Source organism: Anarhichas minor, unplaced genomic scaffold (assembly GCF_050575085.1).
Source record: "Anarhichas minor isolate MPS153535 unplaced genomic scaffold, ASM5057508v1 ptg000136l, whole genome shotgun sequence".
NCBI lineage: Eukaryota > Metazoa > Chordata > Actinopteri > Perciformes > Anarhichadidae > Anarhichas > Anarhichas minor.
The window spans coordinates 21,773,951-21,846,039 of record NW_027466582.1 but is presented as its reverse complement, the minus strand read 5'-3'; the positions used below and the strand labels follow the sequence as shown (position 1 = coordinate 21,846,039).

The 72,089-nt window shown below is 41.2% G+C and overlaps 1 protein-coding gene across 6 annotated transcripts; it reads right to left on the bottom strand.

Moving 5' to 3' along the window:
• Positions 1-43,401: 43,401 nt before the first annotated feature.
• meis2b (Meis homeobox 2b) lies at positions 43,402-71,067 on the bottom strand. 6 transcript variants are annotated; one of them, XM_076084168.1, is made up of 13 exons: positions 71,056-71,067; positions 70,562-70,794; positions 69,864-70,005; positions 69,711-69,761; positions 69,388-69,438; positions 69,091-69,237; position 66,828; positions 64,022-64,129; positions 56,050-56,189; positions 52,969-53,045; positions 50,145-50,203; positions 49,726-49,815; positions 43,402-43,460 (listed from the first exon to the last, which is right to left on the bottom strand). In XM_076084168.1, exons 1-13 carry the CDS (start codon positions 71,065-71,067, stop codon positions 43,402-43,404), a joined length of 1,170 nt encoding a protein of 389 aa, XP_075940283.1. The 6 variants fall into 6 exon arrangements, with proteins under 6 accessions (XP_075940283.1, XP_075940281.1, XP_075940282.1 ...); XM_076084166.1 differs by lacking the exon at position 66,828 and having other exon boundaries at positions 49,726-49,807; positions 50,116-50,203; positions 64,022-64,136; XM_076084167.1 differs by lacking the exon at position 66,828 and having other exon boundaries at positions 64,022-64,136.
• Positions 71,068-72,089: the final 1,022 nt, after the last annotated feature.

Here is a 72,089-nt window from a genome sequence, read left to right as displayed (position 1 = left end):
GACCTGACGACGGGGTGCGCTCGCGGCTCGCGTCTGGCACCAACGGGATGCGCCCGCCATTCAGAACCTGAAAACCTAGTGCGGTGCGGCAGCCTCGTCCTGGCTGTCCGCCGTGCGCCTCCGGGTACCCAACTCTCTTAACTCTCTGCAAGCGTTTTTGATTAAAAAAGAACAGCAACTACAATTTTAGACGGAGCTCCATAATGACTAGTGCTATTTTTAGAACATGTCTTGCGGGCGACTCACGTGATCCCTGCGGGCGACAGGGTGCCCGCGGGCACCGTGTTGGCTACCTCTGCTGTACATTATAGTTAAAGGTGCTCAATGCAAAATTCAGAGCATACTATTACATGGCTGTCAACATGGCAATGGGTTATCCGGCAGCTCGCAGCTATTGGTGCAAACAGTGCCATTAATGTCCACAGTGGTGACAGAACTAATAGTGTTTACCTGAGGGGGAACAAGCGTCAACCTCTGGTTCTGAAAAGTGAAGCTCATACTCATGTGCCTTTAACTTGCATTCTGTCTTCTGGCCATCAGGGGCCGGCTCCTCTGGTTGCAAAACAAAGTCTATGAGAAAATGACTACTTCTCTCTTGATTTATTACATCAGTAAACATTGTAAACATGAGTTTATGGTCTCAATCTCTAGTTTCAAGTATTCTTCAATACAGCATGATGTCCATTTAGTAAATTATGATCCTTTTAGAGTCAAACAGACCATAAAGCAGGGTATGCTTTAGGGCGGGCTATCTTGTGATTGACAGGTTGCTATAAGAGATATACAGTGCATCCGGAAAGTATTCACAGCGCTTCACTTTTTCCACATTTTGTTATGTTACAGCCTTATTCCAAAATGGATTAAATTCATTATTTTCCTCAACATTCTACACACAACAACCCATAATGACAAAGTGAAAACTGTTTTTTGCAAATTTTTGCAAATCTATTAAAAATAAAGAACGAAAACATAACATGTACATACAGTAAGTATTCACAGCCTTTGCTCAATACTTTGTTGAAGCACCTTTGGCAGCAATTACAGCCTCAAGTCTTCTTGGGTATGATTCCACAAGCTTGGCACACCTATTTCTGTGCAGTTTCTCCATTTCTTCTTTGCAGAACCACTCAAGTTCCATCAGGTTGGATGGGGAGCGTCGGTGCACAGCCATTTTCAGATCTCTCCAGAGATGTTCAATCGGGTTCAAGTCAGGGCTCTGGCTGGGCTACTCAAGGACATTCACAGAGTTGTCCCGAAGCCACTCCTTTGTTATCTTGGCTGTGTGCTTCGGGTCGTTGTCCTGTTGGAAGATGAACCGTCGCCCCAGTCTGAGGTCCAGAGCGCTCTGGAGCATGTTTTCATCGAGGATGTCTCTGTACATTGCTGCATTCATCTTTCCCTCAATCCTGACTAGTCTCCCAGTTCCTCCCGCTGAAAAACATCCCCACAGCATGATGCTGCCACCACCATGCTTCACTGTAGGGATGGTATTGGCCAGGTGATGAGCAGTGCCTGGTTTCCTCCAGACATGACGCTTGGCATTCAGGCCAAAGAGTTCAATCTTTGTTTCATCAGACCAGAGAATTTTGTTTCTCATGGTCTGAGAGTCCTTCAGGTGCCTTTTTGCAAACTCCAGGCAGGCTGTCATGTGCTTTTTACTGAGGAGTGGCTTCCGTCTGGCCACTCTACCAAACAGGCCTGATTTGTGGAGTGCTGCAGAGATGGTTGTCCTTCTGGAAGGTTCTCCTCTCTTCATAGAACAACACTGGAGGTCTGTCAGAGTGACCATCGGGTTCCTGGTCACCTCCCTGACTAAGGCCCTTCTCCCCCGATCGCTCAGTCTGGCTGGGCGGCCAACTCTAGGAAGAGTCCTGGTGGTTCCAAACTTCTTCCATTTCCGGATGATGGAGGCCACTGTGCTCATTGGGACTTTCAATGCTGCAGAAATTTTTCTGTACCCTTCGCCAGATCTGTGCCTCGATACAATTCTGTCTCGGAGGTCTACAGATAATTCCTTGGACTTCATGGCTTGGTTTATGCTCTGATATGCACTGTCAACTGTGGTACCTTATATAGACAGGTGTGTGCCTTTCTAAATCATGTCCAATCAACTGAATTTAGCACAAGTGGACTCCAATCAAGTTGTAGAAACATCTCAAGGATGATCAGTGGAAACAGGATGCACCTGAGCTAAATTTTGAGTGTCATGGCAAAGGCTGTGAATACTTATGTACATGTTATATTTTCGTTCTTTATTTTTAATAGATTTGCAAAAATTTGCAAAAAACAGTTTTCACTTTGTCATTATGGGTTGTTGTGTATAGAATGTTGAGGAAAATAATGAATTTAATCCATTTTGGAATAAGGCTGTAACATAACAAAATGTGGAAAAAGTGAAGCGCTGTGAATACTTTCCGGATGCACTGTACATCGCCTCTCTACGTCAAATATGGTCACTTCTGTTCACTGGTTGCAAAAAACAAGATGGTGACTGCAAAAATACCAAACTTGAGCTTCAAAATTGCAGTCCACAAACCAATGGCAATGTTCTTACTGACAGGGTGGGTGTTATGCTTCCGCGTTGACGCTGTCAGTCAGGACAGTGTTATCAGCTGTATAATAAATGGAATAATGAGAGCTGTGCACAGCAGTAGCCAAGGCTAGCCAGTGAACCATGCACGAATATGCACTAAAAGCAGGTGCAGCAAGACTGGCTATGTTAACAAAAGCATAGAAAAGCTCTGATTAAAACACATACAAAAGGTGAGAGACTTCCTTCTCTGAGCAGGTAGACATTTCTCCACTATAACATATAAATAGTTGTTTGCTGCTACATGAATTCTTTTAATATCAAATTTAGCACCTTTCAATGTTAATTTACACATCTGAATTGAAAAATGTCTTGTTTGTGATCACATTGGCCAATAAAGTTGATTCTGATTAAACAAAATTACTGCTAAGATAATAGCTAGTTTTGATTTGCATTTGATAGCTAATGTTGACTTTATCAACAACAATTTGAACAAAAAAAAGTACAAAGGTTGGATATGCTACCACTCCTCACCACATTTAATGTAGAATAAATCATGGTGGTAGGCTATCGCATGAGGTCACATAAGCTTACAAGTTCACATTCATAAAACTTCACAACCTATTGTTGGAATAAATAGCCGATTTCTAGCAGGCGATTGATGGTAACCATCCATCCTGAAAAAAACAAATTACAAAACAAACATGACCCACATCTCCATAAGAGTAGGTTGAGTTAACGTTATGTCAGGGCTGTATCAAATGTATTTTAATTTTTTACATTTGGAGCTTCTATTGCGGTTTTCAAATGAATCTTTGAATGTCTGTCGTCATATTTTATGACGTTATCAACCTATGTTATTGTTGTTATAAAAATGGAATTTGTGGTGTTGTTAGATTGCTGCTAGACAGCCTCTTTAATACAGGTGCGTGCGGGCGAGCATTTTTAAAAAGGTAAATGCCAACAAATATGGACTGAAGCAGAATATTTCATTAACTAAAAATATGTTGTGAATTTTGGAAATTATTATACATCTATCTTTTTTCAATAAATGTTGACTTTTGAGACAATTACAGAGAGGACTTAGCGCTGTATCGCTCGCTGTGTGTTTGAGAGAGGGGAGAGGAGAAGGTGGACTGCTGAGCCTAATGTTTCTGTAATTATTAATAATAGTAATTCTAATATCAATGTTATGAATGAAGCTTCGAAACATACAGTGCCACCCTTCGAGCCACACAACACTATTTTGAACAAGACAAACCCTGAATTCCGACCAATCAGCCTATTATTTCATTTTATTTAATGAGCTTGGAACGCAAAGAGATACAGGCTACATTCATATCCCTGAGAACATGTTTCAAGTGGGGGGTGCTTTGGGGGTACATGTGAGACAACACCCATATGAAACATATGCGTAGGCTATAAATAATATATGATGACTGTGCATGTTTTTCTTACATTATTTTGTTGCCATTAAAAAACAAGTTGTATACTTTGATGAACATACATTTGTCCAAAGGAATAGTAATTATGTAAGTCCATACACTTAAGGTACACACTAGTAAAGTGCAGGAGAGCTCCCGAACTGTAGCCACTCCCAGCAGCAGGATCAGCACCTTGGAGAGCACCGCTCACTACTACACACACATGCAACAGCAGCTGGGCGTTGGCTCATGGTAAAGCCAGATTTACACAGAAATGTTGATGATAAAACAGTGACCACCAACACTGTTATTTACTCGCAATGCAGACAATGATCTAATAGCAAGCACACACAAACATAGATAACAGCAGCTATTGTTAGTTAAACAAATTAAATGTAGGCTTCATTAAATGTAGGCTTCATTTAATGTAAGTTAATGACTTTATTTAATTAATAATAGCAAGGCTATTCGGTTTTTTGTTGTTGTACAACTATATACTTAGTTCACGAAGTTGGTGAACAGTTCATTCTGCTGACTTCTTTTAACAAAATACATTTGTTGGAACTTAGATCATAGTGTTTGTGTTATATATGGCTATATAAAGCATGTATGCAGAAGTTGTTCTATATGGCTGGATTTCTGGTATATTAACAATCATATTGATATTGATCATATAACAGCCTAGCAAAACCCTGCTGTGGCAGACCAAAGGGAGGCAGAATAATAATATATATATGATCATGAAATGTAATCGATATCAACAGCAACTAAAAGACAAGCTGCAGTTACATGTAGGCGTTACATGTGTGTAACGCCTGTGTCTCAATTGTGAGTCTCTGTAAAATGTTGGCGTGCGTTCAGAGGTTTGGTCGGATCTCAGACGTCTTCAGTAGATGGTAGTGAGGCACTTGATGTTAGTGTGCTAAATCATTTCACAGCTCATACACACGCACACACACCCAAACACACACATACACAAAGTGTGGTCAAGATACAGGGTTAATGTTACTCTTACCCTTATTTATTTCTCTTCTTCCCAGTAACACATTTAACTACTTCATTATAAATCCTTCAAAAGAAAAAGAGAAGACCCCTGCTCTGGATGTGTGGAGCAGCACATCTCCTCCTGCTAAATCCAATCTGCTCGTAACCCTCACCTGCAGCTGTTCAAACTCCAATTAGGGCATGAGAGCTGGGGAAGTACTAATAGAGGAATGTTAGAGATTGGGGGGCCCTTTGTGATCGTCAACCAACATCCTCCCATACTGATGATGTGCACTGCAGGGCCCAGAAAGAGGAGGGATGACACCGTCTCCACTGGAGTCTGGGACAAGATGCTGAGTTGGAGCAGAGAGCTCCCTCTTCATCGCCAGGGGATATGATATACTAGCCACACCATCCCTGAAGCATGAAGTGCGTCTGATGGGGGTCGTGCATTCAACACAACATGGCCAGCACATGTTGTGCAGATGCAGATGCATTTGCCTCCCTGTTCCCTGCATGGGGTGGAGGGCAAAAAGCATCCAGCTTTGTAACTTTTGACCTTTAAGAACTTCTTAAATTCTTTGGAACAAAGTTGCCTTGCCTGACCACTTTGCCTTGTAACAGGAAGTGGTGGATCCTGGTCTTGCCGCCTGGATGGTCTGCACAACCTGTACAGGCAGTCCAACCCTCCTCAGCCTGTCCCTCTTAGAAGTCAAGCCTAGAGAGGATGACAGGAGAGGGACAAGGCGAAAAGGCAAGCAGCTCTCTTGGCCATGGCACATGTGTTATGCCCACAACCACAGGCTCTCTGCCGTTCGTAACAAGGCAGGGGACCAAACTAAACCCTGCCTGTTGATATATGCCACCGTTGTGCAGTAGTCTGTCCACACCATCATGTGCTCCCCCTGTATCAGGGTTCTGAAGTGCTGGGGGACGAGTAACACTGTAGTAGCTTGAAGAGGTTGATGTGTCAGTCCTCAGCCACAGGCCACCCACCACCAACAGCTCTACCCCGTCAGGGAAGCATCTGTGAGCACCATGACGTAGGAGGTGACTTGTGTTCTGGGCATCTCCAGTAGTGTAGATCGTTCTATACCAAAGGGGAATGGTAACCAATCACCACTTCTGCTTCTTGACATCCAAGCGGAGGCTGGCAAACAACCTCTGCAGGTGCTGCTACCCTTAATCCTGCTACTCTTTTTCCTACTGCAGCAGATGAAGAGCCACATAACTATGTTGTTTCTCTTGAACAGGTCTGCACACCGAGACCTGACCTCACAGACACCCCTTTGCCAAATGCTGATTTAGAACTGTTTGTGGACGGTTCGGCATCCTGATCGCCGTACACGGGAGAAGGGTTGGTTGGATTTGCTGTAGTCTCATCATATGACACTCTGTGCAGCGGTAACTGCACTTCTCGGCTCAAAGCTGCAGAACTTGTGGCTCTTATGGGAGCCTGTAAGCTTGCTGCCGACAAAACAGTTAACATTCACGCAAACACTCACTTTGGTGCCCTGTGGAAACACAGAGGCTTTCTGACATCATCCGGCAAGTTCATTTCTCACCACCGTCTCGTGTCCAACTTGTTAGAAGCCATACTGCTCCCTAAAACTGTCTGTGTTAGGAAATGTGATGCTCACACTAACGCTTCTGATCCCAAATGATCAAAATGTTCAGCTCTTTCAGCAGAGGGGTGTTGGAATCTAGTTGTTGGAATGCTTAACAGCATTCCAACAACTAGAAAATGCATTTCCTGCTGAAAATGCGTTGGAATGCTGAAAGCTGAAATTAATTGTAAAAAAATTGCTGAAAATTAAGAAATGGGAGACTACCTGTCTGAAAAATGTTGAAGCTCGAAAGCATTTAAACTGCACTGCTGAAAACCCTTCTAGTTGAAATGTCTAACTATGGTGTCTGTAGCTGAAAGTATGAGAAGAAGAAGGCTTTGAAAGTTGAAGAAGTTTAACAGGATTTGAAGATTTTCTCCATAGAGATCCCATTAAAGAAAAATTGCAAATAGCTTAATATTTCAAAAAGTTAAGATTACAAATATGAAAAGTCAAAGCACCCCTCTCCTGAAAGAGCTGAACATTTTGAAAGTTAAAAGTCCTGTAGTGATATTTGTAGTAGTAGAAGTATTAGTAATTAGAAGTAGTAGTATCAGTAGTCGTAGTAATAGCTGTAGTATTGGTCATAGTATTTAATATAACAGTAGTAGTAGTAGTATAAGTAGTTATAGTAATGGCAGTAGAAGAAGTAGCAGTAGTAGTAGTAGTAGTACTCGTAGCAGTTGTACTAATAGCCGTAGTAGTAATACTACTTGTAGTAGCATGAATAGCAGTAGTAGTAGTAGCAGTTGTAGTATAAGTAATAGTAGTAGTGGTAGTAATAGCAGTGGTGGTAGTAATAATATTGATGGTAGCAGTAATAGTAGTAGTAGTAATAGTAGCAACAGCAAAGGTTATAGTCGAAGTAGTAGCAGTAGTAATAGTAATAATACTATATTAGCAGCAGCAGTAGTAGTTGTCGCAGTATTAGTCAGAGCATTACGTTTTTCAACAAAAAAGCCAAATTTTGAGCTTAACATTTAAATACAGTTAATCCATGAGGCTTTTATTTTGAAAGAGGGGCTGGGTGGGGGAGAAAGGAGAGGAGACAGAATCAGAATGTATGAAACACAGAGGTTATTAAATGACAGGCTTCATCACAAGCATTTCAGGTAGAGTTCACTCTCTGGGGCTTTTATTTTGAAATGGGGTGGGGGGGTGGAAAGTCCTCTTAAAATCTCTAAGACCTGAATGACTGTATGAGAGAGAGAGAGAGAGAGAGAGAGAGAGAGAGAGAGAGAGAGAGAGAGAGAGAGAGAGAGAGCCTGCGTGCCTGTGTGTAACTGGTTGCCATGGTGACAACGCACCTGGTGTTAGAGGCAGACTGATTAAGAAACATTACCGTAAACAGTGATTTTGAACAAAGCCCCTTTTAACAAAAAGCAGGAGTCTGACTGCCAAAATATGGATACCGTTAGAAAGATAAGACTCTGCCGAACGCGGTAATGTGTTTTTTTTATGTTTGTGGTGTTAAAAATGTGAGCTCCAGAGCAATAGACAAAACTGGTACCGTCTGCTTTCTTTGAGAAATGAGTGGTCAGATTTAACATGGAGTCTAATGGAGCAGTTGGTTGGAGTTCATGTCGCTCTGCGGCTCCTTGAGCCAAATGTGTAAGTCTGTGGGATTCCACAGTCATTTGTCTACGACAAGGACAAGATTAGCTACTTTTACATCCGAAAATGATGCATGAAGAGTGAAGATTGTGGACACAGTGGCAAAATACAAATGTTTTTTTCACAAGAATCTCAAGCTGGTCTTCACTCTAGTGGTGACATCACGCACTCTAAGCTGCGCAATTCACACCCATTATAAAGTCAGAAAAGGACTGAAAAATCATAAAAGTTAAATTGCTGCAGTTCAAAAAGTTTAAAAGACATGAAAAAGCTGAATCATGCGGCAATAGCTCAGGGTTTTCTCAACATTTGAAAGTTGAAATGGTGTCTGTAGCTGAAAGTATGAGGAAGTAGAAGGATTTGAAAGTTGAAAAAGTTTGAGGATTTGAAAATGTTCTCCATAGACATCCCATACAAAACAAAAGTTGCAAAAAGCTTAATAATTCATAAAGCATAAGAGATAGAAATATGAAAAGTCATAGCATAAATGTCATTAAAGAGCTTAACTGCGCGTTCTGAGACGTGTCGTGCACACAGGCGGAGAGCACGAGCAGACGAGCACACAGGCGGAGAGGACGAGCAGGAAAAGCATATATTTTGTGCAGATATCATATTTTACACATATTACTGGGTACATTCCATAGTTCAAAAACACAAATATTGACAATTTGTATAATTTATGATTATTATAATTTTTATTTTTTATTTTTTGTGGCTCAAGGTGGGGCCATGCCCCATTGCCCTCTATTGACCAGCCACCACTGAGTGGACGTTAATTTAACCCAGCAAGTATGAACTGGAGCGGAACGTAACGTAACTTAAACTTTAACTGAGGGAAAGATGCTGTAGACATCTTAACGCTGATTGGCCAAGACTCGTCACATCACATCAGAGATGTTTTATTGTGAAGATCACGACATCACCTTTTCTCCTCGTCTCACTCCAATCTGAGAAACGCTGGCTGGCCAGTTGACCCCCCCCAAAAAACACAACCTATACGGATCTACACGATTCACGTGGATGATATATTTTGATTCATAACGGCGAATTTCGCCGAAAAGCGACAAGTTTGCAGGTATGAATAAAGTTCTTGAAATAAAAAAATTCTGCATTTCCCCCTGCGCCCCACCTGCAATACCGCCCCACAGTTTGAGAACCACTGCATTAGACCAGTGGTTCTCAACTGGTCTGGCTGCGGGACCCACCATCACCCCTTAATGACAAGCCGGTCATTATACGGTCAACCACAACATACTGTAGCGACCCTCGGTAAGGAAAGCTACGAGACGTTATCTTACTTGTTGTGTTTTATTAGCGGAGAGTACACGCCAAAACAACAGTCAACACCGTTAAACGTCCTCTAACATGCTTAGCAATCTCCTCCCGGTCATAGACTAACTCTCAACAGGCTACAGCACAAACAACAACATCCCACCTCACTCTCTCTGCCAATCCCAATCATGTGTACCACCCACACCCATAGGTAGCTAGGATGATTGACAGGTTTTACAGCTTCACAGGGCATGAGACCTTCACTGACCTCAGAAAATGCAATAACCAATCTTATCTAGAACAACTTCTTCCTGTAAACACAATAACAATTATAACATAACAGGTTAACATAACATCAAAGTCAAGTCAAAGTCAGCTTTATTGTCAATTTCTCAACATGTACCGAACATACATAGGAGTTGAAAAAACGTTTCTCTCCAGTCCAACATATAAAGTGAATACAGATAATAAAGTGCAAATAGATAGAAAAACATTGAGACAACATATATATTAAGAAAACTATCATTCTGTATTTAGCAGCAGTCAGACATAGGGAGTACCTCTTAAACCCTAGCCCTATTTTTAGGCGTCTGCTCGAAAATTGCATACCCATACTAAAGAGAGTGCAGACCTCTAACTACAAGGTCTATTTTAATAATTTTGATGGTATAATACAGGTAAAACTTGTGATACACTTGTTCAGATGTGTAAATATTGTGTATATGTTACTGGTTAATAGTGAATGAAGATGGCACACAGCTCAAATCGAAAAGTTTCAGGTTCGCCTGAAAAAAAAGCACTTGTATTGAAAATATTTATTTGAAATAATGCAGATCCAAGCCTAAAAATACGCCACAGTCATAGCACATGTTTACAGTCTCCACAAACAAATTTTACTTCGATTGAGTGAAGCAGGCCAGCATAATAGGTCTGAGTACAGACAGCCAAGCCAAATTCTCATTTTTGGAACCAGCTGTTGCACTGCTCTATTCTAATTTTATATACTATATAACTATATATTAACTATATATATTCACTTGTTTTATCACTAAGAGTGTTCAATACATCCTAATAAAGCAGTTTGGCATAATTTTGAGCCATTTTGAGCTCTCATATCTCTCCTCGATGGAATTTTCTCCTCTCTGTCTGTGTCTCTGTAAGCCTTTGTAAGGCCTGTGATTAGCGGATTTCATCATGTGGCACCTTGTTCAATGCAGAAGAGACTCACGAAAGCAGTAAGCGAGTTATTTAGTAGATTGACAGACTTTTAGCCACTAAAAATCTCGATCTGTGCGGCACAACCCCCACGCGTAAAATCATTGGCCCAGCAGGGAAATGCTGACCATTTCGTCATAGAACCTCCCAGAACCTCCATTTTCTTACAGACAGAGAGTGCAGGGGACGGACTATACCGCTGACATGGATTACAATGGCTTTCCTGCGTTTTTCCTCACAAAAATCACCTAAAGGTACGATGCGTTTCAATTTTTTTGCTGTGGAGCGGCTTGTTGTTCGTTGGCTTTATGTATAACTTTTGAATGGTTTAATGGAGAGGAATTTAGAGGGTGTGATTCGACTGGCGGTCGAATCCTCGTGCTTTTTCATGTATCCATCCGCCATGATAGCTGCCAGTTTTGTGATGGGAGATGCAAACGGAGTGCAAAGGTCGCCGATTTGTGGCGAAAAATACGTGATATTGTGGTAAATCTTCTAGATATGATATTAGTTTGTGTATAATTGTGTTTGCAGTGTGTAAAATGGCTCCCATGGTTGTTTCGCCCAGAATCTCTTTGTTACATAGGTATATGATATGTCATAAAATATAATTTTATTCGTTTCGCAAAAATGAATTGTACACATGTGTACTCTGTCGCCCCCCCCCTCTAGCCCCCTTTAAACCTCCTGCACGCCGGCGTCCTCGATCCCCTCCCCTTCCGTTCGTACGGCTTGCTTCCGCAAAATACGTCACAAAACATGGCCGTGTTTGGTATCCCAGCATGCCCCAAATCCTCATCTTTGCAAAGAAAACATCTATTTTCTTTAATTTCTTATGGATTTTGTCACAAACGGAGCCCAAAGACACACTGTCTAAAGTCACCATAACCGCTGCAAGTCGGATCTTGCAGCATTTCGACGGAAAAAGACACATTACAGACCCGACAATGTGCTAGCGGATCTTACCATGGAACTAGTGCCTTCAGAAAACGCTAGTACTTATAGTGCAAACCATGACTGTTTCTTACATAAGCCGTAAACTAATGTATAACCTTTGCGTAAATGAGCTACCGGTATCCTCGACCGTGCGCTCTGTCGCAGCCATTTACGCACAGCAAGTCTGCTACTCACACACCATGTCTTTGACCATATATACATAGTTTTTGCAATGGCTAAAAATAAAAGGAAAATAATATAATAACAAAATATAAAGGGAGAAACACCTTTAGTGTGTCAGAATATCATTTGGTTACCATGTGTCCATTTGGGTCTCCAAATATCCTTTTAGAGCTCCGCCTGGATCTCTTCATGGAAGAAACACTGTAGAATGGTCATACTTTGTCCAATCTTCTTCAAATTTGAGGCAGTTGTTCACTGATAGTGTAGTTACATAGCCCTATACTGTCATTTACCTGCAAAAATACAGCCACAGGCAGTTATTTATACTGAAAGACACTTTATTTTAGGCGGACAAAAATCTTCAATTTTTACTGACTTCAAAGGCCCACTGCTCTGTTCCTGTATGACCTACAGGTTTTCTGACACTTCCACAAGGAACCTTAGGGGGTTTTATTTCTAGAAAGACCTCATTGATGCATATAGTCAGAGTGGTTCAGAAGCTACAGCCATTTTAATTTGGGTATGTCATTTTAGGCGGTTTTGCTCCAAAATAGGGGGGAGTTGGAACAGGTTAAAGGGAGCTCTCGGTAGCAAGAGAGGAGGGAGAGAGTTCAGCTTCCTAACAGCCTGGTGGATGAACCTGTTTGAAAGTCTGGTGGTGCGAGCACGGAGGCTCCGGTATCTTCTCCCAGAGGGCAGGAGGCTGAAGAGACTGTGTGAGGGGTGGCTGGAGTCGCGCACAATCATGGTCACTTTGCGGGTGAGGCGGGTGTCATATATGTCCTGCAGGGAGGGGAGTGAGGCACCAATGGTCCTTCCAGCTGTGTTCACTATGCACTGCAGGGCTTTCCTGTTGTAGTCAGTGCAGCTTCCGCCCCACACAGTGATACAGTTTGTCAGAATGCTCTCAATGGTGCCTCGGTAAAAAGTGCACATGATGGATGGGGGTGTTCTTGCCTTCTTTAGTTTGCGGAGAAAGTATAGGCACCTCTGGGATTTCTTTGCCAGTGACATGTCACTCAATCCGTTACACTACCCTCCCACCACAAAGTCCCTCGCCCTCGAGGGGGCAAACAAAGTCTCTCAGGTGGCCAGGGGGCCTTCGGTTCCTCTGAGGCCGCCGTCGGCCGGGGAGAAGGGAAAGGGGTCGAGGGGACGCTGGGGCCAACGGATAGGGAGGGAGGGGCTGGGCCAGAGACACCAAGTCCAGTCTGTGAAGGGCCGGGCGAGACACTGGGGTTATTGGGAAGGGTTTGGGGGTAGTCTGGGCAGAGTCCAGGGTTCCTCGTGTCCCAAGCTCTTGTCCTGGTGGGATGGCTGTGCCCTGGTAGGGCGACTTCCCTTCCTCGTGGTGGCAGCTGCACCCTGTACACTACCTCTCCAAGTCTCTCCAGGACTCAGCAGGGTCCCACCCACTCACTATCCAGCTTTGGGCACTGTAGGAAATTTGGGGTTTAGAAGTGTGTTTTAAGAAATTATAATAGAAGTGTTTAATGATTCATAATTAAGAAATCATAATTAGAAGTATGTTGGAATACATAATTAGAAGATTCATAATTAGAAGTGTTTTAGAATTTGTAGTTAGAAGTGTATCTTAGTAGAATTGTAGCACCTTAATATTTGCTTGTGAAACTTGTGAAGGTTTTTGCCAAAAGTTGCAAATCCTAATCTTTATATAGAATGTTTACCAAAGAAGTGTTAAGCCATAAAAGACAGTCATTGAATGTATTAAACTGTGAAGAATAGCCAAGGGAAAGTCAGACTTCTAGACAGACATTTGCAGGTTGTGCCCGCGCGAGGGTTTTCGGAAGCCTGACGCCAGGAGGAGGCAACCGAAATTAGCCAATAGGAATTAAGATGGCCAAAAGGGAGGGGATTTCAAACTGTAAGAGGAAGTGCTGGAAAGGTATTCACTCTCTTCCTACTCGGCTCTCAGCGTGGAAGCATCTGTGTTTTCAGGCTGAGTCGCGAGTGAATAGCTTTTCCGCGCGGATCATATTATTATATATTTTGTTAGTAGTGTACTTCATTCTGTAATTGTATTAGCTTCAGTAGGATTAAATACTTTTAATTGTAAACCAGTTTAGGGTAGATTTATTAAGAAGCAACTCTACTGTAAAATAACAGTGGAGCGTGCTCTCCGGCCTTCTCTCGGTGGGGGAGATTCAACCCTCCACAGCACCTGCCCTTCTTCCTTTGCGGGCTATACACCCAGACCAGCTCCTCGACTTCGAAATGTCGTCCTCTCACGTGCACGTCGTAGTTCCTCTTTTGCCTTGCGCCTGCACTGCACAGCTGGTTCTTGGCAAACTCGTGGGCAGCCTCCAAGCCGTCCTGGAGTTTCCTAGCATAGTCGAGCCCCGGGGAACCTCCAGGGGCATCAGGAGGTTTCCCCACCATCATCTCAGCTGGCGTCCGAATTGCCTTGCCTAGCATGAGGAGAGCAGGAAGTAGAGTCCTGTACAGCAGACCTGTAAGCCATCAGCACATGGTCGTCCCAGTCACGTTGGTGTTTAGCTGTCACTATGGCCAGCTGCTGCGCCAGCGTGCAGTTAAATCTCTCGACCAGTCCATCGCTCTGTGGATGGAGGGGTGTGGTGCGGATCTTGTGGGAGCCCAGTTTGTCACACATGGCAGCGAAGACACGGGACTCAAAGTTTCTGCCCTGGTCTGCTGAACATCCCCCCCCCACCAGAGCATCAACTATAGTCTCGCCTCCTGGTCTGGCAGGCAGTAAGCTTCAGGCCACTTAGTAAAATAGTCCATGGCAGTGAGGATGTAACGGTTACCTCTCTCTGAGTGGGGAAAAGGTCAGAGAACATCAATCCCCACCCTCTCCATGGGACACCCAGCTGGGAACTGTTGGAGCTGGGCATGAGATCTGTCCGCAGGGCCTTTACGTGCAGTGCAGCTGTTGCAGCGGCGGCAGTAGTCCTCCACATCCCATGTTGGCCCCAGTAGAACCCCTGGCGGAGGCGGCGGAAGGTCTTAGTAACCCCGAAGTGACCAGATCCCGGAGCTCCGTGCATCGCCTGGAGCACTGTCTCTCTCAGAGCCCTGGGCACTACCACCTGCCACTGTCTCTCCCGTTGCTGGCTCTTTCCAACCCCTGTGCAGCACACCATCCCGCAGGCGCAGGGCTTGAAAAATTGACTAGAGTCCCAACACAAGGCAACCTCTCACCAAGCTGGTTGCTGCCGGGCTCCCACCCAAGTGAGCACTGGCCTTATGTCGACATCCTCTTCCTGTCTGCACCCCCACTCTGTTGCGTCCACAGCTGTCAGTCCGTGGCCTCCGGTCCCACTGCAGCACATTTCACATCAGGTTGCAGCCGCTCTTCTTTCTGCGCCTCTCTTTTCTCACAGTAGCTGCAGCCATCAGCGCTGCAGGGGCACTGTGTCGAGGGCTTCGTCGATGCGTAGAATCAGAATCAGAACCGTTTATTGCCATGGTATGTTGGACATACAAGGAATTTGACATGACGGGAGGTGCATAACATTTAACAATCAACAACAATCAACACAGTGCAAAGTAGAAACATATTAAAATTTATAGAAAGATATAAAATAAAGTGAAATATAAAATAAAGTGCACAAACGAACAGATAACAGGACTATAAACAAGTGAGATGTAAGTGTAGTGTAAAAGTGTCGAGTGAAGGAATGTGCAGGGGAGTGACCGGTAGGAAATTGTCCTGGGGATGACAGAGTCAGTGGGGGACCCGGGCTCTATTAATGTGCCCGACTGCGGATGGGAAGAAATTGTTCATGTGGCGTGAGGTCTTGGTCCTGATGGACCTCAGCCTCCTGCCAGATGGAAGGGGCATGAACAGTTTCTGTCGAGGGTGAGAGGGGTCGGCTACAATCTTGCTTGCTCACTTCAGGGTCCTTGAAGCGAACAAGTCTTGGAGGGACGGCAGATTGCAGCCAATCACCCTCTCGGCAGAGCGAATGATGCGCTGCAGCCTGGTAGGGAAATTGAATCCTCTGTTCGGGCCGGATATGATCTCTATGGTGATGTCTTACCACAATAGAGATCATATAGATAATTGACTTTAGAATGTTAGGCATCCATTTTAATGTATTTGTTGTACATTAGGGGATTGTGTTGTAGAGTAAGGGGTAGAGTCACCTAGCTTACAGTGATGTGGAGGTCCTCGTTAGTGGCAGACTATATAAGGCTGCCATAATTACATCTAGTGCTGTTGCTGCCAGGACCACATGCTGCCCGTGGTCCATGAAAAGAGTTATGCCATGTATTTGTTTGTTTTTGTCAGTGAAATATACACCTGGTTGGTTTACACATACTCTGTGTCCGTCCTTCTGAAATCCGGCCGCTGCGTGGCCAGCCTAACAAGTGGTGTCAGAAGTGGGATCTACATCGCAGTGGGAAGTTGGAATGACTAGAGGTACAAAGAAGAATGACCAGCAGGAAGAGCCTGATGAAGGTGCATGTGCATCAGCTGACCAGGAGGCCGTGACAGCCAGCAACCAAGCAGGCAAGATGGAGGAATTGTCAAGTCTGATAAAAAATCTCACCCGGTCTCAAGCAGCCAGAGACCAGCAGATGGAAAAAGACTATTCCCATCTAGAACAAAGATGGAAGAGCATGCAGCATCAGTTTCAGCAGATACAGATGCAGTTGCAGGAAATGAAGGAAGATGACAAACATGGGCGGGTGGAGCTGGACGAGGAGCAGACGAACAATGCAAGACTTCGGAGGAAACCACCAGTCCGCAGAGAACCGAAGCTGCTACCACTGTCATCAGATGATGACATTGAACACTTTTTGACAACATTTGAAAGAATGGCACAAGTCTGTCGATGGCCAAAAGATGAGTGGGCTGTTCGCCTGGTCCCTTTGCTGACAAGGAGTGCCTATGTGTGCATGGACATTGCAGACGCTGAAGATTATGAAAAAGTTAAAGCAGCAATATTGGCAAAATATGGAATCACAGCAGATACGTATCGCCAAAGGTTTCGGTCTCTGAATATTTTTCAAGCAGAGACCCCACGTGAGCTGTATGTTTGCCTTAAAGACTTGTTTTCGAAATGGGTCAAACCAGAAAAGTCAACAGTGAAAGAAATATCTGAGATGTTGATTTTTGAACAGTTCCTGAGGATAATACACCCGGACCTTGAGGTGTGGATCCGTGAGCATGACCCTCGTACTGCAGAAGAAGCAACTCAGCTGGCTGAAGTAATCACAGCAGCCAGAAGAGGGGCCAGACACACCACCTTCGGCAGAGACACCAATTTTGCCCAGAGAAGCAAGTCCACTGGGGGTGAGCGGGGCTCTGGTCAGGCTCCAAGTAGAGTTTTTCCCAGCGGTAGGCAGTTTCCATCTAGTAACACCAGCAAGTCAGACCCTGATAAAAGCACTCCTTTCAGAGCTTCTAAACGGGATGTGCGATGTTACCTGTGTAATGGGGTAGGACATACTCTGTACTCTTGTCCACGTGCAACCCACACAAAACCATCTCTCTTTTGTTCAGTCCCTAGGCCAACTACACAACAGGTAGTTAAGGAGACAGCCCGTACTGCACCAGTTCTGGTGAATGGTCAAAGAGAGATAGCTCTTTTAGACACAGGGGGGTTTCAGACAGTGGTGCTATCCAGCCTGGTGCCAAGGGACAAGTGGAGTGAGGATACGACCTGCATTAGTTGTATTCATGGGGATGAGCATGGGTATCCTACTGCTGAGGTATATCTGACAGTGGGTGGGCAGACCTTTCTTTTGCCAGTAGCTTTGGCTTCCAAGTTACCATATGCTGTCATTGTTGGCAATGATGTCCCCACCCTCTTTGATCTTGTGCAGCAGGCATAAAAGGGCAAACCTATCACACTCAACCCAGTAACTACGAAGGTTCAGAGCACAGAGCAAGAATGCAGGGAAGCCCCATTGGTAGAAGCTACTGTGGTTCCAGTTACAGCAACATCTAAAGCTTGTGTTATGGTGACCACAAGGGCTCAGAGTTCAAAGGAAGTCCTCAAGGAGTGGCCATTCTTTGTGGTAGAGTGGGAGACAAGTGAAGTGAGGCCTTCTAAGACTAAAGCAGAAAGGAGGAGAGAGAAATGGAAGGGCACAGTTAAAGTGACAGAAGAGATTTCTAAACCAAGTTATCTGTTAGATTTAGACCTTCCACTAGATGTAGGTGCACTACAGAAGGAAGACCCTACTTTAAAACTTTGGTTTGACAAGGTGACAGAGGTTGAGGGGATCAAGCAGTGTCGCCCAAACTGTCTGGAGGAAGTTACCCATGTAGTAAAAAGGGGGATTCTCTATCAGTGCAACAGGGATGTTGAGGCTTTAGCATTACCACAGCAGTTTAGACAAAGGCTGATGGATCTTGGGCACACAGTACCATGGGCAGGACATATGGCCTTTCAAAAATCTTTGCATAGGATTGCCAGTCGTTTTGTGTGGCCAGGTATGTACAGTCAGGTTTTGCAGTTCTTGTGAGAAGTGTCAGCTGACTTCAAAGAGTAGGGGTGCACGGGCCCAGCTACAGCCATTGCCAATTATTGAGACACCCTTTGAAAGAATAGGCATGGCTGTAGCGGGACCATTAAAGAGGAGTTCTTCTGGTAACAGGTACATCTTGGTAATCTGTGATTATGCAACCCACTATCCTGAAGTTTTCCCCCGAAAGTCTGTAAAAGCCAGACATGTTGCTAATTGCCTTTTACAGCTGAGTAAAAATAATTAAGACCACCCCTTATCACCCCCAAACGGACGGGCTGGTTGAAAGATACAATCAGACACTGAAAAACATGCTGCACAAGTTTGTGTCCTGCACAGGAGCTGATTGGGACCAATGGTTGCCTTATCTGCTCTTTGCCTACCGGGAGGTGCCACAGGCTTCAACCAGCTTCTCACTATTTGAACTGCTTTATGGACGCCAGGTGACAGGGCCACTGGACCTTCTGAAAGACTACTGGGAAAGTCCTACATCAAAGGGAGAGAATGTAGTGGCATACGTGGTCAAGATGAAAGAAAGGTTGGCCGATATGTCAGCACTGGCCCAGGAGACCATGAGGACGGCTCAACAGAACCAAAAGAAGTGGTATGACCAAAAAGCAAGAGAGGGTTTTTGAACCACGGGGAAAGGTACTGTTACTGCTTCCTACTTCTGACAGCAAGCTTTTGACCAAGTGGCATGGACCTTATGAAGTCACAAGACGGATTGGGAAGGTCACCTATGAAATCTATATGCCAGAGAGAGTAAAGAAACATCAGAAATTTCACGCAAACTTGTTAAAGGAGTTCCAGGTTTGCCAGGAGCCAACGCACCATCAGCTGTTCGTTCGTGCAGTCCATGATGAGGAGGTGACTGAAGAGAGTAATGTAGCTTCGTTGTGTAGCTTCGTTATTTAAAGGGGGTCGGGACAGAGTGCCAGGGGTCCGCATTGTCCCGATTATGCGGTCTCCGGCTCGTTTCTTTTGTCCGCGGTGCTACGTAGGCAGTGCCGGACCAGGTGGCCAGGCTGCCCACACCCCCAGAATACTCTTGGTCGTGGCTTTTCCTGCCTCTCGTCTCTCAGAATGGCAGCCCTCACCAGTTGGGTTAGTTCCCCCACCCAGGCAGGCTGCGCCAAGTCCATTTCAGTCTCACAAGCAGCTCTCACCTTTGGTGATTTTTCAACCACTTTACCCAAGCTGCCAGCACATAGCATCTCTCTCTCCGTAGCTGACTCCAAAGCCTCCTGGAGTGACTCGGGGTGAGCCAGTAGTGTCTGGATGCGCAGGTCAGCTGGAAGCAGGGCCTGGAGGAAATGGTCCCTAGCTAGCTCGCTCTGGATGGGAGGGGGCATGTGGGCGTAGGTGCGGTGAATAAGCCCCTTGATGTCATTAGCGAGCTCCCTCAGCGGCTCCTCTGGCCGTCGCTGTCTACTGCACAGTTCAGAGTGGAGCAGGCTAGTGGCAGAGCATTGTCCAAATCGTCGCTTTAGAGCCCCAATTAGTGCATCATAATCACTCCTATCATCAGGACTTAGCAGCAGCAGGCTTGATAAAGCATCACCCATGAGGCACATCGCTAGCTGGAGAGCTTTTACTGTAGTGGACCATTTACTGGCCTGAGCTAACAGTTCAAATTGTGCATGAAAAGCTTCCCAGTTAGATTCACCGTCATATCTGGGGTCTTTATTGTGGCCGGAACAGCTTCTCCGTGTGGCTCAGGGTGTTTGTCCATATCCATTTCTACGGACGCAGTCATTCCTTTACGGCCGCTACATCCACCACCGGCGGGGTCTGAGCGGCCCAAGCCAGCCTCGGCAGCCATCCTCGCGATCATTTCCTTGACCTGGCACAGCACTAAACTGGTTTAAATCGTTGGACGGGGACTACTTTGTGTCTATATGTAACTAAAGTTTCCCAAGTCTACATTCTGGGGCCTCTTCTGCTTAACATCTACATGCTTCCACTGGCTCAGATTATGAAAAACAACAAAAGAAGTTACTATAATTATGACACACAGATTTATGTAACAATATCACCACGGGACTATGGTGCCATACAATCACTGAGTAAATGCATTGAACAAATAAATAATTGGATGTGACAGAATTTTAAATTAAACAAAACTGAGGTATTTGTTTTTGGAGCCAAGAAGGAACATTTAAAAATCAGCACTCAACTTCAGTTGGCGAAACCACTAATCAAGCCAGAAATCTAGGTCTAGACATGAACTCAGACCTGAATTTCAATAGCTACATTAAGACAATTATAAAGTCAGACTACCTTAAGAATATATCAAGGAATAAAGGACTGTCTCTGCAGGACTTAGAAAAACTTGTCTGTGCATTTATGCAGACTCGACTACTGTAACAGTGTCTTCCCAGGTCTCCCTAAAATAACAATTAGACAGCTGCAGCTGATTCAGAACGCTGCTGCTCGAGTACTCACTAATAAACCACATGTATTACATGTTTATTACATATTTTTACCTCCACTTGTTACATAACCAAAGGAGGCTGAGAAAAAGTTTGACATGTGAAGAAAGGGAGAGAGGGAAGCCATTGATAACTGCTAAGCTAAAGTACTTAGGCTAACGTCAGCAAAACTGGACAACATGTAAACAATTTGGCAAGAAATCAGCAAAAGAGTGAAGGTGTTTAACCAGAGCTGGCGAAGGTTTAAATATATAGTGGGTAATAAGCGACTGTTATGAAGAATATAACACAATCAACTGGGTTCAGCTCGAGCAGCTAAGCTACACTGCCAGTAAAACAGATACGCTGGCAAACGGAAATTAGAAAACACGCTTAACGTAGCACGTCAGCCTGGTTATGTTCTCCCATGTGTCATTTGCCTACCTGCCTACTTGCCTGCAATTTCAGCCTGCCAACGCCACTCATCAGTCTGTCTTCCTCCATTGTCCCTCTGCCAGCCATCGCCTTCACTCTACCCCAATTCCCCTCCCGGTGGTCTCACAATAAATTCTCTTCAACTTCACCTACCTCTTGTTAGTGTCTTCTGTTTGGGTCCACCATTCTTTCTGACCATACTATATATAGTGGTAAACAGTATCACAAGCAACACTGAGATCTAAAAGAACTAGTTCAGAATATTCTCCTTCATCAATTAAGACTCTGAGAAGATCTGTTTCTGTTGAGTTCAACTGACAGAAACCAGCTGTAAGCAGCAAGCAGTTTTCTGTGAAGGAATAATGTTTGCTCGTATGTCATTCATCTTATTCACCCATTCGATAATGAGCGAATACTTTTTCTCCTGCCATACAGCCACCAGAGGTAGTTTATCAGAAAAATGTAAACATTCAGTCATTTTTATGACAGATGGTGTTTTTCTTGGGGGACACCCTCCTATTTCAATGATCACATGTGAGAGTAGTATATTTTTTGGCAATTAATTGAATGGTTAAAGTTTTTTGACTATTTGTGACACACAGAAAGTTCTTTATATCACTATATCCTTACAGTAACAGGTTCTGTTGCAATAGACGTGTAAAGCAAAACAGCTACAATGCCTAAATATTCCTCAAACCATTTCCCTCGGTAGCTGCATTCCCCTAGGGATGGCTAAATTTGGTCCACACTGGCATATCTCAACATATATTAAATCGGTTGCCAAAACATTTTGTACACACATTCATGGTCCTCAGACATTAATGTTAATGACTTTAGTGATCCCCTGACTTGTCTAGCACCACCAGCACGTCAGAGTTTTTAATTATTTACCAAAAATCTCAACATCTACAAAATTGTTACTGACTTTCATGATTCCTAAATGATGAATACTCGTGACTTTTGCTTAGAGTCTGCATAGTTTGCATTTATTAGTTGGATTGCCATACGATTTGTTACATACTTTCATTTTGAATTGTTAAAACTTTGGTGATCATCTGACATTTCATCTTGCTTAATCATGAAATCAAATTGTTCCTTTAGTCCAATACTTTGGATTAGGACAGAATACCTGCAAACCTAATGGCATTCCTATCAGCCTTATATATACTTTGTGTTTACTGTTAACTAGCAAATGTTATGTTAAACAGAGACAGTGACAATGGTTAACTTTACCAGCTAGACACCAGCATGTTAGTCACTGACAAAAGAAAAAAAATCTTAACACAAAGTCCAACTTACTTGTTGTTTTCCAAAGCTTTCAAACACATATTGCTGCTGCTAAGAATGAGCATTAGAATAGCATTGGAAACAGGTATGTTGGATCTTGTGTTGAAAATTGAAAATCTGCATGATCATTGTATAGTATGCTGACATTAGCATTTTGTTCAAATTGGCAAAGTATTAAAGTACAGTCTCACAGATCTGTGAGCATTGATGTTTGAATCTTGAGAATGCTATTGACCCTCAATATGAATCTGGGTAATCATATTTCTGTCTGAAACTTCCTTTAACAATATCTTAAAAGCTGTGTCAAACAAAATATTCCATATTCTTTATATCCAAAGGAACCTGCAGCAACACTCATGCAAACATTGTTAGCACTAGTGGGGATTAGAAAAACGACCTCTACTTACAGAACTGCATGCACCTCACAATTCAATTGTCTGTATTGTCTCTGTGCTTTATGTTCTAAATGTGAACCTTGTGCTTGCTTTATTACCCCCCAGTCCAATCAAATGAGCATCATCTCTGTCTAGGGATGCTGGCTGAGGCTCTCAAGTCTCCTTTGTGTGGCTGGACAGGTGTCTAACTGAATGATGAATGACCCTGTTTCTCCCCACGTAATTGGCTCCTTGCTGTTTGGCCTTAGACTGGTTACAAGTCTGGTGGGAAGCCACCTCCATCTGTCAATCACCAACCTGCTGCTGTCTGGCTGGACCTCTGATAGCTATGCTAATGCACACGCCTCACACCCCATTGGCTGAGACTGTGCTGGTCCAAGCTAATCTATTAAAACTGTGACAGTCATAATCTCCCCCCAAACACAGGGTTTCCAGTGTGCTAAACGTTATTTGACCGTTCCTGTCACGTTGGTGCTGCCAGGCACACTGTTGAGGTGATGGATGAGCCTGGCCCCGACCCACTCATTCATCACCTGCTGACTTGTGTTTGTGTGCTGTATCAATAATTTAATGATTTCTGATTAGTTTTATTTAAGACTTGTCCACCCACCTTTATATTACTGTTTGAACTGTGAAGTTGTTTTGGGGGGTGGAAATCACTTCTCTCCTTATTTATACAAACATAAGACTTATACATTGTATGAATGTTATTCTTTGATTGTAGTAGAGGTTTCCATCATGAAATATCAGTGGCCTGGATCAAATATTCTGACAAGCAATAATGCCAACTGTTTATAATTAGGAGTTATTGCGCTGGCTCACTGTGATAGCTGTAATCAGTGTCAAATGGCCTCACCTGAAAAAAACAAATATACAGCCTGTGCACTCTGGAGCACAACTATTAACTCCACTGGTTTATTTTCCTTTCTTGTTCAGCTGATGTGGAGGGACGGTCAGGCTGCTACCTTCCTTTATTCACAGGCAGTCTTCCCAGCTGTGAAGGAATCTTTTAACCTATTTGAGATAGTTAAACACCCTGTGAACTCTACAGGGAGTTTGGTGTACTTGTTACCAGACACTGTTGTTTTCACCTAGTGAGTCTGTGTGTGTGTGTGTGTGTGAGTCAGTCAGGTATATATACTGTATGTCTGTCTGTGGACCGATTTTATCACCGTAATAGCATTGCAACTGTGCACAATGCAGTCACAAAACTTAAAAGGTGTATAGTTTTGATCAAAATTTGGGTCAAGTTCTTAGATGGTTGTGGTCCCAGCCAGGCCGTCGGAAATAGAGCGGTAGGAAGTGGGGAACTTCCCCACTGGTATATATTCTGTATACGAAATGCTAGAGGATATTTATTTATTCATTTAATTTTATTTCCCAGTCTCGGATATGTCAATGCTTAGCAACAAAACTGATTTTGAAGTGTCAGATTAAAAACAAAAACTCCCGCTTAGTACATTAACTGCTATAAAAATACTATATATTTTTATTTATTATTTTCCATTTTCGCAGACTTAATTTTTTTAACTAACTTCGGTCCTGACATAACTAACAAATATTCAATAATCTTTCTGGGAAACACATCAATACATCCACTGAATGCAATTCCAAATGGCTTAAGCTTGTTGTAGCCATCAATGAGCCAGACATAGTTTGGACCACAGCTGTGGTAAACACGCCATCGCAGTCTGTTTCTTTCAGTTCAACACCTTCACCATCTAATAACTTTACCAATATTCAAATTGTTTCTCCGTCAGTCACAATTCTGCATGACACTGACCAATGAAGGTTGCCACCTCAGCCACATCAGTTTTATTCTTTCTACGCCAGAGTGGCTTCTTGCTTAAAATCCTTTTAAGGCAGTGTTTGCTTAGTATAATCCCATGTTGATTCACATGGGATTGTACTAAGCAAGCAATTTAAGTATTTCATCTGTTGTAAAGCCATGTTTAAGATAGTACAATGTACTCACAATCCAATCCAGTCAAATATAGGAGAACTCGTGCCAAAGGGCATCTACTTTGACTGTTGTGTGTAAGTATCTCAGGATTTTGACTTTTTCATCTCATAATGACTTACAATGGGGATATCTTTATTATAAGTGTTCATCTTGTTTATTCCTTTACTGGCAGAAATGGGCTTCTATACAAACTAGTCCCATTGTTTAACGAATCAATTTCTCTTCTTTCTCCCCCTTTTTTCCTCCATTTATATCCCTGACTTTAGCCTTGTTTCTCCATAACTCTCCAAACGTTTATTGTTCTTTCTGTATGTAAATATCCTGCTGATTTTCCAGCCTCCAATGGAGCAAACCTGGATTAATATAAACCAACTAAAGAAAGAATAAAGGCCTCTGAATGGAACTTAATGGACCTTTTTGCAGACTGCCCCTGTAAACAATACAACTAGTAGCGAATATCTTTATGCGAGGAGGAGAGGGAAGGTTGTGTTGGTGGGTGAGTTGTAGAGATGTGCCAACAATAGTGTGAAGGATTTTACACACTGGCTGGACAACAGTGACAACAGAAATGTCAGGTGAAGAACCTAGGACGACATGTGTCGCTTTGATTCCAGAGCAGAGGCCAGTGCTTCAAGTTCAGTGTCCAGCGTGCCTGTCCGAATCCTCCTCTGTCTCTTCCTAATCTGAAGGAAAACACTTATCCAGAGCGAGATGGACAGAGCTGCAGGGGAAGAAGGGCCTGGCTGACAGAAAATATTGATTTCTTTGTGAAGCTAAGGGAATGGGACATTATATGGGTTTCCATCCAACATTTTTTATGTGCATTTTCAATTTGAGGATAAAAACGCTGAATATTTTAAAACATGTTAATATCGCAATGAATTCCAGCTTTGCTGAGGCAGAAAACTTGGTATATTGATAAAAGTATTTGCTAGACTTAGGCCGACTTAGCAACTAAACCTTGAGTAACATGAAGCATGTGACTTGATTGAATCCTCAACTTCACAAGAAATAGTCACAAAAGATTATTGGATATGTGTGTAGCGATTAGACACTTTAATGCTCCTCAAATTAATACCTAACACAGACAGAAATGACATTTCTCCATCATGTTTTCACTGTTTCAGGTTTTACACTCTTTTAATCACGCCCTCTTGGTGCACCCTCTTCTTCTGCAATGGCTTAATTGCACCTGACTGGAAAATTTGCAGTGGATAGTAATGGATGGGAATGCAAATGAATCAGCATTTTCATATGCAGATTTTTGAAAGTAAGTTAAATTTGCACTATATTTGGATGGAAAGGGAAGCTGAAGCTGAGCATTTGATTAGACCCTGATGAGCAGGCAGCACCTTGTATGGCAACCTCTATCATCAGTGTATGAATGGGTGAAGGTTGACATGTAGTGTAAAGTGCATTGATTGGTAAAGACTAGAAACTTGTGCAGGTTGTTTACTCTCGAGCATGATACATTGCTCTGTTCTAATTGGGGGGGGGGGGGGGGGGGGGGAGGATTATTTCTCCCCCTTTATTTCGCTGACTTTAGCCTTTGCGTGTAATCAGCTGTAAAATTGCCATTTATTAAAGGCCACATCAAACAAAAAAGCATCAAATACACAACCAAGGATAAATCAGACACAATATTAAGGGAACATCCACGACTTGTGCCACGTCATTAACAAACAAAAACAATCCCACTCACTTAAATTTACAGCACAGCCGTGCCGGTTGTGTACCTCTTGCGCACTTTTCAAATCACTTGCTTCATTCAGTCACGGGATTGGTTGGGCTGGCTTGAGACAGCGTCTGGTGGAGATGTGCAGCACCTGTACGACCTGTTTTCCCAAATACGTTGCAATACCCTTTCCAAATTCACACTTTGCTAAATGTAGGGTGGGCAAGGCTCGATCAAGATGGCTAAATACTTCTGCCAATGTCTGCATATGTTGGGACCACGAAGGCAAGTATACAATCTATTTGTCCAGATATCCATTGCAATTTTTTACAAAGGCCAAAACTGTATTTACCAGTCGTTAGAACATGTCTGGCATATATACATACACACATGCCACAAGTCCTCCCCATGTATTGGAGAAAGTGGTTTGGATTTACAATGATGGAGTTTACAGAGGCACTGTTGTTAACGGGACCTGCCAGTAACCTTTCAATAGACCCAGTTTACTGACAAAGTTAGCGGTGTAAACAATCCTTCATGCGCAGGTACGAGCCGGGAACAGTAACAGCATTTATTTTCCTGAAATGTGGTTGAACCATCTGATTTAGCCAAAGGCGTAGGTTTGGTCTCAGCATTGGTAGGGACACTGCCAGCCCCCCGCCATATAAAAAAAACTTAGTTGATATTATGTTGAACAGGCAAACTTTATTAAAATATATTAACATGTGTGTAACTTGGAACTGATTTTAATATTCTGCTAAAATGCCAATATACAATATACAGTAACAGTATATTATATATATCCAAAATATATATAAAAGTTAGTTGTGCAGCCAAAAAAGACAAAAAAAATTAAAAATAAATCCATTCTTAATAGGCTATAAATAAAGTGCTTTCCTCCTTTATGCAATTATTAGTAGTGCTGGGCAACGATTACAATTTTTAAATCGCATGTATTTTTTGCGATTAATCTCATTGTTATGGCAAAGTTCAATAATGAATTCAAAAGTAGTGTATTGCGCACTTTTATTTTAAAAGTACTGCATGAACAAAAGGGCAATAACATTTGGTTTGCAAACACTTTAAACAAATCAGGTGCTTTTTAACAGCAGTATTCCCTTTACACAGCAGCAATCATATTTCTTGCAGTGTGCCGACTATATGTGAAACGTTCCACTGCTGTGCAACAGGAATAAAATGTTTCAGCACGTTTCAGCAAAGATGTCTGTCTTGTGTCTTCATGACAGTCAGAGCATGTGAATGCAGCTCTACTGTTCATCAATATAATGCTGTAACTGCGAGGTAATTATGGTTACCCAGCGATCAAAGAATAAAGACACTTTACGCACAATTTAGGTGTATTTTCCCTTTAACTCACGAGCTGCAGGTAGCATGTTTTATACTTAATGTGAATATAATTCATACTTTGTTGGCATCATATTCTGAAAACCGGATGTTCGTCTGAAGAAACCGGATGTTGTCTCACGTTAATCTTTCAAAGTCCTTCGCTCGCTCCCGATCTGTGCCGTTTGAATGCGTTTACCGTGAATTTCAGCATATAGGTGCACTAACATGTGTCTGCTGAGTTGACTACGGAGATCTGAGTGTCTGCTGACTTTACCGCAGCAATGTCCAGTAGTCTCCATTCCTCCACCGCTGCCAGTGAGCAACGGACTTTCAAAATTCAAAAAACGCGCTATAAAATAATTGTCGGCGGAGTGGCATGTTTGCATTCAGTATATGATAACACGAGACAGAATTTCAGGGTCATAGTGAAATTTGACAACACAAATATGAACTTTTCTCAAATAAAGAGAGAAATAATTTTCCCGCTTGTAAAGGAAAGACGGATAAACTAGCTTTCATATCCGCGTCACTCCCAAATCCTAATTCTTAAAAGGGACCGCACACAATGGATGGAGAATGGACCTGACAGTGTCAACTTTATATCGTTAAGTATGATGATAGGCTATTGGATTGTAATTTGAAGGGGGAGAAAACATACAAACCAGAACGCACATATGTAGCATGTTAAAGTTATAAATAACTTGTCCATGTGAGAAACAATAGTTTAATTTAATGACATCACCAAAATTTTATTTTATTTTATTTTTTTATTTTTTTTTTTTTATATCTGTGGAGGGTTGAATCTCCCCCACCGAGAGAAGGCCGGAGAGCACGCTCCACTGTTATTTTACAGTAGAGTTGCTTCTTAATAAATCTACCATAAACTGGTTTACAATTAAAAGTATTTAATCCTACTGAAGCTAATACAATTACAGAATGAAGTACACTACTAACAAAATATATAATAATATGATCCGCGCGGAAAAGCTATTCACTCGCGGCTCAGCCTGAAAACACAGATGCTTCCACGCTGAGAGCCGAGTAGGAAGAGAGTGAATACCTTTCCAGCACTTCCTCTTACAGTTTGAAATCCCCTCCCTTTTGGCCATCTTAATTCCTATTGGCTAATTTCGGTTGCCTCCTCCTGGCGTCAGGCTTCCGAAAACCCTCGCGCGGGCACAACCTGCAAATGTCTGTCTAGAAGTCTGACTTTCCCTTGGCTATTCTTCACAGTTTAATACATTCAATGACTGTCTTTTATGGCTTAACACTTCTTTGGTAAACATTCTATATAAAGATTAGGATTTGCAACTTTTGGCAAAAACCTTCACAAGTTTCACAAGCAAATATTAAGGTGCTACAATTCTACTAAGATACACTTCTAACTACAAATTCTAAAACACTTCTAATTATGAATCTTCTAATTATGTATTCCAACATGCTTCCAATTATGATTTCTTAATTATGAATCATTAAACACTTCTATTATAATTTCTTAAAACATACTTCTAAACCCCAAATTTCCTACATATCCAATAATGCCAAATTATTTGGGGGGGCTGAAGAACATTTTAGGGGGGCTTCAGCCCCCTCTACATTGTGCTAATAATAGTATATCTACATTTTAGAGGCTTACTAAGAAACCACATCCACCAGTTGAAAGCCGATATTGCAAATCCCGTTGAAATCTGGTAGAGGCTCCACCTCCTGGGAACTACAGCCTTAAAGTGCTGAATGGAGAAGTGAGAGGCTTACAAGTGGATGCCAGACTTATCTAAAGATCATCTGTTAATGACACAAATCCATCAGAAACTAATGGTTTTAAATGCTAACAATTTTGCAATAACATCAAGTTCTGTGGCAATAGAAACTTTCTCTCTTCTCCTTGTTGAGAGCAGGCACCTTAGGTGAGCTACTCGGGCTTATTAGCTATAGAGCGAGGTTTGTCATTGGAGGGCAGAGGGCATAAAAGGGTTAAGGGCATGAAAGATGCTAAATCTTCCGCTTTACAAGCAGCATACCATTTATCAAATAGTGTGGTCTCTTAATTTCTGCCTGTAGGCCTCTGGGACCAATTCATAAGCACACAGGATTGTAGTTTTGACAGTTCCATACTGAAGACTATCCTCTCTAGAGGGAGTGCGGAAACTGCCTTTTTGAGATTTGCATCAAATTTTAGCCTGCAAAAGCAATGCCCACGTATCAGAAGGCCAATGGAGAGCAGTAGTGATGCGCTCAAAAGCACCACTAGTCCAGTTCTGTGCCCGGAAATATTGGCACCAAAGAAATGTGTTTACTTATGTCAAATGAATGGATATGTAAACCAGTGTAAATAGAAGGAGAGCTTGCCGACCTAGAAGATACATCTTCTGTGTGAGCTTCTCTCTGGAACTCAAACTTAAGCTGACGCAACCTGACAGCCCTGTCCGCCTTTAGCTGTGCTTGTCGGACATGAGCTTTTTCTCACACGTCTACCTTCAGACGGGCTTCTTTGCGAGATCCTGATAAGCCTGGGGAAAAGGGGGGTTTTAACCCCTCCCTCTGTCCTGAAATCAAAGTCCTGAGTCCACCAGCTGAAGGAAAATGATTTTTCTCTTGTTTTCCCACAGCATTGTACGGGTTGCTAGCGTCCTACATGGCAGCGTCATGAGCCATCGACAAATCAATAATCCCCATTTCCATCAGTTTGCTAATAAGTCGATCCCGAAGCCCTTTTTTGTTTATAGACTTCTGGAAACTTGGAAGTGGTCTGCAATAATTACCAGCTCATCCTTGCAGCAGGTATCAACAAGGTTAAACTGAGCCATCGCTCAAACTAATTTGGCCCTGCACAAAACAATAACTGTCACAATAACTATTATCCCGGACGAGCCCCAGTTTGTTAAAGGCCTTAGAACAGAGGTAGCCAATACGGTGCCCGCAGGCGTCTGGTCGCCCGCAAGGACCACGCGAGTCGCCCGCAAGGCATGTTCTAAAAATAGCACCAGTCACCATGGAGCTCCGCCTAAAAAATTTTAGTTGCCATTCTTTTTTTAAATCAAAAATGCTTGCTAATTAATCTAATTAATGTAATATGACAATATTTAATATAACATTTTAAAAACTAAAATGTTTTATGTATATATGAACTCTGACCTTGTCTGAAGTCAAAGTTCAATATTGTGCACATGTCAAATGGCCATCTCACTCTTTGCTGAGACAAGGAAGCGGGCACAGCTATGATGGGAAGCTACGAAGCTAGATGTGGTTTTTACCCCCCAAACTAAAGAAAACATTGCAGAAAAGCGAAAGAAAACATACTATTTTCACAATGATTGGGAGGAAGAGTTCTTTTTTACGACAGTGAAAGACAAATGTGTGTCTCATTTGTGGGGCAACTGTTGCGATGGCAAAGTGGCACAATGTGGAGAGACACTTCAGTATGTGTCACAATAGCTTCCATGCTAACTGGCAGCGCACTACAGACAGAGAAAGCGCGTGACTTAAAGGCAGCTTTGGGCAAACAGTCTTTTTTCACGAGGCCGGTGAACAAGAACAATTAAGCCTTTTCGGACGGGGAGGTCTTGAAAGAAGCAATGATGATAGCTGCAAACACTGTGTTCAAAGACGAGAAGAATGGTCCCGATGCCATCGCCGCTCTCTCTGATGTCCAACTGGGGGAGAGTACGATGGTAAGAAGAGTGTCGGCTATATCCGAAAACTTAACGGAGCAACTGGACCGGGATCTGGTTCAGTGCAGGTGGTTTAGCATCCAGTGCGTCGAGTCCGTGGACAGCACCAGTACAGCTCGGCTGATGATGTTTATCCGAATGGTTTTTGATGATTTCTCCACAAAAGAAGAAGTCCTGACACTTCTGCCCCTGAAGACAACGAGGGGAATTGACATCTACAACGCGGTGAATACTTTCTTCGTGGAGAAAAAGGTACCGTTTGAAAAGTTGGTGTCTGTGACAACAGACGGGGCTCCCGCCATGACGGGACGGCATGCAGGCTTCATTGTGCAATGTAAAGGTGACCCAGACTTCCCAAAACTTCTACATTACCACTGCATCATTCACCAGCAGGCACTCTGTTCAAAAGTGACCGGCTTTGATCATGTTATGACTCCTGTCGTGAAGATCGTAAATGGCATCCGCTCCAAAGCCAAACAACACAGGACATTCAAGGTGCTATTGGAGGTGGTGTCAGCTGAATATGGTGACCTGTTACTACACACAGAAATCCGATGGCTCAGCAGGGGACGAATTTTGCAGCGTTTTATGTCACTTTTGGGCGAAATCAAAGAGTTCATGCAATCCAAAGGGGAAGACGCCTCGCTGCTCGAGGACACTGACTGGATCCTTGACCTTGCATTTTTAACGGACATCACTGGGAACCTGAACCATTTGAACTGTGAGCTGCAAGGCAAAGGTAAAACTGTTGCTGACATGATAAGCGCTGTAAATGCATTTAAAGCTAAGATGAACATTTTCTCTGTGCATTTACAGAGAAACAAAGTGCTGCACTTTCCCTCCGTACAGTCAGTGTTGAATGACAATGCTTCAGCATCTGGGGCTTTTGACAAAGCTGTAGAAAAGTCCTCTCAAGTCATAAACAGACTAGGGCAAGAGTTTGAGAACAGGTTTTGTGACTTTGATCAACTTGAGCCATGTGTGTCATTCATTTTAAATCCTTTCATGGAAGTGGACATGACAGGCATTGCTGAGCAACTAAGTGCTACGTTCAACTTGGATGCTGGACAGGTGGAGATTGAAATCTTAACGTTGCAAAATGACCTCCACCTCAAAGTCCATCAGTCTGCATCAAATGTTTGGTGCCTTCTGGACACAGAAAAATACAAAGGTATTTTTCTGTGTCCAGAAAATACCTTTGTATTTTTGTAAAAAGTACACCTTTGTATTTTTCTGTGTCCAGAAGGCACCAAACATTTGATGCACACAGATTATGCTACAGATTTGGTGATTAGTTCTAATGTAATTGCATAATGTGATTGCATTAGTACTAATGTGATAGGATTCATTTAAAAAAGTGAAAGAGTTGATTTTTTTTATCTTACATAACTGATCATTTGTATGGACATGGGACAGAGTTCATGATTTGTTCAAAAAGTCCTCTGACTTTCAAATGTTGAAACAGATTAACAAATAAATGTTGCATGCTTAAATATATCTGTTTCCTACCATCATTGTTGTGGAAATAATTGTTAATAATTATTGTGAGGAATAATTAACATAAACATGTTATCTCTTCACATATATTATTATTAAAAGGTGATCTGTGCAATTTTGTTGTTCAGGACGTTTGTATCAAACAAGTAGCCCTTCGTACTACTCAGTACCCTTGAAGTAGCTCTCGGTTTCAAAAAAGGTTGGCGACCCCTGCCTTAGAAAATACAATAAAATAATATATATACAATCACGGATAAATCAGCGGAGCTGATACTATATTAAGAGAACGGCAGCGACTGGTGCCATATCATCACAAACAAAAACAATTGCACTTACTTAAATGTGCAGATATTTAACTGTCAAAACCCTAAAACTAAATAAAGATATAGGAGAAACAAATACTTGCCTGAGTAACTAAACCTTGCCCGATCCCAAGACCACAAATGAAGTGCCTCATTGCTTACTTATGTACATAAAGAGGAAACACAGAGGTTCGAACCCAACCCAATAAATATCACAGTGACTAGATGTTCAACAATCACAGCCGCCAGTCATTTTCAGGAGTCATTTCAAAACTTGTGCTTTTTCAGTCAAGTCACGGGATTGGTTGGGCTGAGAGAATGTCAAGGCGGGGTAGAAGGGCAAGTCTTAATTGGAGCCTGCATAGGCCCATCCAATCTAGACAGAGAAATCCCCAGTGCCGACCAATCCCAGGGGTTGAGGCTGCAGCTTCTGTAAAAATGAGAACAGTTCAGCCCTGGCTAACTGCAGAGGCCGCAGCAGCCTCGTCTCTCCATAACTCTCCAAATGTTTACTGTTGTTCTGTCTGTATGTAAATATCTGTTCCAGTCTCAGAGGAAGAATATAAGCCTGTGAATGGAACTTAATGGTCCTTTTCCTTTTCTGCAGATGACACCTTGTATGGCAGCCTCTGCCATCCGTGTATGAATGGGTGACTGTTGACATATAGTTAAAAGCGCATTGAGTTCCTTATGTTCAACAAAAATTAAGCAGCAAAGCAATGGCTTACTCTTAAATTAAATTACTGGGCTGAAATGAATTAACCTTGTATGTGCAGAATGTGTCACTAGAAGCCTGTAAATCCAACAAGGTGAGAGTGGAGTGCCCACATTGGGGAACCAGTCCTGGGTAAGCGGAGTGCAGCAGCACTTTGGAGCACCTCACTATGGTCAATACATCAACAGTTAGTCAATGTGTGTATAGGGTAGAAGTAATTGAATAGGACTAAATGAGCTAACCTACAAGGGCTGTCATGGGGAAAGGACCTAAACTATCAGATGTTTATAAACCAGGACAACAAGCCTGGACAGAGAGGTTTTAGAGCAGTGTGGCCCAAACACATTTTTTGAAGTTCATACGTTTTAAAATTATGGTTCAACTTTAAAATTATGTTTCAATAAATTAACTGATGGGATGCAAATCCCACAAAACTTACACCAAACTTTACCAAAACCTAATGTGCAAAGCTAATGTACAGAGTACTAAAGCTGAGATGGTGTAAAATCAGCAGTTGAAGCTTTCTGCTAAATTGTGCAATAATGTAGTTTGGAGTATTTCTGTAGGCCAAGAATTCAGGACACTTGGTTAAGGTTGACCTCTAAGTCCACATTCTTCACCATGGAAACAGCAGTTCAACAACACAATCTCAATTTAAGATCAGCTCACCAGTTTGTTTTCAAGCTTAAGACATTATCACATGTTCTTAATCAGAAGGTGGAGTTTTCACAGTTGTCCCAGAACTGTAGATGTTTAAACATTCCAAACTCAACGCCTAAGCCAGAGTGCTATTTGAAAAAGATATCTGAAAGGATTCCCAAAACCAATGGCCCGATTGCCATGACACTGATGTCAGTGATTATCCGTGGACCCCGGAGGATGATCTGGTAAGCAAATGCTGCTGCCACTATGAATGGTGTGATCATGTGCAAGAATCTTGTTGCAGGTCATAGATTCATTTTTGTCCCAATGGTATTGGTTAAAGCCGACTAATCAATATTTTTCTATAGATCAAGCGTAGAGCAGGTCATCCTTCAATAACATGATTGGGGGTTCGATCCCCAGCTAGTTCATGTCGATGTGTCCTTGGGCAAGACACTTAACCCCACATTATATATATATATATATATATATATATATATATATATATATATATATATATATATATATATATATATATATATATATATATATATATATATATATATATATATATATATATATATATATATATATATATATATATATATATATATATATATATATATATATATATATATATATATATATATATATATATATATATATATATATATATATATATATATATATATATATATATATATATATATATATATATATATATATATATATATATATATATATATATATATATATATATATATATATATATATATATATATATATATATATATATATATATATGATTGAAAATAGATTAAATTAATTGCAAAGTAAGTAGATAGTAGAGCCAAGTGAGTACTTTTGTATTTTTACTTAAGTTAAAGCATGAAGGTAGGATTTTTCACTATAAGTAATAATGTATCTTTAAAGTGGCATTGCTACTTTTACTAAGTAAAATATATCAGTACTGCCACCACTGTGGCTTGTTAACAGGATGAAGATATGATTGGGAAGATGACTGAGTATCACCAAGTCTATGATCCTCTCTCCTCCACTAAACTTATGCATCGGTGTCTCTCTGTACCAAAACACTGTGGACCGAGCCTGAAGATGTCTGTAAGACTCCCTAGAAACACATTCAGGTATGCTTGTCTGGTTTTGGGGTGCTGCCCCTGAAGAAGTATTATCACTTTGGCAGGAGTCAGGATAGGATAGCTCCTGTGTTTTACAAGGGTCTTATTTAAATGCTTTTGGACATTGTTCCTAACGTTGCTCTGATGTTTGACGCAACTGCAATAGCTGAGAACTGGAAACATCAGTAAAATGAAGTAGATATGTATATTTGTGGTCCTTTTAAGTGTGTGCAGAAGACAATTTGACTTGTCATATTAGGTGTTGCTAATAACATGGACAATGACTGCATTCTATTCAGGTGTCTCATAAATCATGACACTGAGGAACATGCAGCATAAACAATGTCAGGAGCCTGAAATGGAAGCAGCCGTCATTCATTTTATTATGAAGGAATTAAAATACAACCAAACTGTACAGAGCCAATGAAAATGTTTAGTCTGGATCGGAGGGTCCCGGGACAGAGGATGTCGCATGTGTACGGATCGTAAAGCCCTCTGAGGCAAATTTGTGATTTGGGGCAATACTAAATAAATTGAATTATTTATACTTGTGCTTTGTACAATTTGTGTTTTTTGAGCTAGTGGAAAATAGAGAGGAGACTGCCAGACGAAATTCACAGACATTGTAATTACATAGTCAAATTCAGTCAAGTCAATCTTATTTATGCATCGGCAAATCATGAGTTTTTGTCACGGGGTGTGGTGGAGGACTCAAACGCAGACCAGACCAGAAATAGAGTGAAGCATGTATTTAATGATTACTTAAATCAAAACAGGAAACTTACAAGAACACAGCAGGGAATCCACGGACGAGACAAGAGACGAGGGGGGGAAATCCAGCAGGACGAGGCAGGGCAGGCAGACTGGGAAACCGGGAACAGGACGAGCCAAACGGGTAGGTAGACATGGAAATGATCTGACAGAGAGTGACTGAGAGGCAGTAGTTTATATAGTGGCTTGAACAGGTGAGGGGAGGTGTGCTGATGAGGAGGGAGTGCTTGATTAGTGAGGCAGGTGAAGGGAGTTAGGCTGATAATGAGGGAGTGGCTGATAGAGTGAGGAGGGAGGAGCTACACAAAGACACACAGACACAGAACACAGAAGGCAAAGCCTGATCGTGATAGTTTTCTCAAGACACTTTTCATGTAGAGCAATTCTAGCCCTGGTGTACTCTATGCTATGGGTGGGCACCATCTGCCTCCAAAGGTTGGGCTATGAGACAAAGTGAGTGAGAGGAAAGGAGAGATACACAGCAGCAACAATGATAACACAACAGCTGTAATAATTATGGAAATGGCTTATTAATAATAATAATAATAATAATAATAATAATGATAATGGTAGTGGGGGGTTTATATTATAGAATGATACTCAGTGCCACGTGGATGCCAACAGGTTTTTCCTTTTCTCCAAAGGGTAACATTTGGCTTGGGAGATTATTTATGTTGTACTTCAAATAAGTCATTTTAGATATATTGAGACTGTACCAAATCTGAGATTTACAGCCTGGTGAGATTTACGTTTTTTGGAAAAGAAAAGAAAGGTGAAATTAAACTGCATGTGCTGTCACCGTTTTCCAAGTTCTCAGCATGAACTTGATGAGTGCAGTGTTATTATTACTGATAGAAATGATCCATGAAAATAGAGTCGCTGAAATATCTTTCAGCCAGATTTTGAGTATCACTAAAGATTGATCTTTTGATCCAAAAGTATTACAATACTACTTTACAATTCTGGTAATGTGTCTTTTTTAGCCCTTATCAGCATGTAGTGTAGAATTTGAAGCGAATATGTTATTAAATATATGAATATTCTTCACCTTTCTCTATTTCATGTTTTCGGAGTTTGTAGTAGCTAATCTTATTGTTGGCAATGTTTGTTTTACAATATTCCTGTAACAACGCAAAGTATATGTGTCAGAACAAGTCAAATGTATTCGAATGGATTGTACTCCTTTTGATATTTCTGTAACGGGTTTTCTATGATTTAATACGATATTCTTGCTCTAGCCTACTTTTTGAATTTTTACATGGTATCATACTCTTCGGTAGCTTGAATGCCCTGCTGTTGTAAGGAGGCAAAAAGTAGTTTGTGCATTATGTGATGCAGCTTTCTGCGGGAGCTGTGACCCATATTTCAAACGGATAGGCGCTTGTTTCCGGCAGCCTTCAAAACGCATTTATCTTCAGCGCAGTCGGCAGGGCTGAATGAATCAGGCCTGTTAGAGCGCTGCCAGAGAAGATACAGAAAAGCATTACACTCTGTATTCGTCTTTATGCTGCTTCACGTGAGCGACATTTACATTTTGCCTCCGTCTTGCATATAAGCTTATTTTCAGGAGAAATGTTCCTTAGTCGCATTGACTGATTCAGTTTGGGGTATTTTCATCCGTTAATATGATAATATAATAAGTTGTAAATTCTGAGGAAACACAATCTAAATATAAAATGGCCCGTCCTCTGAAGCATAGGCCTACTATACAGGCAGTGAGCAGAACATATAAACCAGCAGTGCGCAATGTAGTGAAACCCGATGCAATAAGTCTGCAATATATTCAGTGAAGAATTCCATTACATGATGCTCTGTTTCCTATTTTCCGCTCTCGTAATATCGGGAAGGAGAAGACTATTTTTATTTCTATTATTATTATTATTTTAGTTTTTTGACCGTGTAAAGAGCCTCAGTGGAATCGGATTTGGAAGAGACCACACACCCAGGCCCGCAGCTCAGAATCTGGACCTAAACATGATGTGCTTTTCGTCTGTTGAAGACGAAAAGCAATTGTTTGCTCAATGTATAATTCAAAAGGTGAATGTGGCTGAGAAGTTATTATATTTGATGACAGTGTGACAGCACATACGGACAAATTGTCACCCTCCATAAAAGTCACTTTACAGATTAAAATAAATATAATAGCCCAGTACAATAATACTAATACTAATAATTTACATTATTGTTGTTATTATTGTTACTGCTATTGTTGTTACTGTTATTATCATTATTATTCTTGTTGTTGTTGTAAAAATAATAATAGACAGTAATAATTTAGACACGGCACACAGAGAAATCCTTCGGATTTAAACGAAGCGCGTGATAATTTCGGTCAGTTGTTGTCAAATTAAATGAATATTTATCAATAATCATAAAGGCCCATTTAGGCCTTCTCCAGTCTGCTCTGACGGGTGCTCTCCCCGTCAATACAAACCGCAGCGAATCGTTACAGGCTGACAGTGATAAATGAACCAAAGCTCCACTGCCTTTATTTATTTATGTATTCTTCTATGTCCTGTGCCGCACATGTGGAGAAGGTAGCATACAAAATACCCTGGAAAAGTACAAATTAAAATTGTCAGTGGTTCATTGAAAACGAAGGGATTTACACATTTTAAGGAAACAACCTTTCGTTTTGTTTTAATTTCTCTAGGACTACATCTTTGTCTCTCCGTGTCACAGTCACACACAGCCTGCATCGAACCATTCCAGCAGTAGACCAAATATAAACAACCAGATCTAGTCAAAGCTGCAGCCTCCGACTTCGCTCTGATTTTCTTGAATTTAGTATCCAGGCCATCCATCATTCCTGTCACCATCAATCGAATAACGCAAGACAACTGCAATCCCGTCTCATATCGAACCAGAGCTGGCTATGTGACCTGCTCCACCAACTAATGTCGTTGCTTAAACCATTTTCTCCAACGCCTACACTGACCTTTCTCTTCGGGCTTTAAAGTGAGCCCGCAGGAAAATAACAGAACGGAAACGATCAGAATCAGGCCGGTCATCTGCTCTTCACATTAAAAACACTTTGCCGAATCCTTGTTTTGTCTTCGTCAATTTACTCTTTATTTTGGTTTTAGTGCAGACTTCTTCTGTGTTTTGGTGCTAAAAACTATTCAAAACATTGTCAAAAATGGAACTCAATCGCCATTAAGTCATGTCTTGTCAGTTTCAATTTATAAGAACACAAGTAGGCTAAAATAAAACAGAAGAAAGAGACGCAGTGCATGAAGAACATAAACAAACATTCAGATATTTAGTTTTCCTTTAAACATCTTGGTTTGAGTTGGGATTTAAAAAACATGTCAGTGGTAAATGCTCTCTCTAACATCTAGTGATTACAAGCGCAGACATGGACAGAAACAGTCAAATGAAAAGCATCTATACAGCACAACAATTCAAACTCTCACCGAGTCCTCCTCATTTTTTAAAAAGATATTCACAGTGTGTCTTGTTCGGTGTGTGTGTTTTCTTTGTACAATATTTTCCAGAGGAGATGGGCATAGGGCATTGGGTGGGGGGGGGGGGGGGGGGGGGCGTCTCCCTTTTGGTCCGTCGTTTTAGAAAAATAAATAAATAATTTAAAAAGAAATGGAGAGGAGTCTAACTGCTTTTTTTCCATCATGAAGTGTTGTACAATAGGCCGAAGCTGTACGGGTCCTTGCAGCCTACAGCCCCGGGTCTCTGCTCCGTTTCAAGTCAAAGTTTGTGGGCGGGCTCTGGCGCAGAGCTTAGGCGTTTCCATGGTGATACTCTACACGCGCGCACCGTGCAAGCTCAGGCAAGGTGAGGTGGGGGTGTTCAAGTGTGTGAACGGTCAGGTGGGTTTGACGTGGTGGCTGCAGAGGCAGCTCCAGTGGCTACTGAGCTCCACAGCAAGATGAAGAAGATCCCTGAGCCAACCATGGAGGCCTGGATACACAGGGACAGAGGACAAGGCACAGAGGTTAGGATACGAAAGTCCAGGTCTGGTTCAAGACTTAACTGGCAGCCCCCAAAACCCCAAAATTATAGAGACATCAAAGTTAAGAGCGATCAAGTGAATCTTGCCTTTTTTTTGCATCCATTTTTGATTGTGTGTATAACACATATTCCAAGGTTTTGCCGAGGCATTTATTGAAAACTGACGCTCTTCAGTTGTCTTATTTTGTACAACACCTAAAAAATGGGACTCACTTTAGCTGACACCATCTACAGTAGTTTTGAATCTTCCAACATCAATAAACACAGCATGTATAGCAGTTCTAGGAAAACTATGCATCTTTGGCCTAAGATGTGACAGATGATTCAGGGTCATATTTTTGTTTAATACGCATGTCATTTTTAATTGTCACATATAAATAGAGCTATAGATATAAATAGAGGCATGAATTGTGAACTGCATGTAACCTATCCCGAACATTAGAAACAATAACCTCTGTAAAGCAGGGAATCAAAATGGCAATAGGAAGACCCACTCAACCCACTCAACCCCCTCAGCCACAGCTGGACCCTTCGGACATCCGTCATTCTGCAGGACCGTACCATTCTGACTTTATACTCTCAGGAGTCTGACTTTACTCACAGAATTCTGACTTTTCTTAAAATGTTTGTTTGAGTGGAATGAACCATTTCCTTCAATTTATGATCACTGGGTAGAAAAAGTTGTGTATAATCTATACAATTCTGAAATTCTATGTTATGTGAAAACACTTTTGAACTTTATTGGAAAATATGGAAGCGGATAAACTGAACCCATAATGTAACTGTTTTCACTCCTGTGTGACTTATTTATTCATGACTTCAAATGGAATCATTTGTCTGGTTAAAGTGTTGTTATGGGCGAGGTGGGGGATATTAAAAAGAGAACCCTCACTAAAGGTCCACTTACAAGCTTTTACTGAAGCTTTAAACCTCTTCTTACAATCTTTGTGGATGGACTTTGCTCAGCTGGAGATACTTAAGTTCAATTGTCATCATCTGACTTACTGAAAGTATGGAGCTTAGAGGATGTTGCTATGCAATACTTCCTCCATCCGCTGATGAAGACCATGGGATGCATTTGAAAGCTCCAGAGAAACTGAGGACCTCGACTGAAGATTATTTTGTCAAACTACTTTTTCAGTTCTTCATTTTCTTAACAATTTTGACTTTAATCTTTGTTTCATCACTTTTCATTTTTCTTTGAGATTTATCTCAGAAGAATCATTTAGGTCTCATTCCTCTTCCGTCATGTTGCTTTTGAAATTAACTCTTTCAGATATTCTCTCAAAAACATTTAAACTCCAGATGTGCAGTATGAAATGAAGCATATTGAGGACTCAGCTGTATTGTGCAGCAGAGAGGAGAGTAAAGTAGTGCAGATTCACTCATGTATTCCATAATGGTTAAATGTTATGGCTCGGGCTTTATCGTGCATAGAAAACCCTCATATTACTCCAAACATGGCTCTCTTCCTTCCTGCAGTCCTGTGGAGATTTACTGCTGCAGTCAGCATATGCTCTCACCACAGATCAAATTAGGGAAGCAAAAACATCCGGCTCTACTGAGCTATACTGTAACTAGTCAATGATCCATCAATGAAAATAATTAGATTAAATACTCCCTAAAAGTATATAGGCATAATTTACTCAGAACCTGATGTCACTATGCAGATAGATGTATATATTCATTTATTTTTTTACATGAAGCGTCACAATCTGCTCTTTGAACTTTATTAGCAAAGCTGGGGGAATTATCAGACAGGGAAGAGGGGGCTTGGTGAAAATTGACCCAGTGAAAAAAAATGAAGCAAGTACAGCTCCTATTTACATATAAAGAGCTCTATTAATCAAGGTAAGTGTCATTACAGCGTGGCTCATTGAGCAGTGGAGAGTGGGTGTTAAATAAAATTTTCTGTGCTTGGGTGCCTCCGGCATGCCATACGTCTTGATTTGAGAACTGTCAGCAGTGGTGGGGAGCTGATAGAGGCTGGAGGAGGGGGAATAGTACCCCGATTCTTAATCAGATTGCCAGGGGAGAGGAGATGGAGGAAAAGAAAAATGGAGGAAGAGGAGCAGAGAGATGGAGAGGGAAAGAGGAAGTGTTCTGGAGATAGAGTGATGGAGATGAATGTGTTTCCCACACATATTATTAATAATAATATATATATTGTTTTATTTTCTGTCCAAAGTCAAGATGCACACAGGTGACTGTATATAGACCATGATCTAAATACTATATTCCAACTTGCTAAAAGATCAATATCAGGACCAAATTCTGGTGGGAAGATAATTAATGACATACAATCCTACAACCCTAACTGGTTGCTTTGGCCCTGTGTTGTACTCACCAGGTTAGATGCTGATGAGATCCGGGAACAGGGTGACATTGGTACTAACAATATTCATAAAATTGCCAGAATCGGCTCCCCTTGTTAGACAATCATACAAGCAAATCATTCTAAGATGACTAATGCTGACAGAAACGAAGGTCATAACTATGACAACAAATTCCAAGTTGCAATAAACTGGAATTATCCTGAAAGAATGAAATCTCAAAAAGCAGTATGCTCACAGGCTGTCTTGCCTTAAAATCAAACCGTGACAAGAAAAGCAAATATTGATACTGTGAAAAGACAAGATCATCCACTTCTGTGAATATATTTCTTGCATCAACATAAATGGGCTTGTAAATGGACTTGTTCAGCGCTTTTCTAGTCTCTTGAGCACTCAAAGCACATTTTCACTGATTCATACACTGAGCCACAGTCGCACATGAAAGTCACTCCAGCAAAGATCCAGGTGGCAAAGTCATTTTTCCAGTCAGGATTAGATTGTTAAGGGAGGTGGTGAATAGAGTAGAAATATGAGTGAAAGCAGTGGAGGAGAAGTGAGTGAATAAAGACAAAGACGGGACTACATACTTCACCCTGTTTTTCAGGCTTGCCTCAGTGGAGTGAATTTACATGTAGTGCCACTGCCCATCCATTCCCATGTTCATACCCATTCCACCCATCGGCCCTGCAGTGAGAAGTAAAAGCAAGATTAAAGATTACAGACCACGCAGAACATGGTAACCAACTTCTGTCCAGTAAAAGTGTATGTACTAGCTTCAGCTTTGATGGTAACACAAAGCATACAAATGCCTTAGTCACAAAGACAATCATCTTCTTCAAATTGTATGTATCAAAACTTTTGTGTTATTTTATCTTATTTCTGTTTCCAGTAACAGAGACAGGGATACCACAAACCTGGAAGCAGGAGCAAACTGCCACCGTAGCTCCATCAATTTATAATTTATACTATTTTATACTAATACTATTCTAACACTGTTATATCTAAATGTTACCCAAAAACCAACATCAATTTAGCTGTGTATCCTATTAAATAGGCCCTATTTTCTGGGTTCGCCTGCAGCATCAACCCACGCATCATCCTAATAGCTAATAACTAGCTAGAGATATCATTTTCCCAGTGGTGGGCCGTCAGGGCCTGCAAGGCCTTCTCTGCTGGCCTAAACATAATCACAAAGTTATAGCTATTTTATCATTTAATCATTTTTCTTAAATACACTACATGTATTATAATTTAGAAAAATATTTTCCCCATTATCTTATTTTCTCATTGCACAGCTACTGTCTTCCTCAGTTGCTCTGCTTCCAGTGCAACTTGTTTTAAGTAGAGCTTTTATCCAATCAGATTTCACCTCTGTGTCTCTAGGTAAGAACAGAGGCCCGAGGCCTGCAGACTCACAAGTGAATCCCTTTGCAGTTTAAGTGAATGGGGACGATATCGTTGATTGTCATAGTGTTCCACCAATCAGATCTTTAGTTTGACATGTTGGGCGTATGCTTTGAAGTGCCAGAGCCTGCTAGCTGGCCTACAACTATGTCAGCATTAACGGGCAGCTCAGTTTTAAGTTGCAGCTCTGCAGTGAGGTGCAGCGTGTGCTGTGATTGGTTAGAGGGCGAGCACGTGACTATTGTGAAACAAAACTTAAAGTATCCATCAGAGGCTTAGTCGGTAGTAAGAGTTCAAATTGAAAGATATGGAATACATTATGACATTTTTTGCATTTTGCTTGGTGTAGATCAGGGGTGCCCAATACGTCGATCGCAATCGACCGGTTGATCGCGGAGGTAGTGCGGGTAGATCACATGCCATTCAAAAAAAATTAGATGTGCGCATGGCATTTGCCACTTGATTTTCTAACAAACGGGTCACCACGTATGCGCGGTCAACCGCGCGAGCTACTGCAAAAGTCTGGCGAGCTAATTAGTTAGCCTTCCAATTTATTTCTACTAAAGAAGCTAAAGCTGTAGCGCCATGATTTGGGAAACTTCCAAAACCTCGCGTCAGAACTGGAGACTCAACGGAAGGCGTGTGCGTAACTTGACAGTGCGCGCTACACAGAGCAGATTGACAAGTGTCTGTCAGAGTTTGACAAACGCTTTCGAGACTTTGCTTTACTCGAGCCAGTTGCTACACTTATGTGCTGCACATTTCGGGAAGATATTGAGGTTGATTTACTCGCATCAAAAATTGCAACGCTGTTTCACCTGAACTCGTCTGGAGTGGAGGATGAGATTTTGACACTGCAAGCTGACATTCAGCTGAAGTCCAGGGCTCATGGACAGTTTTCTCACAGAGGAAAAGTACCCAAACATGAGGACATGTGATACCTTTTTGACTGCATTATTCGGCTCTACTTATTTATGTGAGTTAGCCTTTTCCCACATGAAGAACATTAAGTCCATACACCGTTCCACCATGACTGATGATCATTTGAAGTCTGCTTGAGGCTGGCTACCAGCAGCTACTGTCCGGACTATGCAACTCTGGCCAATCCCATTCAGTGCAAGTCATCAGAGTAAGGTAATGACCAAAGATGTACAGAATTGTATTGTGCCATAAGGGTTCATGCAGTTATGAAAGGTACGCCAACATATATTGTAAATATAAAGTATACTCAGTATATATATATATATATATATATAGTGGGTACGGAAAGTATTCAGACCTCTTTAAATTTTTCACTCTTTGTTTCATTGCAGCCATTTGCTAAAATCAAAAAAGTTCATTTTATTTCTCATTAATACACTCAGCACCCCATCTTGACAGAAAAAAACAGAAATGTAGAAATTTTTGCAAATTTATTAAAAAAGAAAAACTGAAATATCACATGGTCATAAGTATTCAGACCCTTTGCTCAGTATTGAGTAGAAGCACCCTTTTGAGCTAGTACAGCCATGAGTCTTCTTGGGAATGATGCAACAAGTTTTTCACACCTGGATTTGGGGATCCTCTGCCATTCTTCCTTGCAGATCCTCTCCAGTTCCGTCAGGTTGGATGGTGAACGTTGGTGGACAGCCATTTTCAGGTCTCTCCAGAGATGCTCAATTGGGTTTAGGTAAGGGCTCTGGCTGGGCCAGTCAAGAATGGTCACAGAGTTGTTCCGAAGCCACTCCTTTGTTATTTTAGCTGTGTGCTTAGGGTTGTTGTCTTGTTGGAAGGTGAACCTTCGGCCCAGTCTGAGGTCCAGAGCACTCTGGAAGAGGTTTTCTTCCAGGATATCTCTGTACTTGGCCGCATTCATCTTTCCTTCAATTGCAACCAGTCGTCCTGTCCCTGCAGCTGAAAAACACCCCCATAGCATGATGCTGCCACCACCATGTTTCACTGTTGGGATTGTATTGGGCAGGTGATGAGCAGTGCCTGGTTTTCTCCACACATACCACTTAGAATTAACGCCAAAAAGTTCAATCTTGGTCTCATCAGACCAGAGAATCTTATTTCTCATAGTCTGGGAGTCCTTCATGTGTTTTTTGGCAAACTCTATGCGGGCTTTCATATGTCATGCACTGAGGAGAGGCTTCCGTCCGGCCACTCTGCCATAAAGCCCCGACTGGTGGAGGGCTGCAGTAATAGTTGACTTTGTGGAACTTTCTCCCATCTCCCTACTGCATCTCTGGAGCTCAGCCACAGTGATCTTTGGGTTCTTCTTTACCTCTCTCACCAAGGCTCTTCTTCCACGATTGCTCAGTTTGGCTGGACGGCCAGGTCTAGGAAGAGTTCTGGTCGTCCCAAACTTCTTCCATTTAAGGATTATGGAGGCCACTGTGCTCTTAGGAACCTTGAGTGCTGCAGAAATTCTTTTGTAACCTTGGCCAGATCTGTGCCTTGCCACAATTCTGTCTCTGAGCTCCTTGGGCAGTTCCTTCGACCTCATGATTCTTATTTGCTCTGACATGCACTGTGAGCTGTCACCTGTATATAGACAGGTGTGTGCCTTTCCTAATCAAGTCCAATCAGTTTAATTAAACACAGCTGGACTCCAATGAAGGAGTAGAACCATCTCAAGGAGGATCAGAATAAATGGACAGCATGTGAGTTAAATATGAGTGTCACAGCAAAGGGTCTGAATACTTATGACCATGTGATATTTCAGTTTTTATTTTTTAATAAATTTGCAAAAATTTCTACATTTCTGTTTTTTCTGTCAAGATGGAGTGCTGAGTGTACATTAATGAGAAATAAAATTAACTTTTTTGATTTTTGCAAATGGCTGCAATGAAACAAAGAGTGAAAAATTTAAAGGGGTCTGAATACTTTCCGTGCCCACTGTATATATATATATATATAAATAGATATTCAGCATTTTTAATGTAGGTAGATCATTTTGACTCGGTCATTTTAAAAGTAGCTCGCAAGCCGAAAAAGTGTGGGCACCCCTGGTGTAGATTATTGTTTTTTTTTACCTAGCTTTGTTTTTTTAACACTCAACGGCTGAAGGAGGAGAAACGGATTTGTGAGTTGGGATTTAACCGTGGGATTAAACTCTTTGTCAACAAAGAAAGGAGGATGGAGTTTGTCTTTAAGTGAACAGCATTTGGTAAGAACCTTCTGGACCCTAGCCCTATTTTTAGGCCTCTGCTCGAAAATTGCATACCCATACTAAAAAGAGTGTATTTCTGCATGTACAAGGTCTATTTGAATAATGTTGATGTTATAATAAAGGTAACACTTGTGAGATTTGTTCAGAGGTGTAAATATCAGTGTATATGTTACTGGTGAAGAGTAAATGAACATGGCACACAGCTCAAATTGAAAAGTTTCAGGTTCGCCTGAAAAAAATGCACTGAAAGCATGATTATCTCTTTTGAATGATGCTAACGAAATTATTAAAACTGTCCCAAATCATAGCACAACATGTGAACAGTCTCTCTGCAAATATTGACTTTGATAAAGTGAAGCAGAACAAAATTAGTGAGGTTTTAGTACAGAGAGGTCAGGCGAGGTGAACCAAATTGAAATTTTGGAACCAGCTCTTCCATTGTAATTTTATAAACTATATAACTATAAATTTCAGTTGTTTTATCACTAATAGTGTTCAATCTATCCAAATACAGCAGTTTGGCATCATTTTGAGAGCCTGAATCCTCTCTGAGTCTGTTTCTGTCTGTCATCCATGGGATTTTCTCGTCTGAATTTTAGTTTCCCTGTGTGTATGTGAGGCTATCTCAGCCGATGATTGGTCAATTTCAGTCAATGAACCCTCCTTCGACGCGTCAGAGTCCATACAATTGAGTGGGGTTAACGTGCGATTGATTGACAGAATCGTTAGCCAGTCAGAATCAAAACCGCGCCATTCCTCGCGGAACGTATAATTCCATTCGCCGAAAGTCAAATCCCTACCCCCACCTCCCCTAAGTTAGGTAGACCCCCCTTTCTTCAGGAAACAGTTCAGAGACACAACAGGATATACGTCGAATACATTTGATTCGAAATAAGCGGGGATTTATCCGTTCTCTTCACGAAATCAGCTCACGGTAAGGTGCAGTTATGATTTTTAGCGGTGAAGCGGTTTGTTGTTCTAGTGCTTGTTTGCTCACAGCTCTGTAATGGTTTCACAGTGAGAAATTCTGAAGATATCTTTGGAATCTGTGTGTTATTGGCGTGCTTTCTGCTATTTCGGTTTTCCGTGTTAGCCTTTAGCTTCTTCTTCTTAGCGCCTACCGGAGTGCGTGGTCGGCTCAGCAATGGTGAAAAAAGAGTGATGTTGTGGTAATTGTTTTAGATGCTTATATTAGTCATGTAGAATTGTGTTTGGAGTGTGTAAAATGGCTTGCAGGATATTGTTACCCAGAATCTCTTCTTTAACTGGGTATATAACATGTGTGAAACATTCATTATATTCGTTCCTGAGAAGTGCATTGTACGACACGCTGTACGCTAAACTTTCTCCGTAGCCCCGGAGTGTGAGAAGACTGCGGTTTTTTTTTTACATCTAATATCTGAATGGCCCTTGAGTGTGTAGCAGAACCACTGCAGGTCTGCTGGATTGATTTGTCATGCTTTGTTTTCATATGAATATATGTGACTGGTTCTTGTGAGTTTGTTGTTGTCATTGTGTTAATTATATTGATTTGGACTATATGCATTGTCCGTTAATTACGAAGCATACCGTCATGCGCTGAGTTATTGTTTGTTAAGCTAGTTTAGCGTAGCCTCCCAGAAATGCGGTGCCTCAGCTGTCTTTTGTTTTTGTTTTTTTTGTTCTGGGTTCAGAGGTCACAGCCCGTTGTCTCCTAGGTGAGCGCAGTCCACCTAAAACATTATATTTCTCACAATTTAAGCTTCTGCATTTTCCAAATGCACTAGTATTATTCAACGTATTGTTCGGTTTGTAAGCCTCGTACCGAACGGTTTAATACGAATACGTGTATTGTTACACCCCTAGAAACAAATAACCGTAGCTTGCACGTCATAATGAGATTATTAGGTGGTGTTTGAGCTGCAGGACAGCACTGAAGGCCCAGGTATAAAATGCACGGCCCACCACTGAATTTTCCATCCATAAGATGTTGTCTGTCTCCCGTCTGCCTGATTCCATCGAATGCAGCATAACATCAGCTCCTTTCATCTTAAATTCATCAGCGAAAGTTGGAAAGACTATACTATTTTTTGAAGAATAACCTACAACATAATTTTCAGAAATGAATGTTGACAATGTTTAATGAAAGTGTTAAAATAAAAGCAAATTCACACTCCTGTTCTCTGTATAAAGTAAAGAACACAGATCTTTACTTTCTGCCTTGGTACATAAAGTACACAATATGTCCTGCATTGACACCAAGCAATGCCACTGGACATAAATCCTGAGATGTGTAATTGTGGTCATCTCTGAAATGTTGCTATCAGAAAAACAGACAGCTGACCACAAACAGAAAATAATTATAGAGATTTTGTCGTTGATGGTTTGATAAATGTATGGGATATTGCTTACCTCCAGGTCGGAGACCCATGTGCTGCTGCCCATCAAGAACAAAGCCTCCCATTGGCTGGCCATCTGGACTGTAAGTTGTACCCTGACTCACTGTGAGCGTAGAGGAGAAGCAAGATTGTCAGAGTGAGCAACCCAGAGTTCTACAATCACTCTGCTTCACACCCAAACATGCTGCACACAAAGCCACCTCTTCATTCTAGAGCTCCTTCATGCAATCAATTCTCCAAAAGCCTTAAGGCTGACTTGTCTGATACATAATCTGTCTCACTTTACATACTGTGTGTAAATCCTGTCGTCCACTCTGAAGCCAGTGGAGTGATATCAGTAAGACACCATAGATTGCATTTAGTTTCAACTGATCTGTCAAGAATGGAAGGTAGTATTTAGTACATTGAACACTGAATGAACTGCAGCTTTACCTGTTCTGTTGGACTGGTCAATCATTGGTTGGACTATTCTCCTCCTTGCATTGATGAACCTGGAAACAAGAGCAATATTATGTGAACTATTTGATAAACAGGGGAAAGAGTCACTACATATTGAATGGAGCTAAAGCATTCAAAAATGAATTATTAAAAGCTTCCACATGACCAAAATCAACATGTTTTAATGTTCAGCATTCCTGACCCTGGAACACTTACATATGATAAAATATAAACTCAAGGGGTCACTTTGCACTCTGCTTTTTTTCCGGACGTTTGACAGTATTCCACTGCCTTTTTTCGTGAATGGACTTTGCTCAGGTGTCATCCTGTGAACCTTAGTATGGAACTTTGGTGACATGAGTAAGTTAAAGTCACTAAATAATCCATGAAGCAAGTAAGTAAATTTTGAGTTTAAATCTACATAACTATGTCACCAGGGGACTATAATCCCATACAAGGGCTGGGTAAACGCATTGAACAAATCAACAACTGGATGTGCCAGAATTTTCTTCAATTAAACAAAGATAAAACAGAAGTAATTGTTTTTGGTTCCAAGGACGAACGATTAAAAGTCAGCGCTCAGCTTCAATCACTGATGTTAAAACCCACAAACCAAGCCAGAAATCTAGGTGTAGTTATGGATTCAGACCTCAACCTGAACAGCCTCATCAAGACAACTACAAAATCAGCCTACTATCACCTGAAGAATATATCAAGGATTAGAGGATTTATGTCTCAACAGGATTTGGAAAAACTTGTCCATGCATTTATCTTCAGTAGACTGGACTACTGTAACGGTGTGTTTACAGGTCTCTGTAAAAAGTCAGTCAGAAAGCTGCAGCTCGAGTCCTCACTAAGACCAAGAAAGTGGATCACATCACTCCAGTTCTGAGGTCTTTGCACTGGCTTCCTGTCCAACAAAGACTTGACTTTAAAATCCTGCTGTTGGTTTATAAAGCACTGAATGGTTTAGGGCCAAAACACATCTCTGATCTGCTGCTACCTTATGAACCATCCCGACCCCTTAGGTCGTCTGGAACCGGTCTACTTTCTGTTCCCAGAGTCAGAACTAAACATGGAGAAGCAGCGTTCAGTTGTTCTGCTCCACATATCTGGAACAAAGTCCAGAAAGCTGCAGGTCTGCTGAGACCCTCAGCTCCTTTAAATTAAGATTGAAGACTTTTCTGTTTGCTGCTGCCTTTAATTCAACCACATTCAAGGATATTAATCAATTTCCTGCATTTCTGCATTTTACTACTGTATTTTATTTCTTACACTGCTTTTTTATGTTTTAATAACTGTTTTTAATCTTTCAATGAATGTTCTTAATTGTTTTTAAATCTCCTTTTGTTTTGCCTTATGTTTTGATGCTTTTAATGGTTTTATGTACCTTACCTACATAGTGCAAACAGTTCTTATGTCTTAAATCTATTTTGTGCAGATTATGTTAACGGAATCAGCTGGATCATTAGTAAAATTAGTAAAAACAGAGATCCCAAATGCTTTGAAATGAATAAATAAAAAGACCCAGCATTAACAAAAAATGGCAATTGCTCTGGACTTCTTTTTCAAAACTGGAACACCGCTGTGTGTCTCCAAGGATTTGACTAGTCATATAGTTTATTCCTATTGGCATAATCTGTGGTATTAGAGAAAGTCTTATCTTTAAAAATGTATTGATTTGGGTATAGCCTTGCAGCCTTAGGCTGTGATGAAGCTAACTGCTTTACCAATGTTATGCTATAGATACATTCAAGAAACAGACAGTATAGTGAGTGCATGCCTTGATATCTGTTTTGGATAAAGCCCGTGGTCGCCTTTACTCCTGGATTAGAGGTTGGCGAAAGCAAACTCTTTGGTGGATTTTAGAAGAGAGTGGCGAAGCAATGTCATCTCAATTAATCCAAATTTGAATCCTGCACTGGCTGCCAGTAAAATGATGACATGCAGAAATGTATCGTCTGGATACATCATCTTTAACCCCTTGAACCCTCAGCTGCTTTTCCACAGTTTATATTCCCTTTATTCAGAGGCCTGTAGTCACTTCATGTCTTAGCCAAGCATGCCATAAATTGTTATTTTCAGGATAAGGTAGGTGTGTTTTCAGTGAATTTAGCATGTCAGTGGTACTTTACATGTTCTAGGACAGTTTAGTTTAGTAATATGTAATTTGGCTTAAATTATAGGGAAATAGATACACTGTTTAATTGGTGCACTTGCAATAAATTCAGTTTAAAAAATTGGCAGTGTAAAATAGAGAGTTGTTTTTCTCAGTGCACTGCAACTAAACATAGAACAATTTGAAATGTACAGACAGACACACGATACAAGATACAATAAGGATACAGTGTAACAATGAATGAATATTTACTTGGATTTGATATGTATAAACTCAACACAATCTAAAACTAAATATATAACCCTGATAAGGATTACAGACCTGTAATATTAAGTGTTACCAACATTTCCAAACAAGGTTATATATTTTATATTAAAATATCACCATAGCTACTTAGGACTCAGCATATCTTTTGATGATGTTTAAGCAGCTGTTTGGACTTTTATTTGTGATGGCCATCAGAGATACCCCTACTGCTGGAAGAAGAGCAAGTCACACTAAATACGACAATATGTGTATGACAGCTGTGTGTTTTGGTTTGACTAAATTACAACTTTATTACTCACAGTCAAGACTGAGGTGAAGATATAATATGTATTCTAAAGTCAAATGTATTTATAAAATGCATTTCGCAAGCCAAAGATTCAGATTGTGTGTGCATTTGTGAGTAGATTCCAATCTGGCGTTAAAGTGACTTACCAGTTGTTCACTTGAAGGATGGTGAGGCCTGTGTCTTGTGCTAGCTGCTTTTTCTGCTCCTCTGAGGGGTATGGATGCTGTGAGTGACACAAAGATCAGAAAGCATTCAATAAATACAAATAGGTCAAATTAACAGAAAGGCTTAAGCCAAAAACAGCTTGCAATTATCCGTAGTCATATAGTGCAGGCTCTTGTACTTCAAGAAAGAAATTCCACTCAGGAAGTACAATCATATTCTGTGGCAGTCTCTCCTGTGTATTCCTGGAAGCAAGTGCACAAGTTGGCTCTGGAAAAACAGAGGCTGACCAGAGTTTGGCCCCCCGAACACTTCATGTTAAAAGCGCGTGCCATTGTGTGACAGTATTTGACATTATTTTACATTGCTTGACAAATGATCGGGTGGGATATAAAGAGGCACAATGGTGGCTTTTGTTTGAGGCCCCGATAAGGTTAGGCCCCCTGTCACCCCCCAACCCCTCCCTGCCTTGCTCCTTCGGCCCTGATCCCTTCGCTGGTTTTGTGTGTGTGTGTTTGTGAGACAGTGGGAGGAGGACGGCAGATGGTAGACAGAGGTGATCCTTGTACTGAGAGCAGGGTCGCGGGCCAGTCCCCATTCTGCTGCTGTCAGGCCAGCAGCCATCTCCTGTGGTTATCGGTGAAGGATGAGCTTCCAAGCACCTCATTTTTTAACTGCCTTTCAGGTCTAGTACACACACACACATGCATAGGTCATTACACTTGCATATGCAGACACGTGGAAATGTGCATTAATACAAACACAAGCTCGAAAAGCTTACAAATGCAATTACACATGCACTGTAGTACACAGCAGGGATTCCTAACCAGGGCCGTCAGCTTCATTCTACTAAGGATTCATAAGTCGCAAAGGTTGTGGACCACTACCACTACTACTACTATACAGTACCAACACATGCACATACACATATGTAAACACACACAAACAGAAAAATACGCATATAACAATTAGTATAAACAGGCACAAAAATGGACACTTAAGACACACACAAACATCTGTACTGAGGTTGTATTTTGGAGCAACTTGAAGCACACCTCCCAGCTTGGTGGCTGAAAGTCAAGTGACAAATTACTCTTAACTCCGCCCTCAAATCAAAGCTCTTTCTCTGCCTCTCTCTCTCTTTCTTTCTCTCTCTCTCTCTCTCTCTCTCTCTCTCTCTCTATATATATATATATATATATATATAGATATATATCTATATCTATATCTATATCTATATATATATAGATATAGATATAGATAGATAGATATATCTTATAAATGTGGACTTAAGATGGAGCAAAGGTTCAAAGGAGTTAATGATAAACTATAACAGAACATGAAGAGTACAACTTGTTTAGTATAGACTGAGGATATGAAGTTAAGTTCAATTTTATTGATATATATTCATATAAATACATTTTTAGAACTTATGTACTAAAATACTTATATACTAATCTATAATTGTACTTTTCATATTCTGCTATCGTTTGTCATTAACCAAACTGCCCTGGTAATCTGTGTGGGTTTGGTCAAAATGCACACGCAGGTGTTTTAAATCACTTCTCATCTTCGCATTCTTTATGTCTCTTCCCTTCAATTGTGAGAGCTCCACCTTCAATCCAATTGCCCCCTCCAATGTCTGACTAAAGATTTTACTTCTAGCAGTTCCCGTTAGCACTGAACCATGGAGGTACAGACAACCACTGGATTACTTTTATACTGATGAGGCAAGATCTAAAATGTTTTTCTTTTGTACATAATGTCTAAACAGATTTATGGATATTTGTCAGGAATGGAGATCAATGCCTGCTTATTCTGGAATATGTCTGATCATGAAAAGAAGGGGTGAGACTTCTGAGGCAAAAATGCGACAGTTGGGTTATACACCTGCTGTAGGGTTTAACACATTGGAACAAAAAACTTTGTTAGGAGCAAGGAGAATAAGTTTTTGTCTAATTAAATTGTGGGGGATATTTAAGTTGTCATAGATGCTTGTCCGTTACATATAGACAGGCAATTCATTCTTCTATCTCAACTGAGAACACAATCAGACTTTAGCTGACTTTGACACAACACCAGTGACCTTCAGTGGATTCCAGGTTTGCGCCCCAAACTCTTTGGCAGTAATCATTGAATGTGGATAAATGCAAGGTTGCATGGAAACCAACAGTTACGACCAGGCTAATAGGCCGATAATGAATAATATAATGAATCGAAACCATTCACAGCTGCTTTCTCTATAGCTTCCTCAGAGGGGATCTTTTAAGGGTCTTCAGAATGGACAACAAAAGCAGGAGACTACGGCTAGTGGTGGACAGAAACAGCCCCCCTAACGGCCTTCCAACCGCGGGCCTCACACTGCAACGTCTGACAAAACATAATCCCGCTCTTTTCACACCCTCAAGACTGATGAATGCTTGATCGCTTGGGTGTTGCAATAGGCCTTTCAGAGGCCAAAGTCCCTTTGCACACTTTTCATAGGCACATCCTGCCATGGCAAACACTTGTGCTTAACAAATTAGGCCTGAAAGGGAATGGGGAACAGAGAGGGGATAATTCAATTATCCTCCTTTGTCATCTGGAAAATCTAAAGGTGGGCTTTGGAAAAGAGGGGATTACTCCGAGTACAGGACTTGTATGGGCCTTTTACAAATTGAATAACTGAGAGGTAGAACAACTGTGGTAGCGGCAGCGGCGGTGGTATCTTTTGGACCTTGGATAAAAGGTAAAGCTCTCGTCTTACAAAACTCTTAAATACTGCTGCTAATTCTAAACGAAAGGCTCCTGATATAGATTTCTGTACAAACTGTGGACTACTATTTCAAGAAGGAAATTTAGATGTGAGTATGTCTATGCTTTGTTGTCTAACAATGGAACAGAACAGAACTTTTAGGATGCCTTCGGGAAATCTAGCCAAGGCTCATTCCTAGATGTTGGCTGATTGAGGAGCTGGGGTTTCGATAACATTTATTTCTAGCATTAAGGCAAATCTATGTAGGGCTGCTGTTAAGACTAAGTTTTGTGTTTGAAATCTATACAATGCCACAGCTAGATTCCCTTACCGTAAGGTGCTGGAAGAGCCACGCTCTCATTATATTTGTGGCTACTTTGGGGAAGATGCCTCGTTTCTTCTGCCTCTTCTTGTCCTGGTCATCCTCGTCTCCTGTGCCCGGTGATGCCAAGCTGTTGTCGAGGGCGTCTCCTGCGAGACAAGAGGAGTCCCGTTACGAGAAAGCTTTAATTTGGTCCTATCACCTTCACAAAATCATGTTGCGAAAGGGCTGACAGAGGAAGATTTCACTCCTCTGTGGAACAGCAGCACAAGATTTTTCCTCTCACCTCTGCTTGACTCCTCAGCCATTGGATAATGAAGAGGAGTTTGTAGTGTGGGAGCTCAATAAAACCAAGAGCTATTAATTCAATCTAAGCCACGCATTTGACATGAGGTAATGACTGTGGGAGTTGTGCGCCTGCCATAAAATAATGACCGTTCATACTGCAGTCGGAGTCAGTCCAATGTACTGATATTTATATGTGACCTTTTCTTTACTAATAATTTCCCTATATATAAAAGAAGGAAACAACAAAAGTCTATCCTGTGCAGAAGTATGAACCCAATAACATCAAACCTTGTGCTGTTTGAAGTCCGAAACAAGGGGTTAATTTGGGGTATTGAGGTATAATATGGGGGTATCAGTGGTCCATCATATGTCCACTGATGGACCAGGTCCCTCCACACACAACCCCCGACTGACAACTTCAGTGTCAGATTTCATGCCGGCTATGGATCCTGCCATTAGCAGCATCCTTGTTTGATTTCAGCAGGAAGCTGACGTGGATCAAGGCAGGGGACTTCTTTTAAGCTGAGATTTCCGCTCCTGCTAGCTAACTCACTCCATCTTGTATCACAAGGGGCACCCCGCTCCCTCTCCCTCTCAGCCATTAATTGTGCATCAGCCGAGATGATTTACTTTTAACAGTGGTGGTTATTTTTCTTGCCCTCGAGGCAGAGAAGCCTTGAAAGCTTGCCTGGAGGGCATGTGAATAATGCATCTGAGAGACTCCTCCCCTGAGGCGGGACAGGAACCCTACTTTTCTTAAGATTTGCCCTAGCATGTCTTTTTGTTTTTAGAGATGCATCAATCAAACACGCCTATATGAGCCATATTCATGAATAAATATTTCAGCTAATGAATATTGACATTAAATAGGATGTGTTCTAGGGTCGTGGGCTATGGGGTTTGTGAGAGTTTTGACGGATGGTGTCCAGCTCTGAGTCATGGGCAGGGTACAGGGTTCAAACTGCCTCTGTCCACTACTCTTTAAGTTGTTTTGTCCCCCACCTCTCCTACAGCCTGTCGTTTAAGTAACTTTATTTCCGGTCAAATATTCCCTTAGGTGGTGGAAAGTTCGAGATTGAGATGTCATCTTCCTACGTACCTCACAAGCTACCTAGCTACAGAGACTAGCAACTTTTAAATCATCACATTTGTTTGATCATCTTGAAAAACATTAACAGCTTCTAGCAACCTCATGGGTAAGGGCAAAACAAAAGAACTTCATCTTCATCTCCCAACAAGGAATAAGCTAAGATGAACACAATGTAGAGTTGACCGAATGAAGACAAAACTAAATGGCAATTCAGTCTGATTATCAGGCTTTAGTATTCTAGAAAAATTCACATCAACATATTAAAAGATATTTGACGACCAAATTATTTTTCAATACCATTTTTCAATGATGAGACTGGTGCATCTCTATCGCTTAAAGAAAATGGGCAAGTCCATTCAATATATAATAACATAAATCAAAAACCGGCCTCAATAATAAACAAGGACTTGAGTTTCATATTTGGGTGGTACTGTAGTATTTTTCATCATCAGATCATAAAGCTACAGTTCATATTTGGTAACAAAAAGCATCATAAAAAGTTAAGAATGGAAAGAAAGAAAGACCTTATTATATCTGAGGAAGGCATGCTGTTCACCCCTGCAACCCCCACCCTGGTCCACCTCCTCTCCTCTCCTCATCCTTCTTTCTTCTGCTCCGGAGAGGGTAGAGCCGCAGGGCAGATCCTCTGCTACACTAATCGCTACTGACTGTTCCCCGGCAACTCAGCCAATCTAACCAGTGTGTGACGGTGCAGTCTCAAAGTCATACACCCGTGCAAGTCTCCCATGCCTACCCTTCACCCCCACCAACCCCTCCGCCCCCAATCCACTGTTCCTGCCAGTGTCTGCAGTGTCGGTGAGGGGGGGTAGATGGAGGGGTGGGCATTATTGCAGGGATGGCTGGAGTATTGCCCCGGGGCTAAGAAGAAAACACACAGAAAAAAAGCACCTTAAGATATGAAGAGTCTTCTTGTCCTTTCTAGGGCCTTCTACATCTGCTTCTCACATACGCACAACTTTGTTCTGCCTTTGTTGTTGTAGACTACCTCTTTATACTATTTAGGGCAATGCAACTCAGCCTTAATTGCTTTTTTTCTTATATATTATGATACTTACTACATTCAAAGCATTTTGGAGCCATTGAGATTAGGAATACGGCAGGTATTTCTATCTTACTTTGCAAAATTTTCTAAGTTTGACAATGAAAGCTTTTTAGGAGATGAAACTGAAGCACATATTCAATTGAAATATCTTACTTAATATTATTGTGGCTGACAAAAAGTTACAGATTAAAGCTTTGCCACAGGGCTGATCATTTTGTATGTATATGTATACCAGACCGTCCAGTCTCCTCCGCTACTGCATTACTGTGTATTATTTATATTCCTTTATTTTATGATTTAATACTTATTTTCATTTTAATTTACCATCAATGTATTAATGCATATGTAATTCATGCTTGTCCATGTGGTGATTACTGTGTGTTGGATATAATTTTACTTTAATTTCCTCTCATGCTGCCTCCCCAGTCTCTGCTCTTTGTAGCTCAGGGGCTCTTAGCGCTGGGTGAAGTAGTCTTTGGATGACGTGTCCATAAGACGAAGTGCAGAGCGGCTAGCAGAACTGATTATAGCTCTCCCAGCTGCATCAGTGATGCAAAGCCAGCGCAGCCTGTCTAATGAGCTCAGCGGGGCCTGATCCATCATCGGTGACACCTTGGGGCTCCTCCCCTTATTAGACATGATACACAGCTCTAAATAGAGTAGTCTGGAAGCTTTCCAAGACATGAAGAATCCTCCGTGTGAAGAACTTGAACATGGTAATTATAGGCTCTTGATGGGGAGATGCAACTTTTGAAAGTTGTTAAAGTACCGTTTGAACAATTCTACCTGCAGTGGCCAGTATTTCACTGAAAAGTTGCACAAGCAAGTGTTGAATGAAGAAGATTTCTGGGGATGCTGAAGTGCTTTCACTGAATGAGACCATTTGCTTTTCACTATTAGGTAATGCATCACATTGAAGGTTAAGTGTTTAACATAGATCGTAGATGACTAGAGTACATAAATATAGGTATTTACCATTCAGGCAAACAGGGCTCGATATTGTGCTAAAAGCTGACAAGCCTGCTGTCTACAAACCATCCTTTATTTGGTTTTAAAGGATTTAATTATGATAAAGATATATTAATTCTCACTCAAATCTGGAGGTGAATAGAATTTAGTTTGTGATGCTCACAGCATTGAAAAATAACATTAATCAAAATTCAACAGCAACATATCTTTCCAGAAGAAAATGTAAATGTTTCAAATGTAATTATGTGCTATGAGCAGCACAAAATTAAATTCCATTCACCTCCATTTTATTAGGCTGGAAACGGATCTCAAAAGCTAAACTATTTGCATGCATAGATGCCTCTAAGAATAAGTGAGGAAATAATGATTTTGAAATCCAGTTGAACTGACCCTGTAAGAGATAAATATGCAAAATTGGCAGTACATACAATTTTGGTCATTTGTTTTCAAGTAAATAATGTATTATTTCCTGTAAGAGCTGACACAACAATGTGTACTTTCCTTTCCCTCCACATCCAGCATTTATCTCTTACTCTTCCCTCCCTTTAAAAAAAAAAAAGTCTGACATCCACAACATGACAGATGCTAAAGGGACATTAGCCCACAGTCTCAGTGAAGCTGTGATGTCATTGGCATGTCAGCACCTCCACCTCCCCACATTCCTGACTCTTGACTCCAGGCTCTGGATGTGACCAAAAGATGCAACACATCCTGTTCCTCACATTCCATTTCTCAACAAGAGTGTGCAGGATATTTTTGAGTCACTCCCACTGTCTTTTGTTTTATTTGGGTCTTTGTGATGGACATTTCAAGCCTTATTATTGTCCTCCCCCTTTCAAACATTCCTTGGAGAGCTCAGCCCCTTTCCCTGTGGTCAACAGCAGTCACCCTGGGGGTTGAGCTATCCAGGAGAGCCCTCTCTGCATATCACACAAGCTTACAAGGCAACAAACAAAACCTCAGAGCTTCCAGAGGAGGAGGCAGCCATGACCCAAACCACCAGCCACACATTGTATGGATCATGTACCTGTGGTTAGATAGGGCTGGAAGCCACATCACCACCACTTTAGTGTTCCCAAATGACAGTAGATTTTAAAAGGTTTCATCAGACTATGGAATCATTATTAGTGACATCCCACTGCTCAGGGCTGGACTCATTTTCCTCTAGTGGACAGTGAGGAGAGTGAGGAGACTCAGCCTTTGTACCTCGGGCGCACCCCAGCCCAGGAGTTTCATGCCTCAGACTGGCCCACTCCACAACCTTTGATACTGGAGATATATAATTATAGCTTTACTATGCAAATCGGGTATAGTGCACTATTTCTCCACAACCTTCTTATTCACATTTCTTTTAAATTCTGGCCTTTCCAGCTCACCCTTTGGCTTTATGTTCTCCTTCATGTCTTTTTAGTCAACTTATATTTATTTGTCTTTGTCACATCGTCTTCCTGGAAGTGTAGCCCCTATGGTGTAATCTAAGTTCAAAGTGATGTCCTATATCATCACGCATCAGAGTTCAGGGCTCACACGGCACCTGTGTCCGAGTGGAGCTAATCATGGTTAAGTTAGCCTACTGCTACATGCTGTCGTGTGAAGTTGAGTTGAATAAAAGTCATAAACGTACTTAAAATAGTCGTCAGTTTTTAAAAAAAGAACATGATGGCCTACGTGATCTAATTACATCTCACTTGTTTATAGTACTGTTATCTGTTCGTTTGTGCACTTTAATTTATATTTTACTTTATTTTATATTTTACTTTATTTTATATTTTACTGTAAATTTTAATGTTTCTACTTTGCACTGTGTTGATTGTTGTTGATTGTTAAATGTTATGCACCTCCCGTCATGTCAAATTCCTTGAATGTTCATGGCAATAAACGGTTATGATTCTGATTCTGATTCTGATTCTGATTATGACATGATTGTGTTTACCGTCCTAGTGTGGGATAAAGCACGTAAACCCTGGCCTCCAAATTAAGCTTTGTATGGTAAACCATCCTCCTCGACCACCACACCAAGAGCCATTTCCTGAGTTGGTAAAAACTTCGCCAGCGAGCATAATCCGGGCATCAGTTATGGTTCCACCAAAATGTTCTGGCAGGGGAAATGAGTAGAGTATAATTGTATGTTGTGGCAGACAGGGTGCACCTCCAAATGTACTCGCTGCTCAACTGTGATACTTCCTTAAGTTCAACCTTATTAATGTTATAACAGTAAGGAGGGAGTCAACTTTTTGGATTTACAGGTGATACTTGGGCAAAGGCACAAACTTTGGTAATCAGTGCATCCTTCAAAAAATATGCAAAATGGACTGCTGGACTGAGAAGGGACACAAACTGGTGTTCACTAATCTATAACCAGCAATGCAGAATAATTGCAAATGAACATAATCTTAAGAGACTTTAAGATGAACTGAATAAAAGATGATGGCTTTGTCTGCATTCACGCTCACATCAGTGTACCTCATGAACAAGGTGAGCGTTCTTTCCAAGTACTGAACTAATTATAAACCTGTAGGCCATCTACCTGCTCCAGATGAGATTAACATGATATACCTCTAACTGTCCTTTCTATACATCCAGGTTGTGTTTTTGACTCTTCCCTGGCATGAGAATAGACTGGAAACAAGGCAGAGAGGCCCGGGGAGAAGCAGCAGGTAGCATGCAGCGCATCCTGCAGCAGCAACCACAGCTCTGATCATTCTGCCTTCTTCTCTTCCTTTGTTCCTCATACATAAAGTACTCTGTCCTTACATCCCTTCAAGGGGCATTCTGCACTCCCATCCCATATGCATTCTCTCCCAGGTCAAAAGGGCATGGACTTTGGGTTTCCCCCCACTGTTTTTTTTTTTTTTTTAAAAGCCCAAAGGAAAGAAGCTATTTACAACTCAATATACAATTTCTGGATACTGAATGCTTGAATAAAGATTTACCAAAATAATTATGTCACACTCTTGTGTATCTTGTGAAGCTAATATCATTTTCAAGAGTCTTGATCTGTTCCAGATTTTCTCTTAATCCTTTGAGTTTCTCTTGTCTTGCAAAGCATCCTCCTATTGTTCTTGGCAATGCTCTGCTCCTTGATGCCTGATGGGCAGAGGGTGGAAAGTTGCTTTAAAGTCCATTCTATTTTTACTGCGCCCAAAGGGGAGAAAAACAAAAACAAGCCATAAAACCCTTATAGTCTCAATTAGCACATCAGAAATCCCATTAAATGCAGGAACACCATGGGTGACACAAGAAGGAACAGGGCTAGATGGCATCAGAGGGAGACAGCAGCAGACAATAACATCCGGCAACTAGAGTAAACTCAGTAGATCTCTCCATCAGCGTTAACTGACCTGTAACTGAGAACCTACACAACTGTGAAAGTGGGGGAGCCCCAGTTCCATGGGGAAATCAACATTAACAATCTACGAATATTGTATCTTGTCATTTTTTCTCACTGTGAACTAATACCATAATTGTTGTGAGCTTGTCTCTTAATCAAAGCTCTAGACAGGATTTTAGAAAAGTGTAGGTCTCAAATCCTCAAATCCTGTCCAATTATTTTCAATAGATACAGTTTAATATCGCAAAAGTCTAGATGCAGTTTCTCCTTGACACAGCGACCCTTTAGCGTCCGTATGAGACGTAAACCCATTTACAGGTCAAAAAACCCAGGACTTCCAGGAGACCGTTGGTCATAGCCCCAAGTGAAACCAAGTCAACATTGACTTAGTTTACCGTAGTTTTGTTACGTAACTTCCGAACTTAACTAACAACAATTCCGTAATAAAACATAGTTATTTTACCTAACAAACCATGCATACCTAAAACTACATAAACCTACGTTGGAAGTGTATTTTGAAAACGTGAAAAGAGCAGATACTGAGACGTCGTCTCTGACAACTCCAAAACCAATGCTAGGAAATCACTGAACAAGTGTATCACTGAACAAGCCACAGTATTATTTGTAGGGAGTGAGAATAAATCCTGGTTGGGAAGTAGTGAATCCTTAATCTATTTATTCATTTTGTTGATGTAGAAAGTCAAATTTTCATATACTGACTCTAAAATAACTGAAATTATGCAATTCAGTATGCACCATGTGCATTTCCTTACTATATAGAACACCCCCAGGTTGCTAAAACGATCAAATCCCAAGAAACATATATAGTAGACATGACCTCATCGTCCTCACTAACAGCTACAGTCTGTCTCTCAATTCTGACTTTCCTACTATGTCTGTAGCACTCACCCCAAAGCCCATTGGTTCATACTGAAGATATTAAATGGCTCACAAATATATAGTTTAATTTAAAAAACAAAATTCTCAGTAATTTCCTGAACCAGTGAAAACTTTTTGGCAAACATAACTCAAACAGGAATACATTTGTTGGGAACTCTTTACAATGGCAGATTGATAAATATTAGGGTTACGGTTAGTCCTCACTAAACTTACATTATCTGTTTTAACCCCCAACCCCCCGAGTCACCAGTGCAGCAGTCCCCATGCCTCAGAAAGAGGTCACAGAGAAGTCAAAGCTTTGATATGAAAGAGGGCGCAGGAGGCCTGTAGGTGCTCTTACCGAGTTCACTGGTGTTGTCACCACTATGAGAGACGTGTCCCCCACTGGACGGTCCCGGGGTGCCCACGGAAGGCGTGGAGTGGGCGTCATCCATGTCTCTCCAGGACGCTGGGTTCTGAGAGGTCAGGGAGAGGGCCGCACACCAGGGGACAGGAGATAAGGAAACAGAGGAGAAGAAGAGAGAAGGGAGCAAAAAATAGATGAGGAAGGTCCGGTAGGTCCAGTATGAGGTCCATTATGTAGTTTCCCAAAGACACAAAGACAGCTGGGTGAAATGATTAGCATACGTAGTAAGGCAGCAACCAAGTTGTAAAAGATATGAGTCTAGAACAACATTACCATCCTGACCAAGAGGGAGCTTTCAATATAGTTGCAGAATGAGGAGCAGCAAGAGTTTAGAGAACACTTCAGTAACCCTGCAGCATGTGGACCCTCCTGTGTCCTGGCTGTTTCTATGACTTGAGTTAGGGAGAAGACCTGTATTTATTGGGCAGATTGGCCTGGCCACTCAGACAGCCATAAGGCCAAACCAAACAGCAGATCTCCCTCTTCAGCCTCTCTGCGTCAGCTGTTTGCCGGATGGTGATCAGATGAAGAGCTCAGCAGATGACAACAAGAAGAGCGGGGACAAAGGCGCAGTGTGAACAAGCCCTCTCAATGACGGCCCCTCTTTTCTTATCCAGTCACCCAATTATTACAACTCCTGAGTACACACGGCTACTCAAAGAGGCGCCATGTGTTTCCGCGTTTATCAAGCTAATGAAGGTCTCATTTCCCAACCACCCCATCTGTTAAAACCCAATTAACCAGAATGGAGTGTACAGCCAAGACTGAGAATCATAAACAGATGAAAATAATTCTTTATGTTTACCTTATAGTTGCTCTTTTCCTCTCACTGTTATCCAGAGGACTCACCGTAAAGACTGGTTAAATTCCTACACCAAATGACCACTAGCAGCAAATATAAGATAAAGACAATTAGCAAAATGTACACAAGCTCTATGTTTTTCTTAAACATTGCAAATATAGGGAATGAAGGATGTTTGTTTAGCAAAATTAGGACAAACTGGGCATTATTAAAGCATTAATAAACTGCCAGCTCGGCTATTGTAACAAAGAAGCCCATTTCCTACAGATGCATGACTCTCTGCAAGGTTTGAGTTCAAGTTAACATACACTTGTCTTCAAGTATTCAAAATAACACGGGTTATCATGAATGCAGATGATCATTTTGGGAATTAATATTCCTTTATGTAGGATTTAGACTGTCTGTGACTGACTGTGGATATGTATAACTATATGACATGTAAAACTTTTCAGCTACATATTGGTCTAACTTTCACCCTGCCACATCTGTCACAAATGAAACAGATGCATATGGGGGTATATTCTACAAAACTGACCTTAGGTTTTGGGATTGATTTTGGGTTCAAGAGATCTATCAAAGTGCCCAAGTTTTCAAAGTGCTGACCACGTAGTGACATCATCATTTTGATTCAGACTCTCAAACTTCTACTCACCAATAAAGGAAAATGCCTAGTTTGAGTATCGCCTGATAGTAAAAGTTTCACAATGAAACTGAACCAAACTGAAATGTAGACGCTACATGATGGTCTGAATGCTATTTCAGATGTGTTTTCATCCTTTGAGAATAAACAAGGAAAGAAAACCTTGTTTTGGAGTTGTTTTTTGTGATGAATGGTCTCAAATTGTAAGGTGTACTTTTTTTTCATTAATGATGCTAATAGAGATATGTATAAATATGTTCACAGTGCAGTTTCTTTTAACTTTAGAATGTGCTAAAGGAAAATGTCCCTCAATAAGTTGTTCAAAATTGGAACCTGATGGAATAAAATCGTACAGCTAGATGTCCGCTTGCTTTGAGGAAATAAAATGTTAGGACTCTATAGATCAGGTCAGCAATCAGGAAATTCAGTCCAACCCACCATCGTGAGCCTTCCCAGTGTCAGTGAAATGCAGAAACACAAGCAGTCCAACAAACCAAAAAGAATCAAATGGCACAAGCATGCCTTTAAACTCATAAACTGCTTTTAGCCCTTGTGAATGATAAACAGATTGTGGTACACTCAGTGGTTAAGATGCATGTACGTTACACAGCTGTGCATGTCTTCGTACCCACAGGACAGCAGCACATCCATTATGCAGCAGGCATTACAGCAGGAGAGTGTCCTGTCACATCAACTGGTGGCCTCACACACAGACACACACACAAACACATCAATGTGTTTTGTAGCTTAAGAAGGAAGCGTATCAAGAACTGTATTCTCAAGAGCAATTGATGAAATCAATTAAGTCAATACCAATATTTTTCACGGCCGACAATATTTTGTGTTATTCATATTTTGTATATATTACCAGTGAATATTTTAATGAATACATTTTTTGCAAGGAAAAAATAACACTTAAACAACATTTCTCATGAGCCCATGAGTTGCACATTTGTAAATACAGAAAATAGGACTTATTTACAACCTGTATATATTCATATTAATATATATATATATATATATACTATATTGCTTCTTGAGGGTCCCATTTGTGGAAACAACAAGCTCCTAAAGGTTGAGAAGTTAAGTGTAGGTCATGCATTAGGACACCACTGAAACATTAAAACAACGGCTCAGTTTACTGTCAACAGTTCATGGAGGAGCTTCCATCATATCCAAAGGAAATGATAGTTGAGTGCTCTCTGACATGAAAAACAATCAGTTCATCTCAGGAGTAAGTAAATGGCAAATGGACTGCACTTGTACAGCTCTTTTCTAGTCTTCCAACCACTCAAAACGCTTTAACAGTACATGTCATCATTCACCCATTCACACCCATTCATACTCTGATGACAGGAGCTACCATGCAAGGTGCCACCTGCCCATCAGAACTATCTAACATTCATACACTGCAGGAACAGCTACCAGAGCAATTTTGGGTTGAGTGTCTTGCCCAAGGACACATCGACATGGACTAGCGGAGCCGGGGATCGAACCGCCGACCCTCTGATTGAAGGACGACCCTGTTTAAACACTGAGCCACAGTAAGGAGTAAATCTGTTCTCTGCACACAGTCCAAATTGATTTGTTGTAGTCATGTGTCAATAGACACATGATTACAACACTGCTGCTGCTACACTGTAACTCTAAATCACTTCAACATCTGAATTTGCTTCTTTGTAAATGAACACAGGTGCCAAAAATAGGCTGTGTAAAACACACAAAAGGGGGGGCCACCTAACAAAGAGCCCCTGCACTCTAGCAATACAAATCCTATTGGCTGATAACACCAGGCTGATTGAGGCTAAAGCCCAACAGCAAACACAACACTTCCAGCTGCACTTTGTGCTAGATCTTCATCATCACATCTGACTATTTTTCTTTATAAATCAATAGATAAATAAAGTTAAAAAGACTACTTTACAGACAAAATATGATTTAAATAACAAATCTCAACAGTCCATATTGTTATTAGTGGAAGAGAGGAGAAATGGCAGAGTGTACACATCCAGATGGAAAAAATAAATACAAAAATTGGAAGACAAGGACGGAGTGACATTTAGGGAAAGATGTGATTCTATGTAGTATGATTTATATTATGAAGTAGGCTACATTTCTCTTCATCATAATTGTAGGTTGATTTTATTTAAAAGAACTCCCTTTTAATATTTCAGAGGTGGGAGAGGTACTCAGGAAGTAAGTAAGAAAAGGTATTAATACTACGGTTTATTAAAACATTCTGTTACATGCAAAAGTCCTGCATTCAAAATATTACTGAAGTAAAATGTATTAGCATCAAAATAAAGTTAAAGTATTAAAAGTAAAAGTACTCACTATGCAGACTAATATATATTATGTTATAATAATGTTGCATTAATGTGTACATGACTTTAATGTTGCAGCTGGTAAAGGTAGAGCTCATTTTGATGACTTTATGGGTAGTTTAATCTATAATAATACATAAGCATGTATTACAGTGATTGTATATATTCTGTAGTATTAATCTGAATGTATGTAAAGTAAAGCTGTGAGATAAATGAAGTGCAGTAAAAAGATAATATTTCCCTCTAGAAGGGTAAACTAGCATAAACATAAACCACTTTTTGTCAATGATAACAGTTTGAAAGTGAAGTATTCTGTTTCTACTCAATATAATTATAATTGCTCCAAACTACTAATATTTGTAACATCACAATTCATAATTCATCTGGAAAGTAGGCTACAGTTTTTGAGGTACACACTTCATTTTTGCAATGATTAAGACATGAACTTTGAATGTAATAGAGGTAACAGAGTGCATAAAAAAGGCATACAAATATTGCTTATTTATAAAAAAAGAAATTCCCCCTATAGAGGTCAGGGCTAAGCCCTGAATGTCCTCAAATACTGCAAACCTCCCAGCTGACATGTCATTAAACAGACAACACCGCCAAAACCTGACCAAACCCGACAAATTGTCATCTGTTTTTTCAAACGCATATTCTTTAATCAGTTTAAAGGCCTTTTGTGAACAGGCTAAAGTAGTCCTGTCACATTCACTCACGTGCATTGTCAGTAAAGAAAATATATTTCAATAAATGCATTGGTCTAAAGCAGCAATTCTCAACGTGTTTGCCTGATGGACTGTTAAAATGATGCTTAGCCTTCCTCACATGTTGAATATGTAAATAAGTTCCTCTTCTCAGATTGTTTTATTGAATCGTTTTAGAGGTCTGAAGAGGTAAAACTCTCCAGTATATTACTCTAAAATGAAAGGATAAGAGAAAAATCTGAAAAAAACGGAATATTATCAAAACAAGTTTGGTCAAAGTTATTGGACACATCGCTGGGTCCCAAACTCCAGTTTGGTAAACAGTGGTCTACAGCATACAGCAGCTTTTAGTAACTTGTGGGTAAACAACCGTGAGGCAAACTTTTTAATAATGGGAATAATAGGAGTTCACGGTGAGCAGGCATCTGCAAGCACCTCTCATCTCATCTCATCTCTCTTAAATCCGGAGAAAATAATGATTCAGTTCGCACTGAAGTTATCCTGTCTATGAAGCAGGCGGGTTGACTCACATGATCTGCGAGGTTGGTAGAGGATCCGGAGAGGTCGTCGAAATCCGACTTGCAGACGTCTCGCTCCTCTATGACCAGGTCGATGGGCATTTTGCCCTTTAGGCAGCTGATGTACCGGTGGCAGAAGTTATCACAGAGCTCATGAACCTGCGAACGCAGCCTTTCATTTAGATTATCCGCGTTTGGGCCGAGCACCAGAATAATCACAACATAGTTTATTAATATAAACAATTACAGTGTCAGTAAATGTGTCAATTAGATCTGTCACTCAGCCATAATTCATACTGTGCAGCCTACCTTCTCTAATTCCAGCAGATGAAATCGAAGGACTTGGATCGCTTGAATCATCTATAAACAAATACATTGTAAATCACCCCTCCCGAAAATACATGATAAGAGAACAATATGATTTCAGAGACGCCCAGGGTTCCATAATCATAACGACTGTGTGCATTTGCTAATTACCAACGTAATACAAATATTGTTCTTGTATTACAAAAAGGAAGGTTGCCCCGGGCAAGTGTGGGACCTCGGTGCGGGCGGACAGCATCACATCGCATAAAACAGCTGAGAATTAAATGAGAAAAAAAGGTGAGAAAGAAAGGGAAGGAAGTGCTCACCAAGTTATCCAGCTCTGGGTTGGAAGAAAATAGAGGTTTCTCTGCGCGGATCTGAGGAGGGGACGAAAATGAAACGCATCAGTTGGTGTTTTCAAGCTGATTTATTTTTCTTGCTTCTCTTCCAACATGGCTTCATTACTTATTTGATCATACCTGTTTTGCAAATACGGCTATGTCTTCATTGAAGGAGTCGGAGGAGCAGACATCTCCGCCCGCCACCCCGGGCTCTCTAGGCGTGCAGGTCGCCAGCTCGCACTTCTCGAACACCAGAGCCAGCAGTGGGAATAAAGGGTGGCTGCAACACAGGCAGAGACAGGCCCATTTGGTTTAGCCATTGTTAGGCCTGTACATGAACTATTGCCTACAGTACATCAAAGCAGCGACAGATAACATTTCACATTTAGCTTGGTGAGTTTAACAACAGAATACCATTTTGTAATCTGCGACAAATATTGATTTATTCCTCCTTAATTCAAGAGAACAACTGCGCCGCTGCAGTGAGATTATTTCATCTGTTTCCAAAGCAAACATGTTCAGAGATTTTAATCAGTTATCTGGGCAACTGAGGAATTTAGTATCGTTTTGAGAAGCAACAAAAAGACAGAGATACATTTGAAACTGGACCGAAAATGATTTGGCCTATTAGTTCTGAGGTTTAAAAAAAAGAGATAACTAGATTTTTACGTAATTTCTGCTCTCTGTTTAATTTAAATAAAATGAGCGTTTGTGCCTTTTCATGTTTAGGCCTCCAATTTGTTTATATCTCCTCATAACACAAATCTGCTCACAATAATGATAGTAATAATAATAATAAAACGGTTATTCATAATATTGTTATTATAGGCCTATACCCGTAGATTTGGTCCTTGTCTCTCTTTAGTGCGTCGTTGACGGCGCTGCCCATGCTGCTCGGCATGATGTTGTGCGGCGCGTGTGCTCCATAGTGCTGCGTCGGGTGCGGGGGCGGCCCATGGTTCAGGTGGTGGACCTGGGGCAGGGGCCGTGGGGCATGCGGGTCTCCGTACATGGACGTGGGGATTCCGACTCCATCCATTGCACCTCCGTAATGAGCCAGCTCGTCGTACTGGGTGAAAATTGAGGACGACATTAGGACAAGAATACAGGGGAATACTACTAATACAATGTGTTTATTGTATTTAGTGGGACTAGACATTAGACCTGGTTTCATGTAAAAACTGGCACATTCATATATTATATAAAACCACACGCTCAATTAGGTCTTTGCTAGAAATTCACATCATATGGTTGATGTACGTTTATAATAATAACTTTGTGCAATTTCATTAATCACAATTTAAACAATAATTTGTCAAATTAGATTTACCCTTTGCGCCATCTCCGTGCGCAATTTCCAGAGGTGTACGCTAAAGACAAGTTTGGTGTTGATGAGTAGTTAAATCGATGACTTTTAAATCCAAGAGGGAATTATAATCCTGTACTGTTTTGTGGCATGGAGCAAATCGATTATTACGCAAAGTGATCAAAAAGAGTCTCTGTCCTCTGTTGTCAAAAGACGCTCTGGCAACAGGCAAACTGGTTTTCTGTGGTTCTTCAACGGGAGGACAAATAATAACCTGTCAGATGTGACATCTGAGTCTAATGTTAGTTCTGGGTATCAGTAGTCCATTTCACAGGAATGCGCTGACGGTCCGCGGCCAGTCCTCTGCACTCAGTGTGTCCTCGTGTCCATGTCTCTGCGCGACACGCTCACTGTCTGCAGGTCTGCGAGGGAGCCGCTTATAGGACTGCTGTGGGATCTGCACGACACGCTGATGACGGAACGGAACGTGGGGAGCAGGGAGGGTGCATCCAGCCCCCGACTGCTGACAAGGTACTTTATTGTTAAACGTTGTTTTCCGGTCATTACTTTCAAAATAAACTCGTTGATTAAACGACCTTAGTGATCCCGCGGCAAAAAGGGTTGATTCAGTGGATTCATAACGTCAAATATACATTGTATGGAACTCGTGTTCTTTGTATTTGTCTGCCCCTGTCTGATGCCAGACATATACAATGGCTCATTTACTAAACCAAAAAAGCAATAATGTTAATTTGCGTTTTTCACGCATTTATTGAAAAATAACATGTGCTTTACATTAGCCACTGCTGACAGTTTCATAAAGCATAGTTAGATTTAAATGTAGTATTTTTGCCTGCCTGCCTTCCGACCATACATTTATTTGAATGTATTAGTACATAATCATGTCATTTAAATGGTTATGTTATTGTTGCACGAACAATGTGCTGACTTCTCAAATCAATTCAAACTTTAAAAAAATGTTTTATGTATAATTATATACATATATATTTGACCCACAATAGAGATGGGCCATGGTGCTTGGATTAGCTAACTGACTG

Bases quoted from the DNA above. Each gene is read 5' to 3' on its own strand.
- meis2b (XM_076084166.1), bottom strand. The intron at 70,006-70,561 runs GTATAGGCCTAT...CCTGTGTTGCAG, and splicing joins GACAAGGACCAAATCTACGG to CCACCCTTTATTCCCACTGC. The intron at 53,046-56,049 runs GTAAGGGAATCT...TGTCACTCACAG, and splicing joins GGCTCTTCCAGCACCTTACG to CATCCATACCCCTCAGAGGA.